Source organism: Arvicanthis niloticus, chromosome 6, assembly GCF_011762505.2.
Source record: "Arvicanthis niloticus isolate mArvNil1 chromosome 6, mArvNil1.pat.X, whole genome shotgun sequence".
Classification (NCBI taxonomy): Eukaryota; Metazoa; Chordata; class Mammalia; order Rodentia; family Muridae; genus Arvicanthis; species Arvicanthis niloticus.
In genome coordinates, this window is record NC_047663.1 from 13,324,532 (window position 1) to 13,396,620 (window position 72,089).

At 44.8% G+C, this 72,089-nt stretch overlaps 1 long non-coding RNA gene and 1 pseudogene across 2 annotated transcripts; one reads left to right on the forward strand and one right to left on the reverse strand.

Annotated features, from left to right (window-relative positions):
• Positions 1–6,911: 6,911 nt before the first annotated feature.
• On the reverse strand, positions 6,912–26,501 carry LOC143442629 (uncharacterized). 2 transcript variants are annotated; one of them, XR_013110966.1, is made up of 6 exons: positions 26,320–26,501; positions 19,113–19,193; positions 16,293–16,367; positions 10,672–10,761; positions 10,306–10,457; positions 6,912–9,859 (listed from the first exon to the last, which is right to left on the reverse strand). It is a non-coding gene; the product is annotated as an uncharacterized LOC143442629 (long non-coding RNA). The 2 variants fall into 2 exon arrangements; XR_013110965.1 differs by having other exon boundaries at positions 6,912–10,457.
• An 18,995-nt stretch (positions 26,502–45,496) lies between these two features.
• Positions 45,497–46,465, forward strand: LOC117710802 (glyceraldehyde-3-phosphate dehydrogenase pseudogene; annotated as a pseudogene).
• Positions 46,466–72,089: the final 25,624 nt, after the last annotated feature.

The window sequence follows — 72,089 nt, forward strand, 5'->3', positions numbered from 1 at the left end:
ATTAGTGAACCCGAGAAGGTTGATTTGACTGGGAGACAGAGTTGAGAAATACAAGGTTTGGATTTTGGATTCCACCGAAATGAACCCAAACGCCAGCCTTCCTTTCTCAATTACCCATCTATCACTCCCAGAGGTGTCAATGTTCAGCCACTTCCAAGTCCAGAACGTCCTTCAATTTTAGGGACAATTCCTGCAACTTTTTCTGTTCCGTCCAGGGCACAGCCTATCTGGGGAGCTTGCTCGCACGCAGATTCTGAGCTCCATCGACACAGTGCCTTGACGCAGCCTGACTTCCACGGTCCAGTTTGCCACCCAGCGTTATGGTCTGAATGTAGAATGTCCTCCACAGACTCATGCGTTTGAACATTTGACTTCCTGCCGGTGGTATTGTTTTTGGGAGGGTGTGGAATCTCTGGGAGGTAGAACCTGGCTGGAGGAAGTGGAAGCAGATCTTAGAAGGGGCAGACCTTCAGGGTTATAGTCTGGCACTGTGTGCTGGGGAGTTCTGTTTTGTTTTGTTTCTTTGTTTCTTAAATTGATGTAATCTGGGATCATCTGGGAAGACGGTAAGTAAACGTAGAGAACGCCCCCCACCAGACTAGCCTATGGGTGTGTCTGTGAGGCATTTTCTTTGCTAATGATTAATGTAAAAGGGTCCCGCCCACTGAAGGTGGGGCCACCCCTGGCTAGGTGTTCAGGTCTGGTACATAAGGAAGCCGACCGTGCAGACCATAGAGAACGAGCGAGTAAGCAATAGTCTTTCATGGTCTCTTCTTTAGCTCAGGTTCCTGCCTCTGACTTCCCTTCATGGTGGACTGGAACCTATAAATCGAAATAAATTCTTTCCTCCCTCAGTTGCTTTTTGTCATGGTATCTTATCACAGCGATGGGAAGCAAACCCGGACAGCCTGTTTTCTGTCCCATCTGTGCATCCTGGTCTGCTGAGATGTGAGCATGTGGCTTCATGCTTCTACTGTCCGGCTTCCTACAGTGATGGGCTGCATCCTTCAAATCGAAGCAAAGTAGATCTCTTTTCCAATCGGTGATTTTTACTTCCTTGTCCTCTTCCTCTTCTTCTCCCTTCCTTCATAGCAGAGACTGGCCTTGAATTCTGGATCCTTCTTTCTCTACCTCCCAAGTGCTGGGATAATACGTATGCACCACCAAGCCGGATTCTTGGTTGTGAGCCCAGTCTTTAATGGCCGAGCCATCTCTCTAGGCATCATGCCCAATTCTCAAATAGCATCTTGTCAGGTATTTGGTCAAAGTAATAAGAAAAAAGTAACTAATACACCATGTGAACTGGATTAAGACCCCGGGGGCTGCTTACTCAGGCTGTGTAAACCCAATTTTAAGAATCATTTCTCCAGGCTGTGATCCTGAGGTACATACTAGTACTGGTGGTAAGAATATCACTTGGACTCCATGGGGGTCTGGTCCAAGACCTCTTGGATTTCAAAGCACGAAGATGCACAAGTCCTTTATATAAAATGGCTTGGTATTTGTGTAAAATCCATACATATCCGGGACACACCTTTTCTCCAGATGCAGTGTATCAACATTTCCTAATATAGTACAAGTGTTCCTCTCGTTGTTCTGTACTGTTAGGAAGAGAGACAAGAAACACATATCCTTGTATATTCCTTACATCTTTTAAAGCAAGTATTTGCTGATTGTTGATTGGTTAGGGCTGACTGCACAGGGTCAGTGGCTGATGAACAGCCATGGCCTGTAGTTTTCTGAGTGCCACCAGATGGCCTAGCTACTCTCCCCCACCGCAGTGCCTTTTAGGCTTCCCCCACAATTCAGGCACTGAAGAGTTAATCCAGGGCCCAGTAGAGGGTCTCTGCGTCCCCGCACTTGCTGCTGAGGCATGCCTGTCTGATTGGCTGCTGCCTGTGATCACCATCCATCTTCATCTCTTCCTCTGTGTGTAATTCTGGCACTGAAGTACACACTAGTTCCTAGATGCATGGAGGGTGGTGGATATATGTGCATATGTGTGCACTTACCAGGGGTCAACCTTAGGTGATGTTCCTTGGGCACCACTAACTCTCTTTTTCTAGATGGGGTCTCTCATTGCCTTAGATCTTGCCATGCAGACTAGCTGGCTAATCACTGAGTCCCGGGGGTGGGGGGGGGGTCCTTCTGCATCTGCCTTCCCAGCAATGAAATTATACTTGGGACTTGTGAGACAGCACACCTGGCTTTTCTTTTAAAACTTCAGTTCTGAGGAGAGAATGCAGGTCCTCATACTTGCACCAAGGCAAAACACTTTACTTTGACATACAAACTGAGACACACACACACACACACACACACACACACACACACACACACACACACACAATCTGTACCTATTCTCCTTATACTTGACTGTTCATTCAATACAAACAGGACCCTTATCTCTGCCAGCCACAGGATTATTAAGATATCTCAAACTCATAAAACCAAAAGCAAGCTTGTTAAAATGGTGTGCACAGTAAAAGTTAATCATTCCAAGTAAAGCAGAGACTGGGAAGAAAAGATGTCCAGGATTCAGTGTGATGTTTGACAAGTGTTCACTTGTGCACTAACTATAGCAGAACTGGTGCAATGTAAGGGCAGGCATCTGAATTCTATAAGATCCCACATCTTCTCCCTGGAGAACCTGTCTCAGTAAGTGTAGGGTGGGGTCTGGGAATCTCTATTTTGCTTGATGGGTACATAGGCCTGGGCAGAGTTTGTATAGGCCTACGGGTAGGAACTTGCACTGTCTGCCGCTGTGTCTTCCTTCCACCACCTCAGCATTATAGATGAATAATTTTTTTTATGGCAGGGGGCTGGCCTGTACATCCTAAGATGCTTGGCAGCAGCCCTGGAGACACCAGAGGACCACTTCTAGTTGTGATGATGAAATGCACCTCCTGACATTGGTTGGCTTCTCTAGGAGGCAAAGGGTCCTCTGGTTAAAACATCAGGTGTGTTCTAGATTGCCAAGACAACTAAGAGACTCAATAGTCAACAGTCCAGAAGAGCCCATGACCCAATATATACAATAACATATGCAAAATCTCCAAGGCTCGCCTCTGCTGCTAAGTGCATCTGGGCTGGCTAATTGTATACACGAAAATCAAGGGTAGCTTTTAACTTATCTAAAAAGAGATAGCCTGGTCAAAGCCTATTTGAAGACTGCCATGTTTTAAAACTCAACATGACTTAAAACAGAATCCTGTAAGTTCCTTTGCTAAAATTCTTTCAGGATGTATTAAGCATAACAATAGCTTGCTACATGAAAACGGCTTTGAAAATCTTTAAAGTGTTCTAAAAGAAAAGGGATTTTTTTTTTTTTTTTTTTTTTTTTTTTGGCCAGGCATTAAATTGGATGTGAATATGACAGATCTCAAAGACTGTCAAAATAACGAATTTACATCATAAATGCAGCAGCCTTCTTTGTAAAGGCTCTCCCACCACTCAGGAAGGCATTTAATGGCGAGGAAGTTCAAAATGTCGCTGACTCCCACTGGTACAAGAGGGAAGCAATCCCCAGTAGAGTCGCCAGGCTTCAGATAATGTCTCCGCTTCTTTTTAAGTTAATAAACTGCACTCCTGTCAAATTGCAGATAAATGAAAGAGATGGCACCATTGTGGTCTCCCACATCTTGCTAAGAAAGATATCTCCCAATATTTCGGGAGGACCGGTATGCCCAAAAAAAAAATAAAATAAAATAAATAAATAATAAACTTGAAATAAATCCACCCTGCCGTGACTCTCCCGGATCAAAGACGATGGGATTTCCACAAAAGCGTTTGTCTGAAGTTTACCGTGCTTCTATCCGGATAACGGCTCATTAAGAAGCTTCTAATGCGTTTGATTGTTTCAAAGTTACCCATCTATATGAGTGCAAGATAGGTGCGGGTTGTACCCAAATGCTGAGAAGCCTTTGTGTCCTATAGACCTATGTCAATATAATATGTTCCAGAATAATCAGTAGGTAGGCACTGGGGAGGGGGCGGCTTCAAACGGCTCCCCTCTTTGATGGGTGGGTGGACAGCTTTCTGAAGTTACCTTTTAAAGAATCGTTAAGTCTGAACATTTTCAAATCGGGTGTCTTTTCTGTTTGACAGCATAGAGATGGTGGTCTTTCCGCTGCTCTTTCTTCTATATTAATAAGGGGGGGAGTAAAACAGAGGTTACAGCCCCCCCCAGTCTCTGTACCTGTACCTGTAACTAGATTCTTCAGGACAAGAAACATAGTCATTTACTTATACTCGTGGGTTTAATGTCTTTAACACAAACCCCTTCATTGTGAGGGGGTTGTTTTTCTTTCTTGAGATCCTCACGTGGGGTTGGAGAGATGGCTCTGTGTGGATGGAGAAAGCTTGCTGCTCTTCCAGAGAACCTAGATTTGGTGCCCATCAGCACCTTAGGTATCTCATAACAACCTGTTAACTTCAGGTCCAGGGGGTCTGACACCCTCTTCTGGCCTTTATGTGTATTTGTACACATATGTGCTGACACACACCACACATACACACACACACACACACACACACACACACACACACATCCTTTTTTTAAATATATATATAAAAAAATGATCATATTTGGGCAGACAGAGCGGGAAGGTGGCTGAGTCAACTCCATGGCTCTGGGTGTAGGCTTGCATGTCATCTAGTCTAAGTTTCCAGTAGTGCACGCTACATCAACAGTGAACAGGAGACAGAGGGCAGAAGGCAGAGAAGAGATCTTGCTGCTAGCATCCTTTGGAAGACATGGTGAAGGCAATGTGGATTGGAAGACCATGAAATCTGTCCTTAGCCTTGAGACAGCTCTGAATCTACTCTGTACTTGTTAGGTATTGAGTGTTCTGATGCCTGTTTTCATTTGCATACATAAATTAACGTACTTAAGCATCAGGGCCACCTTATGTGGCAGTGTTATCCTTTGTCCATATTAAAGGACTGTTGGGTTCCTGTGGTGGCATTGGGAGGGTTCATGCACCTTGAAGTGGAGTTGCCTAGAGGAAGTTTATTCTTGTTTTATTCCCGTCCCTGTGATAAAATACCCTGGACAAGCAGTTTATGGGGATAAGGGTTTGCTTTAACTTATAATTCTAGTTACAGTCCAGCATCTGGGGGAAATCAAGGTAGGACAATCAATCAGCTAGTCACATCACATCTGCAATCAGGACGGAAGCCACGGCCTTCCCTTTTGAGAATGCAAGGGCACACCAGAGGTCTAAGGCTATCATCAGACTACTTGATATTTGGGGTACTGAGACACACTCTGTTTGTGAATTCCTTTATATGTTCACAACTTAGACAGACTTCCCTTTATCTTCTTCACAAAAATGTCCTAATTGCATGCTATGTCATTGAAGTAGAAACACAAGAGGGTTACTTTTTCTTTATTGATCTAATAATACCATCACTTCTTAGCGGCTTCTGTTTTGTTATAATGCAGTAACATTAGGTTCTATTTACTAAGTGCTTGTGTGGCAAGCACTGCTATAAACATATGTGTTATACATATGAAGTTGTTCTATTAAATGTTTTCTACATGCATACATATATGAGCGAATTTAACCTGCTTTGCTATGTATATGATGATTGGCTGCTATTACAAAGGAGTCATTGAAATACATTGACATCAGGTAGTACAGCCAAGGTCATGTGACTTTAGATATAGGGAGATTAGATAGAAGCCAAGGTCATTTAGCATCTGTAGACACCAAACACTGACACTATTACTGATGCCAAGAAGCACTTGCTGACAGGAGCCTGGTATAGCTGTTCTCTGAGAGGTTCTACCAGCACCTAACCAATACAGTTACAGATGCTCACACTCGACCATTAGACTGAGCCCAGGGACCCCAATGGAAGAGCTAGGGGAAGGACTGAAGGAGTTGAAGGGGATTGCGATCCCATAAGAAGAATAATATCAACTAACTGGACCCCCCCACCCCCAGAGCTCCCAGGGACTAAACCACCAACCAAAGAATATACATGGAAGACTCCAGGGCTCCACTTACATGTATAGCACAGGATGGCCTTGACTTATATCAATGGGAGGGGAGGCCCTTGGTCCTGTAGATCCTTGATGCTCCAACATAGGGGGATGCTAGAGCGGTGAGGTGAGAGTGGGTGGGTGGGTAGAGGAGCACCCTCATAGAGGCAAAGGGGAGGAAGAAGAGGGGGAATGGGATGGGGGTTATAGAGGGGAAACTGGGAAGGGGGACAATATTTAAAATGTAAATGAATCAGATGATTCATTTAAAAAAAAAAAAAAAAGAAATGAAGTTAAGAGGCATCTAAGCAACACTGTGAAGCAAGCTACTTTTGCCCGAACATCACCTTTCACCTTTCGCCCTATTTATAGAAACACAGGGGCTTCTCCGACAGTTCATCTCCATGTGTTCCTTTGCATGGGACCCAGACACAGCCAACTAAGAAAACTTAGTCAGAGGCTACAGATGAAGACCATTGAACACATTTGTAGAAAGGGTCCCGGTGACTCGTATGTTGAAGTCACTGCCTAAAGGATAGGTTAGACCACAACATGGGGTGGCAAAGCAAGGATGAGCTGGCATTAGCCCAGCTGAGGATCTCCAAAGATGGGCAAGTAGCCGAGCAAAGAAGCCCTGTGTGCCACTCTGCCTTTCTGTATTTAAAAAAAAAAAAAAAAAAAAAAAAGGATAAAATTAAATGTGACTGAACATCCCCATATGCTAGAGGTGGGTAAAAAAAAATTGCCACTTTTCTGTTAGGGCAATTAAAACCACACATGCATAGCACCAAAATGTTCACACTGTACATCTAAGAACATAGTCATACAGAAGCACGTATGCACACAGATTTAGATATGTGTGCTCCTTGCAATATTTATGTGAAAATTTTGAACTCCCTAGATGTCCCTCCCCAAACTGAATGTTTCTTATATGTTGTAGATTCTGAATTGTCTTTATTCAACTGTGTATATTGAACATAGAAAATATGCTTATATATGTATATTTAGCATATGACATACTATGAGCCGTGACATATGACATGTAAAAGAATACTTAGCCAGAGAACACAATCCATACTACAATTAAGACAAAAGGGTAATCTACAGATTGATGCATGTGGAGCTAATGTTTTGGTAATTAAAATACAAACATTCACATAGAAGAAGGGGACAGAGGCTCGGCTGCTATCGCAAGATACCATAGACTGGTGGCTTAAACAGCAGGAAGTGATTCTTTCACGCATGGAGGCTGAAAACTCCCAGATTAAAGTGTCAGCTGACTTTTTTTTCCTGCTGAGGACTTTCTTCCCTGCTTATGGCCATCTTCTTGCTGTGTCTCACGTTATTTGCTTTTGTGTGTGTGTGTGTGTGTGTGTGTGTGTGTGTGTGTGTGTGTGTGCACTCTCGGGCCTGTGTGTGCTCAGACAGATCTCTGCTTCTTTGTTTATTTTCTTTTGAATTCCTGTCATCTCTTTTCCCCCCTTGAGACAGAGTCTCAGGCTGGTTTCAAACTCCATAGTTGTGAATGACCTTGAACTTCCAATCCTCCTGCCTCTACCTCCTGAGTGCTGGGACTACAGGCATGTCCTATCATGCCTGGCTTATGCAATGCTAGGCATGAAATCTGGGGCTTCATGTGTGTGTTAGGTAAACAGTCTATTGAAGTTCACCCATATTCTTTTATGGTCTTATTTATTGTTTATTTGTTTGTTTATTATTGAGACATCACCTCATTTAGTAACCAAGGCTAGCTTGGAGTTTCCTGGGAGTGTTAGGGTTACACCACCATACCCAACTTTCTTCCTCTCTTAAAGGTGCCCATCCTATGGGTTAGAACTCCACCCTATGACCCCATTTAATATTTTTCTAAAGCCCTATCTCCAGATACAGTTACATTTTGGGAAAGGTGTTCAGCATATGAATTTGAGGTCAAGGGGAGATTGAAACCAGTCCATAGGCAGATCACACTGTTGATAGCAACTCTAGCTAAGTGGTTGTTGCTATCTGTGGTTTGTGTAGAGGTTTGGGGGAAAAGTGTCTGCCATAAACTTGGGTGTTTAGACACCTGGTGCCCAGTTGGTGGCACTGTTTAGAACTGGGGAGAAGGGTGAGGCAGTGTAGTCCTGCTGGAAGAAGTGTGTCACTGGGGGCAGTGTTTGAGAGCATGTGGTCCTGCCTAACATAAAGCTTGCATTCTCTGCTTCATGCTTGTGGTAAAAGGTGATTTCTCAGCTTTCTGCTCTCTGCTGCCATGGCTGTCCCTCAATACCATGCTTCCTGACCGTCATAGACCAATACTCCTCTGGACCATAAACCAAGATGAACGCCTTCCTCCATACGTCGTTTTTGATCGTGGTGTTTTATCTCAGCAGAAGAAAATAAGCTAACACACAATGCCCATATGTTGAAGAATGGGTCCCCATTTGGTAAGTGAAGCCAATCACCAGGGACAATTGAGTCATGAGTGTTCTAACTTTACCCATGGATTAATCCCTAGGTGAATTCAGGGCTAAAGGGACTGTTAGGTGATGTGCCCAGGAAAGAGATAACCCCCTGTTATCTTTTGTTTTCTGGTTACTGTAAAGTGAACATCTGTATCCTACCACGTCTTCCCCCTACCATGCTCTGCCATGGTACCTATGGTAAAAGATGTGATCTCTCAGCTCCCACTCCTGCTGCCTGACCTTAGCACAGAGCTAGCCCACTCTGGACAAAGGTTTCTAAGACCATGAGCTAAATCTTTCCTCCTTTGAGTTTCTTTTCTTGGGTTTTTGTCAGTCACTGAACTGGCTGGTTTGCAGGAAGATGATGACAAAGGATTCTTGGGTCCTCTCTCAGCAAATCTTTTTGTAGCAAACATAATGTCTTTGAGGTAATAAGAAAAAAAAAATGTTTCTGAACATCAAACCTTTTGGCTACAAATGATTTTAATCCATTGTATTCAAATAAATCCTAAAGGCCTCACCGCTGGAAAGCCCACTGATCCCATCCCTCAATGTACAGAGTATTTTTACTACAAGTAGTAGCCCTATCTCTTGCTCTGGATGGCCTAAGACATGTCCCGGTCACAGAATCCCTGTGACCGATATCCCCAAATGTGTGTCTGGCCATGCATGATGGCCAGGACTTGGTGGATAGAACCCTTTCTGTAGCCACACCACTTAGAACTAGGCCCAAAGCACAATAAGGAAGGCTCCTGGTAACTTGATAACCAATGTTCAGGACTTTGTTCAGCAGGATCCTAGCAGGTCCCCAGCATGAAAGTCTGAGGGGAGAGAGAACGTCACCAGACTGGAAGGGGCTGAAACTGTGAAGCCAGACCATGAGGTGTGATTTCCAATTGGGTGGCCCAGACAGGGAGTCTCCACTTGCCTCTCGGCTCCATGTCCTCAAGCAGAGGAGCTCAGAGGGTCATCACCCACCGTGTCAGACCCAAGGACCCAGACACCATGATTCACTATTTGCTCTTCAGGTTTTTTGTCTTTCTGGAATCAGTCCTAGGGAACTGAACTGATTTTCAATATTGTCATCAGGCATACACCAGCCTAAGCAGGAGGCCTGCACATAGCCTCCTTGTGCTGGTCACATCAGGTACTACTTCAGGCAAATTCTTTGTCTCTATTATTTCAAAAGACTCAACAGCTTCCAGGTAGAAACAGAAGGCTCGGTTGCACCTGCAGACGCTTAAAGAACTCTCTCTCTTGTTTGCTGTGGTGTCCCTGGTGGTTCTCACAGTATCTGGCAATAGGATCCATGTGTCGGGAAAGAATTGTGGCAACACAGACATTAAAACCATGTAGTCTAAGAGAAGGTTCAAGTCACAGTATGGGTGGCAGGCACCAGCTCTCATCAGCTCAGCCTGGGGGACTCCTGGAGGGGGGATACGTGAGCAACAGTATCATTAGATGCTTCCAGGGGCAAAGAGGAGGTACAGAGGACCTCACACCTCAGACCTTGAGGTACGAGTTGGTGCTCAATGTATTCTGGGTGATTAAAGAAAGGACATCATGAGCTAGTGTGGATGAAAGTGGTTTTCGAACCATAGGGAAACTTCCTGAGACTGAGCTCTTTGGTCGTTACCACCTTCTCTGCTTCCTAGACCCACAGCTAGATGACACTCTGCAGCTTTGCCTGCTGGTGAGCTACAGCAGAAGCAAGACACACAGCCTGGCTGTGGGGACCTCCAGGTAGCCAGGTTTGAAGCGAGCACAGCCTTGAGGTGGAGGGAGAGTGCCTTGCATCTTCATTTGGTTGAAGCCAGTTGCTAAAAGGCTGCACGAGCCTGCTTTGACTTCATGTCAAGAAGTGATAACTACCTTGTTCTCCTTTTCTTGGGGGTTACTTAGCAACTGGTGCCATCTTGATGAGCATGCAGTAGCAGAGGTAATTCACGTTGCAGATTCAAGAGGTTCCTAGAGGTTGTGCAGTGAGTCCAGGGTCCAGAAGCATGGTGCGGGAGTCCTAGACACTATTCATAAGCAGAGAAGGTAACTCAAAAAGCCTTTTAGAATGGAAAGCTTATAAACCTGTAGCTCTGACCGTGGTCCTAGCAGTCCAAATGGCCCCCATGAAGACAGAAGGAAGACATGCTTAAGAGAATGACTATGGATGGATTTCAGCTTGACTGGGGCAGAGGACATTGACAAGAAGGCATCAGTCGAAGACCAACAGGAAATACTTACTAGCTCTAGGGATCCAGCCATGGGATTTGATCTTAAGGATTCTAAGATGAGTTGCTAACATGATTCCAAATCAGGGAACAGCCAAAGGACCTGGGAAGAAAGGGAGTTCCAAAGGTTAGAGGGTACCTAGTTCTGCACGCTTGCTTGGTAAATTTGCTACAAATGCCTGGTTCGATTTTAAGGTCCTAAAAACAATGTTTTCAGGATAGTGCCTTTGTTCCTCTTGAAGTAAATACACAGCTTCCCAAGACCAAGCCGTGCCAAGGTCTTTGCAGTTTTGTTTCCCTCGGTCCTAATAGTCTAGCCCGCCAAGGACATGCGATGGACCCTAATAACCAAGCTTTATACAGCATCTGGCAAAAGCACTCATAAAATCCAGGGAGATTACATGGCCTGGGAAATGGTGCAATTAGTTAGATTTATAACCAGCTGACAGATTGTACCCAAAGGATGCTGATAAACAGGATATAGAATCTGCTAAATGGAAACCTTCAGGAATGAGACAGATATCGTCAATAAGTAGGAGTGGGCTGTGTGCCTGATAACAGGGGACCGTTGGGACAGAGGCCAAATGGAGAGCCTGTGTATCGATTACCAGATGTGCTCATTGCCAGAGTCCCAGGTAGAGTATACAGTCTACAACCTACATAACTGTATACAGCTGTTCCAGCTGTTGGGTTGTGGTTCTGGTGTTGACATAGCTTCAATCGTTCAGGAGAAGCTTTAAAAAACAATCCAGTGTTGGCCACTAATTCAAAGGTAAAATTAAAAAAAAAACATAAAATATTATGCAGTCCAAACACAGCACATCTGCAGGCTGTGTTTGGCAGCTGGGTCATCAATATGTGAACTCTGACCCCAGAAAGATTTTCAGTAGCACAGGGCTGTGTCATGTGTCCACTTCTATTCAACATGTTTATCAATGACTTGGATTAAACTCTAGAAAATACGAGAATCAAATTGATTATTGATCCAAAGCCAGAGAGACAGCTGGACGGCCAACTCTGGATTCTCAATCACTTCAAGAGACAGAGACTAGGGCTGAGTTATGCAAGAAGAGCTCTGGGGTAAACAAATGTTAGATCATGTCCTTGGGCAGGGTGTGGGGGACAGGGACTGATCCATACAAGAACACATGACTTAGCAAGACCACGTGGTAAGGGAGGAAATGCTGTAGAGTTTTTGTTGCCCACAGATCTGCAAACACACATCGGTGTGATGTGGTTGCCAAGATGAGAAGGAATTTTCAGCTTAACCAGGGGGAACAGATCCCATTCTGTTGGGGCCAGCGGCAGCTGGAGCTTTGCCCTTGGTTCTGGGAAAGCTCTGAGGTGGATGACTGAGAGATTTGTAACAAGGAGGGCAAAGGGTTTGAACACTATTCAAATGGAGAGTGAGCCTAAAGCTGTTAGGACTTCCTCCTCCCTTAGAGAGCAGAAGTCCTGGCATGTAACTCAAGGGCTCTGACTTCTGGAGAGTTTCAAATGGATGTCTCAGATAACACCAAAGAAGAAGGAGGAGAAGAAAAAAACCTACCAAGAGCCAGAGTTTAGTCAACCCTTTGACACTGCACAAGTGTGTCTTAGATTTGGGGAAGGACTGTCCCCAACCCACCCCTGAAGACAGAAAGTAGGGAGCAGCAGGAGGTGGGTCATCTTCAGCCAAGAGCAGGATGGAAGGGATCTGACTGCTAAATGGGTGGCCATCAGAGACACAGGGGACACAGCTAATAGGATGCAGAAAGGCCCAGGTGAGATTTAGCTGTGACTTTTTTTTTTTTTTTTTTTTTAATAACCACTGAAACTAAACAGCCACGTTCAAACTTCTAACTTTGGCTGGTAAGGAACAGCATATCAAAGGAAGTTAGGAGGAGGGAGCCAAGGCCAGTGGGGACTTAGGAGAAGTCAACATGACAAACCATAGTTTCAAAGGTGGGGTTTCTCCACCGAGGGCCTCAGGAGACATCTCATCTTTTTCTACCTCATGTAGCTCAAGGAGCCACACCTCCACAAAGATGATTTTTCTCACCAAGTCATGAGAACACTCTCCATCCTAAAATGTAAGAGATCGTTCTTCCCTCAGAATAGACTGGGATCTCTGCACAAAGCATTGAAATACAACACTGTCTGGAAGAAAAGTCCATTCTAGTGTCACAGAAGGAAGGGGGGGGGGATCTCAGAATGCCAGTGATGGCCTGCAGTCCCAGAGGTCGATGTCTGCTCTAGACATAGACAAACACAAGAACCCCTGAGGCATAGAACCCCAGCTACAGATCAACTTCCAGTTTGTTGCTACTTCATAACACTTCACACCAAATGTCCTGCTATAAAACAAATGGCCTTTCCATTAAGAACTAACATTATACTTGGTATGATAGTACATATCTGTAATCTGTGGAGCACCCAGGAGGCTGAAGAAGGAGTTTCTTGAGTCTAAGGCTGGCTTTGGTGTATACAATGAGTTGGAGGTCAGCCTGGGCTAATGAGTGAGACCTTTTCTCAGACACAGACAGACAGACAACTAAATTGTACATCATAAACATGAACATTGACTTTGTCCATCATAGACAGTCCCAGTTAGCAATGCAGTGATGTATGCTCATAGCAGGCATGGGCTAGCCTGTAGGCTAGGGACAATTTCTGTGGCTACACCATTAATGGGACCTTCAACCAGAGATGGAGTGTCGCTACAGTTGTACACATCACCATCGTCATCATTTTCCTAGGTTCAAGACCATCTCATTCCACTTCTGTCCTAAGCAGGCTGAAGCCTGGCTTATCATTGTGATAGATGGCCTCCTGGGTGGTACCCAGTTATCCCTGGATTCTGATAGTCACATCCATGCGTACATCGGATGGGGCCAATGTGAATGAGGATGACTCACTGGTAAGTAAGATATTACAGAAATGACAAGTGGGACTCTCCAGGCAAGGTCATCAAAATACTCCTTGTTTTGTCTTGGCTGTGTCTCGGCCCACTCCAGGCACACCAGTCGCCACGTTGTAAAGACAAAGCAGGCCTCTGGAGAGAGCCACATCATGAGGGACTGAGGCATCCTGCCAACCCATGAAGTGGAAGCAGATCCTGAGGACTGAATTGAGTCCGTAGTCACATGCTGTCCCACTTGGCCTCATGGGCTCTATCTCATGTGGGACCCTGACCCAGGCCACTGAGCTACGCTTCTCTGGAATTCATGGCCCAGGGAAATCAGAAAAGATAATAGTGTTTATTGTTATTTAACTTGCTCTGCTTTGGAGTGATTGGTTACATAGCATAATTCCACTTATGCATCCCCAGTAAATGCTTGATGAATGGAACCAATAATGAGCAGGCAACAGATGAATATATCTGATTACACCTGGACATAACCCAGTAGCCACTGCGGCTCAGATCTTTCAAAAGACAAAACTGCCCATGCCTTACACAACGCACCCCAATTCCATTCTACAACAGAGAAAGATGAGCGAGAGTTCAACATGACTCTCACTCCACCTGCAAGACTTACTTCCCCTCAAGCCCATCAGGAAAGACGTTTTTCCCAGAATCCAGATGCCTGAAGCTCATTTCAAATCCTAACCTCATACATGTTCTTTGCCCATTCGGAAAATTCTTCCACAATTTCTCTATTGGGTGCTTTCTGCTCATATTTCAGAAAACATGAGCTACAAAAATTCCTGCTGTGAACAGAGGAATCCTTACAAATATTCAAGGGATCCCTGAACCCCTGTCCACATGGTAGAATAGTGTACAATCACTGGATGGGATACGGCATGGCTTGGAATCTAGTTCTAACAGGTGTTAGAGCGCTTGTTAGTGTGAACAAGGCCCCGGGTTCCATCCCCAGCACTATGGAGATAGGAGGGGAGGAAGGAGAAAGAGGGGCAATGGGTACCGCCAAAAGCAATTCATGGCATGGCAAGGAAATATGTTCATAATAATGAACTGTTGGTTAAAACAGGAAGGCAGCTCTCATGGGCATGAGTAGATGACTTAGTTGGTGGTGTGCTTGCTGTACAAGTGTGAGGACCAGGGTTCAGATCCCCGGTACTCAGGTCAAGGACAGGCTGCCTGTAATCCCAGCACTTGGGGAGGTGGAGACAAAGGACCATACTAGCTGGCAAGACTAGCAGATGTGGTGAGCTCTGGGTTTAGCCAAAGACCTAGATAGATAGATAGATAGATAGACAGACAGACAGACAGACAGACAGACAGATAGATAGATGGATAAAGGAAAACAGCTTCTAAGAGAGCAGACCTACATGAGCAAATATATTACAAGTCCTTATTATTATTTACATTACTAAGTATGTTGTCATTGTGTATATAAATACATGAATGATAAAATACACCCCCATGCACAGCCAGACAGATGTAAACAGACTGAGAGGCAGCAGCTGGTCCTCCGAATGTGTGGGATTTGCATGTGTATATTCAATCAATTGGGGGAAAACATTTGGGGGGGAAAATCATGTCTGTATGGAGCACCAAAAGGACCCTTTTTATTATTCTTGTTCCTCAGACAATATAATACAGCAACTATTTACATAGCATCCATATTGTATCAGAGATTATAAGTGATCTGGACATGTTTAAAGTACACACCAGAAAGGGCCAGGTTATATGCTTATATTATATCATTTATATGAGATATGTGCTTCCTGGATTTGAGGATACACAGGAATAAGGTGTTATAGATCCAAATCCACATGCTCAGTAAGAGATACCTGTGTTCAGAAAATGCCATTGGTTTTTTTTTTTTTTTTCTCAGATAAGACAATATGGTTAATTCTTTAAGAGTAGTTTTTGGTGTGTTGGTGTTTGGGGTTTGGGGTTTGGGATTTGGTGTGTGTGTGTGTGTGTGTGTGTGTGTGTGTGTGTGTGTGTGTGTGTGTTTGCATTCTGCAATACCCAAGTCTGTCCACTGTGCATGCACTTATTGCTTATAATCAGCATAAACTCAGATTGTTTTTCCCTAGAGTAAAACATATGGCCAACTGCCCCAGCTCCAGGAGGGACCCTGTTCAGGGAGGCTGGAAGAACAAAGGAGTACTCGTGCCCCTGATCCTTGTGATCCTCCACAGTCACAGAATAAAGCCTAACAGGGAGCAGGGACCTGGCTAGGCTCCCACCGGCATGTGGCCCAGGGACCAGCATCTGGAATGGAAGGTCAGAGCCTTTTCCTTCCAACACAGCGGGAGTGGGATGGACCAGAGGTTGGGAGAGTAGGAAGAAAACACAGAGATACAAAACTAGGTCATCAGGAAGTTGGGGAAATAAACAAGGGGTTCCTGTGGAGGGGAGGGTCCCTTTGATCCCAGGATGGGAATAGAAGAGATCAACTCTGGGAAGAGTGACCTGGTCTCTGTGACATCCTTGATCCTCAGCAGGCTGACTCAGTTAGAGCCTTAGAAACACACAGTAAGGAAGCCCTCTCTGTCTCTCTGTCTTTCTCTCTCTCCCTCTCTCCCCCCTCTCTCCCTCTCTCTCCCCTTCCCCCTCTCCCTCCCCCTCTCCCCTCTCTCTCTTTCCTCACCTAATTTAGCACAGCCCAGCCACTGACACTCCCCACTGCCTACTCCTTGTCTGATGGCCCACCACACAGTCCTGAATGATGCCCTTACCTGATACCAGCCACAGGAGTACCCTTTCTTCAGTTTTGCTACATGACTGGATCTCCGCAAAGTGTGTTTACATCTCTGTCATTCAGAACAGAGTAGTCTACATTAGACTTTGCTGTTTCAAAATAAGTATAAAAGATTAAATTGTACTAAACATAGCCCGAAGTGTGCTGTCTTATCCGTGAGTAGGTATATGGTGACTAACTGTATTCACACTGTTGGGCAAGTTAGCGACTATTGTTCCCTTCTTTCCTACCTTCCATACTGAAATACTGTCTCCATCAAACACAGACTTCTCACTTCCCACTGTCTACAGATTGTGAAAGCTGCCACTGGTGGTTTCTTCTTCTTCTTCTTCTTCTTCTTCTTCTTCTTCTTCTTCTTCTTCTTCTTCTTCTTCTTCTTCTTCTTCTTCTTCTCCCCCTTCTCCTTCTCCTTCTCCTTCTCTCCTCCTCCTCCTTCTTCTTCTCCTTCTCTCCTCCTCCTCTTCCTCCTTCTCCTTCTCCTTCTCCTTCTCCTTCTCTCCTCCTCCTCCTCCTTCTCCTTCTCTCCTCCTCCTCTTCCTCCTTCTTCTTCTCCTTCTTCTCCTCCCCCTTTTTCCTTCTCCCCCTCTTCTTTTCCTCTTCCTTTTCCTCCTCTTTCCTCCTCCTCCTCCTCCTCCTCCTCCTCCTCCTCCTCCTCCTCCTTCTTCTTCTTCTTCTTGTCTTCCTCCTCCCCTTCCTCCTCTTCTCCTCTTCTCCTTCCCCTGCCTCCTCCTCCTTCTTTCCCCCCTCTATGAATTTGGCTATTCCAGAGACCTTATATAAGTATACTCCTACAGCATGTGTCCTTTTGAGGCTGACTTGTCTCATTTAGAATAATGCCCTCATGGTTCACCTATATTGGAGCATGGGTCAGAATTTCCTTACTTCTCAAAAGCTGAACAACATTCCACTTTTTATACAGACTGCAACTTGTCTATGCCTTCATCTCTTGCTCAACACCTGAGTTGTTTCCATCTTTAGTTTGCAGCATTATTTATAATGCTGCTGCTGCTGCTGTGTGTGTGTGTGTGTGTGTGTGTGTGTGAGAGAGAGAGAGAGAGAGAGAGAGAGAGAGAGAGAGAGAGAGAGATTTTGACTATAGAAAATTACATCAGTTACTTTTTCCATTGATGTTACAAAGTCCCTGAGAAAGGCAAACTAAGGAAGGAAGAAGGAAAGGATAGAAGGGGAGGGATGGGAGAAAGAAAAGAGGATGAAAATAAAGATGAAAAGAAGGAAGGAGGGAGAAAGAGGAAGACAGAAGGAAGAAAGGAAGGAAGAAAGGGTTAATTTTGGCTCATAGTCTGAGGGTACAGCCCATCATTGTGGGTAGTGTTATTTTGTTTTGTTTCAGAACTCCATGCTTTTCCATTGTGGGGATCCCTAGCCCAAGGAAGATCTGAGAAAAGGACATCCCTGCCCATGCCTCCTGAAGGCATCTGAAACAAAATCAGTGGATATAGTTTTGTCTTATTGAACATTTACTGAAGTAGACAGAAAAAAATATCAGCCCCAAAAGTCCACACTCAATCCATAGCACCCAAGAACATGTTGCCTAATGCAGGAAAGACAGTCAGAATGACTAGATTAGGAACTTTGAAAGGAAACTATTCTGTACGACCTGAGCAGCCCAAGATCATCACACAGCCCTTAAAGGAAGATGGGGAGATGGCTCAATCGGCAGAGTCCTCGCCATGCAAGCATGAGGACTTGAGTTTGACACACCCCACCCCAAGAATCTACATTTAAAAAGCCAGGTGTGGTGGCACACCCTTGTAATGCCAGTGTTAGGTAGGCAGAGACAGGTGTATCCCTCAGGCTTGTTGGCCACTCCATCCAGCCTATTAGACTAATCCAGGCCAAAGGGGACTCCTTGCTTCAACAAGCTAGGCATCTGAGGAATGATGCCAAGGCTGGCTCTGTTTGGTGCTGAGAGGAGTCTGTCCCAGAGAATTCAGGTCATTTTGACATCCTAGCATCTCTAGGTGTTGGGCAGAACTTACAGCTAAGTTTTCCTGATGTGGCTATCATACACAGAAAACCGTTACTTTTATTTTTATGTAATCTTGCCTTTCCCTAACACGCCTGTATCCCATTTGTCCCTTGAGAGCAGTAGTATGGCTTTTAGATGCACAGAGTCACAACTATGTTTAAGCTAAGTCCAGAATGATGTGGGGGTGGGGAGGGGAGAGGGTGGCACAGGGGAGGAAACAGCCTGCCCCTGTCTATTTTTACTCTTCTGGAGTTGGATTGACAAATCATCAAATTGAGAATAATCAGCCCAGACTATCCATTTCCTTCTGAGACTTCTCAACATAAGAAACCACAGCGGGGTGGAAGTCATCCAGCAGGCACAAAAGGAAGGGAAGGAGCTTTGAAATTAAACAAACAAAGGTCTGAAGTTTCTGCCCAGGTACGTACAGCTGTGTGACTCTGGGACTAGGCTGTTGGGGGAGACATCATGTTCTCCTCTGTCAAAAGCGGGCAACACTACAGTGTCTCCGTCATGTTAGGCTACAAGGACCTAGTAAAAGTCCCTGTAGCAAAGTAACAGGGACAGGCTGTCCAACCCTTTGCCATTGCAACATGGTGTTGTCATCTATAAATGTGTTGGGTCATACTCATGATTATTCTTGGACGTATGACCTGATAGGTTGCAGGCTGGACATGTCCGATAGTCAGTCAACACTTTGCTTGGAAATCAACCAATGGGATGCCAGACTGAGCTCAAGTGAACTGGATACTTTGTTCATAAAACGGGGCAGCAAAGGGCTAGACTCTGAACTTTTGCCTTACTGACCTGTCAGCTCCTGGTATGTATCTCTCTTTCACATCCTGAAGATTTGACACTCATAGTGACTCAGGGTAAGACTAGATTCAGCTGTAGAGAGAAAAGACCAGAAGCAACAAGAATGAAATAGAAACAAAATAGCATTAAAGTATATATCGCCTATACCTTCCCATGCCCTCTTGCTTTAGGTTTCCTGGTTACAACCAACTCTGGTATGAAAATACTAAATGAAAAAGCCCAGAAACAAGGAATGCATAAATCCTAAATTGTACATTATTCTGGATAGCGTGGTGAAATCTCAGGCTCTCCCACTCTTTTAACCCCTGGAATGTGAACTGTCCCCTCTTCAGGATCTACACTGTATGTATATTCTACCCTCCTGGTACGCACTATCACATCCGCTGTCACAGTACGGTTGCAGGACCTTTCCTGCCCATTGTATTTGCAGTGGAGCTCTGTGATTGGGCAGTAGAAGAGGTAGGTGGAGCTAGGAGTTGGGAGGAGGAAGGAAGGGAAAAGGAAAAAGGAGGAGAAGGGAGAGGAGAAGCAAGATGGAGGCAGACATGCACGTCTCTAGGAGTCTCGGGTAGTTATTCATGTCAAAAGGTTAGATATTGAGTTAACAATTCTAATTGTGTGGGCATCTTGTGTATTGAACATTTGCTAATATAGAAATCTATTTGGTTAGTTTTAAGAATTAAGAGTCTTATTTCTACCGGATACCGTGAGGATGGCAGTTATTATCTGGGGTTGAGCCGAGCACTATGAGAGTGGCAGAGTTGGCCCAAGAGCCATGCTTACAGCCCTGGGCTCCACGGAGCTGACCTGCAGAGACAACAGTCACACCAACGTTTCATGGATCCCAGGCCGGCGCTCCTGGCCAGCTTGGGCTGCCTTTAGAGGGGGAACGTGGCAGAGGCCAGGGAGCTGGCCGGAGCTGTGCCACTCCCCTTTTTCTAACACCTCCCACTACACAGTATCACAGTGCTTATATCACTACCCCTACACTATCCCCTGTGGGTCACCTCATTGGCTTCTCACTTAGATCACATTGTTTCACCTGAGAACTGGGAGCACTGTGAGTATAAGAAGTTTTGAGAGAGAGAGAGAAACCACACTCACATAACTTTTATAGTCTGTTTTTATCACCATTTTATTTTATCACTCATTATTATCAATTTCTTTTTTTTTAACTTTTAAAAGATTTATTTATTATGAATACAGGATTCTGCCTGCGTGTATGCCTACATGCCAGAAGAGGGCATCAGATCCCAGTATAGATGGTTATGAGCCACCGTGAGGTTGCTGGGAATTGCACTCAGAACCTCTGGAAGAACATCCAGTGCTCTTAACCTCTGAGCCATGTCTCCAGCCCTATTATCAACTTCTTACTGTGCTTAATTTATAAAAACTTACTATAAGCATGTATGTTACAGGACAAAGCATAATACAGGACGTATAGGATTCAGTAATAATCATGGTTTCAGAGGGTCTCTTGACACGTATATCCTACAGATATTCAGGGATCACTGCATGGGGACTTATTTCTCACATGGAAAACTCTGGTAGGTGGCCTATGGTGGTTGCTTTTGCTTGTCCTCTTGACACAGTCTAGGATTGTGTGGGAAGGGAGTCTCAGTGAAGGATGATCTGGGTTGGTAGACATATCTGTGGGGGATCACCTTGATGGTTGTAGAGGGAAGATCTATTCATTGTGGGTAGCAATCCCTAGGCAAGATCCTAGGTTGTATAAGAGTGAAAAGTTGAGCTGAACAAAGCATGCTTGTATTCATTCATTGCTCTGTATTCTTATATTCTTTTACATTGTATTTATTTACTATGGGTGTGTGAGCACGTTTCACAGAGCAACATGTGGAGGTCAGAGGACAACCTATGAGAGCCAGTTGTCTCCTTCCACCTGTAGCAGACACCTTTACCCACTGAGCTATCGCTCTAGCCCTGCTTTCTCTTCTTGGCTGTGGTTCTAATGAGTCTAGCTGCTTCAGTTTCCTGCTGCCCTGACTTCCCGGCAATGATGGACTGTGACCTGATGTCTACCCCGACTCCAAGCTGTACTTTAGGTGCCAGACCCCCTTTCTTTTATCCTTAAGTTGCATTTCTCAGGCTATTGTATCACAGCAGCAGAAACATAAGTAATACAGTGATCCAGAGACTGCTGGTTTCAAGACAACCAGGCCTCCAGGCTGATGCTGCTTCCTCCTCCTCCTTGTCTTTTTCCTCTTCCTCTCCTTCTTCCTCTCCTTCTCTTCCTCTTCTTCTTTCTCCTTTCCCTCCTCCCCTCCCTCTTCTTCCTTTTTTTTCTCCTCCTTCTTCTTCTGACACAGTCTCACTTTGTAACCTTGGCTGGCCTGGAACTCACTATATAAACCAGGCTGAACTCAGAGATCCATTTGCCTCTGCCTCCAAATTAAAGGTATGCTCTAAAACATATGACTACGAGCTTCTGTGTATTCTCATTCCATCATTTATCTGATAGCTAACATAGTGTTCAGTTGAAACAATTATGTTATATCCATAAAGTCAAAAAGACAACAGGACCATAGCCTCCTTTTTAAAGATACTTACTGGCTGGGCATGGTGGTGAAACACACCTTTAATCCCAGCACTTTCAAGGTAGAGGCGGGAGGATTTTTGTGAGTTTGAGGCCAGCTTGGTCTACGTAGTGAGTTTTAGGACAGCCAGGACTCTATAGAAAACTTTGTCTCAACAAATAAATAAATGAACAAACAGCAACAACAAAATTATTTATAAGACACTTGCAGGGAGTTGCCCACAGCACTTCTGTCTGCTCATGGGAATTTTGTCATACAGTTTCACTCAACCACTAAAGAGACTGGGAAGCAGCATGTCCATCTTAAACAATCATGTACACAACTAAAATGTGTTAAAGCCTGGGAGTGCAGCTTGGTGATACAGCACTTCTTTAGTAAGTCCAAGGCTCTGGATTCAATCTCCATCAACGAAAAACAAACAACAATAAAATTTGTCAAAAAATCCACTTGAAATTCACTGGCCATCTGCTGTAGTGACCTCATGGCCCGCTTCCTTGCTCTCTCGGTGATCTGTTTACACAGGAGATGAAGGGTTGCCTCCACAAGGTCGTAGAACATTTATTTCATGTTGGGATTACACACTTTAGTGTGATCATGATCACTCTGTCCTAAAGAATTATCTAGGTGCAGCAGCTCACAACTGTCATTCTAGAACCTGGGTAGCCTAGGCAGGAGGCTTGCTATGAGTTTGAGACCAGACCGAGCTTCATAGTGAGACTGTCTAAAAAAATAAGGAGAAGAAGGAGAAAAAAAATAATGAATATAAATTAATACAATGAGGACAAGGATGTTGTTTGACTTAATATGCAATCGTGTTCCCTTGCTTATTTAGTATAACTTACAACATAGTCAACATGCAACAACTCGGTGACATGGTGACTTTAAAGGAACCCCGCTAGCTCTTCCTATGGACCTATAAAGTCCCTTCCCTTCTTCTCTCCTCCTCTCCCTCTCCACATACACATTCAGAAGAAATAAACATAAACTGCTATGACATACATGGAGATGAAAATTATTATGCTGAACAAAAGAACTTGAGAAAAGATTATTATAGGATTTTTTTTTGTGAATCTAAATTCTAGGAAATGCAAACGAACTTATAGTGGCCAGATAACAGATTTGTGATTGCATGGGGACCATGAGGGATGGGGGCAGAGAAGAAGGAAAATTGAACATAAAGGCACATAAGGAAATCTGTGGGATGATAGACATGTAGTGTCCAGGGTTACCGACGTACATTTAAATATGAGCAATTTATCATCTGCCATTTTACTTAATAAGATTCTAGTAATACATTTATTATAATAATATAAAAGAATTGCTGTGAATGCTCAAAATATTAGCATATCAAATACAGGAAAAAATAGTAAAGTAATAAGCTTTACTTAGCAAAGAGGGCAGCCTAAAAATGTGGCTCTAGGCACATGGCTTGGCATATTAACAGACTTAAAGTCACCACTGGATCTTAGTAAATGAAAATAAAATATTGAATAAATGTAACATCAACAAATGAGTAGTATGCAGGAATCTTCTTTCATCTAATAATTTAAAAAGTTATTACTTTTCATAAGTAAATAATTCAAATCTGTACTGGCTGGCTTTGTATGTCAACTTGACACAAGGTGGAGTTCTCACAGAGAAAGGAGCCTCCCTTGAGGAAATGCCTCCATGAGATCCAGTGTAAGGCATTTTCTCAATCACTGATCAAGGGAGGAGGGCCCAGCCCCTTGTGGGTGGTGCCATCCCTGGGCTGATAGTCTTGGGTTCTATAAGAAAGCAAGCTGAGCAAGCCAGGGGAAGCAAGCCAGTAAGCAGCATCCCTCCATGGCCTCTGCATCAGCTCCTGCCTCCAAGTTCTTACCCTGTGTGAGTTCCAGTCCTGACTTCCTTTAGTGATGAACAGCAATGTGGAAGTGTAAGCTGAATAAACCCTTTCCTCCCCAACTTGCTTCTTGGTCATGATGTTTTGTGCAGGAATAGAAACCCTGACTAAGACAATACCTAATGTAGAAAGATTGTATTTTCCATTAAAATGGGCTGGTACAATGGCTCATTGATTAAGAGCACCTGCTGCTCTTGTAGAGGCCTTGGGTCTGGTTCCCAGGACCCACACAGTGGCTCACTCCGATCTCTAACTCCAGTTCCAAGGGTTCTGATGTCTTCTTCTGGCTTCTAAGGGCACCAGACACATATGTGATACACATACATAAATGTAGGCAAAACATATCAATAAAAAAAATCAACAAAGATTAAATAGTAAGTGATATAAAGATTGTTTCCATTCCTGCTTCATGCATCTACTCTATGTTGCAAAGGTGATCTGGGCCAACGGAATACGTAAGAAGCATATCAACAGGGTTGGCAAGGGTGAGTTATGACAGACACAAAATCCCTGAAAATTACATGGACACTACTGAAAAGGGAGAATTTCTCGATATGGAATATTTTGGTATGAGTACAAACGTACGAGCAGCTATGTTGAATAAATCTTGTCACAGTGGCAGGAATCGTTAAGTAGCAGGTGTACATTAAAAGCTGGCTCTATCAGCTTATCAGTGTTTTTTTTTTTTTAAAAATGAATTCTATTTTATGAATCACAATACCACCTATGCATAATTGAAATATAAAAGACAATAGCGTAGTCCACTCAACTGTAACTGTGGGTTCTGCATTGTAGGTTCAACCCATCTTAGATGGATAATAAGAAGTATTTTTCTTCAGAACTATGTCTCAAACTTAGGTTCCTGGCGCTCCATGAATGGCCCGACCCCTGTGTGCATATGAGCAGCAAGTAGACTTGCTAGGTTATTAAAAAAAAAAAAAAAAAAAAAAAAAAAAAACCAGGGACATGAAGCTGGGAGCACACATAATGGGGTGTGGGTGTAGGGGAAGTTGGGTATGAGTGGTGGGGGTGGGTGGATATGATTAAAAACAGTATTCATATATATGGCATCCTAAAATAATACACACATATTTTTTAAAAGAACAGATTTTGAAAATACTGTGAAGAAAAGGAATATTTTAGTGACTTTAATTTTATATGTTAAATAAATACCAAATTTAAGAAGAATCATAACAGCATCGAACTCTTATTCTCTAAACAATACAGTAACTTTCTATAGCATTTACCTTGTATTATGAATTACATGTCGTCTAAAGTCAACTTAAAGCACACAAGAGGGTGTGTACACAGGACATATGAGAATGCATGCGGTCCTGGTAGGATCTTTGTCAAACTGACACATAGAAACCTCAGTTGAGAAGATACCTACACCTGTAGGGTGTTTTTTTTGATTGATGATTAATGTGGAAGGGCCCAGCCCACTATGGGTGGTGCCACCCCTAAGCAGTCTTAGGGGATCAACACCAGGTGTTGATAGTGTTGCAGAAAATGTGCACCATAGCTTCACCACCTAGATGTTTATAACCTAAGACTGCTTCTCACCAAGATGAGCTAAGTCTGTTTCCTGGATCTATCTGTATCCATAAACCCTGCCTCCTTGTTTATCTGTCTGTAATGACCCTGTCTCTGTGTTCAGTTGTGTGTAATAACTCCACCTTCATATTCTACTATATATAATAAACACTCTGTGCTTCCAACGTGTGTTAGTGGCATTTTTTGTAAGTTTGTTTTGCAGTTTTCTTCTTAACCCATCTGGCTCCCAAATAATTGAGACTGGACTATTATACTTACTTAACAATCTTTAAGGGCACAACAACTGAGCAGCATTACTCAATTTTGATTCTCTAAGCTAATCTGGCTACCTCCCAGTCAAAATCCTAGTGATACATCTGCTTAGACAGAGTAATCAGTCCTTAATAATCCTGCATCACCAAGGTCTGTCAGATGATTCTGGGCCAGAAGGCTGAAGATTTGATACTCCAACGTTCGGTAGTATAGGGGCTTTTCAGGTGTTCAGAGGTCTCTATAAATTGGCTAAGTTTTAGAAGCTATGCTTTGTGCTTCCCACAATTATAGTTAACTCAGTCATTCTGGATTTCTGACGGGGTTGAAAACTTATAGCTATTTACCTTGAGAGAAAAGATTTGAGTGGATGGTCGTCAGCTGACATTCATCCTAAAGCCAGGTTCAGAACTAAATGTTTTAGTTAGGATAGATGACAGAGGTGCTGGTTAGTCAACAAAAGGATGGATGGGGTATTAGGGCTATCTTGTACCTCACTGGTACAAATTGGCATAATTATGCTCTAATTGTATTTTGAGAGAAAAGTTTCATTTTAACAGGAAGGGTGATGTGCAGGAGGAGCTAAGGTAGGAGGAGTACTGAGAGGAAGAAAAGGAGTAAGAAGAGGAGAAGAAGAAGGAGAGGAGAAGCTAGGTGATGAAAGAGAGAAAGAGGGGGGAGACAGGGAGGCAGATATTCATGTATCTCCACCAGTCAAAGATAGTTGTTATATCTAGGTTGGTCAGTGGGTTACACCTCTGATTGAACAATTCCAAACTTATAACGCTTATGATTAACATTATTTAAAAAAATGTATAAATGCAAAAAGGAAAAGGGGGCATGGGATAGGGGTTTTCTAAGGGGGGGGGGAATGGGGAAAGGGGATGGCATCTGAAGTGTAAATAAAATATCTAATAAAAAAAATAATGCTTGAAAAAAAAATCCTAGTGATACTTGCATTTTAGTGTTGATCTAGCTTTCTGAGCTCCAGGTCTTTTCTCATAGTGTCTCCATGGCGAATCCCCACTTGTTCTCTCTCCTGGCCCTCCCTTGGCTGAGAGGAAGTCCTGCCCTATTCTCTCCCCTGCTCAGTCATTGGCTAATCAGTTTCTTTATTGCTCAATCATGGAATAATTGGAGAGCAATGTTTACACAACATTGAGACAGGAGATTCTCAGAATAAGGATTGCAACCACACATGGGAGCACAGAAATCAACATTGGAATAATACAAAGAGAATCTTTATACAGCGTACAGCATTTATTCATACAAAGGTCCTGCAGTTTCTCCACCAGAAAGCCCAGTCCACCTGATCCCAGCATACTCTGAGAGTCTCTGTTTGTTTGTTTGTTTGTTTGTTTGTTTGTTTGTTTTCTTTCCCTCAAAGCCAGGTCTGTTCTAGGAATGGTGAAGGATGACATAATTGTTAATCATTAATTCATTAAGACGTTTGCTGAAGTTTTGGCAGATTCTGAAATTTAGGATTCACAGAAAAGACAGAACCCTTGCCTTTCATAGCCTTAGAAGCAGAGCTTCTCAGTGAACAGCACCCAGAGCCAGGACTGTGGTTTCTAACACAGTTTCTCAATGCAAGGATGCAAGGATCCAAGGATCCGTGGAGAAAGGGTGGCTTCTAGGATTTGGGCAAAGGATAGATGAGCCTAGAATGTCTCTTCCAGTGCCAAAGGACAAAGTTCGTGTGTGCATAATAAGCATAGGAATTGATGGTTGAATCTCAGGCATATGGGAACTGATGAGAAAGAACTCACACTGGCCAATATAGAAATAATCTGAGAAACGAGGTAGGGGAGAGGATTTTAACCTAGGGCAAAAAATAAATCTTCATGAGTCCAGACCAATATAAAAATGATTAGATGAATAATTTAATGAAGACACAGACTCCCATATAAGGTAAGTGATACACCTAGAAAACCTACCCCAAGGACGTAAGTTTCCTAGGGCTGCCATAATGGACAGCTACAGACTCAGGGGTCAGATGAAACTACAGGTTTCTCCACAATTCCAAGTCTGGATTTGAAAGCAAAGTGTTGGGTAGGTCGATGCCTTCTGAGTCATCTGTAGACAAGAACAGTGCCACATATCTCAATTTCTTCTTGTAAGCCAGCTGTGTTGGCTTAGGATTCGCCTTTAGGGCTTCAATTTAACTTGATTGCCTTTTAAAAATATAATATTTTATTTATTCTTTGAGAATTTCATGTATGTATTCAATGTAGTTTTGTTATATTCACCCCTACTCTGTCCTGATAACTCTTCTTAGATTCCCCATGACATATGCCACAATTGCATATCCATATATTTGTCTTCCTCTCTCTCCTTCTTTCCTTCCTTCCTTCCTTCCTTCCTTCTCTTTCTTTCTTTCTCTTTTTCTTTTCTAAAAAACCCACTGAACACAGTTAGTGCTATTCACTTGTGTGTGGGCGTGGAACCACCCCCTGGAATACGGTCAACCTACCAAGGATAACACCCCTAAGAAAATGGACTCTTCCTGCCCTAGAACTCATCGATAGTCAATAGTTCCTCAGCTAGGAGTGAGTCTCATAGATCCCCCTTCACGCTGGAATGTCATCTGACTTGATCTTATGCAGGCCTTATTCAGACAGTAGTAGCAGTTGGGAGTTCATGAGCACAGTAGTCTGGTCATGTCTAGAAGACATCAGATTGCCACAGTCCTCCCTGACTCTGGCATTTACAGTCAGTCTTTCCACCCACTCTTCCACAGTGTTTCTTGAGTGTTGGCAGGAGTGTATATAACATAGATGTCCCATTTATGGCCAAAAATCCCTGGACACTTATTCTCCACACGTTGACCAGGTATGAGTCTCTGTATTAACCACTTTCCACTGCACAAAGCTTGATGATCTCCTTTAAGACTTTCTCTTAACATGCATGCATTCCAAGACCCTGGGGCATTCAATGGATGTGCTTGGTGTGTAGCTTTCAAAGCATAGACTGCAGAAGATGAGGGGCGAGACTTTATACAGATTGTGTGCACCTTACCTGCACTGCTTGGGATGAGAAGGCCTTCCAATGTTAGGGTTTGACATATATTATAATACTTGCTTAGACATTACACAGGTCAAGTATCCTTAATCCAAAAATTCAAGACTGAAAACGCTTCACACTCCGAAAGTTCATCACTAGGTTTGGTGGCTCACATCTGTGTTCTCAGGAGGATTGTCACAAGTTCAATGCCAGCCTGGGCCACAGAGCCAAACCTTGTCCAACACCTGGCAAGCCTTATTTTATGAAGGTCTCTAATGCTGTGGCTCCATGGGTGAGAATAGGAGCAAATTTTCCCCTCTGGTCTTTGTCATGGAAATCTGGAACTCTATTTAACCGTGAGGAAAACATCAGGTATATCAGACACGTGTGTGAGATGCATGTGTGTGGAGGGTAGAGGTTGACACTGGGTGTCTTCCTCAGTCACTCAGTCACTCTGCACCCTGTGTTTTGAGACAGGCTCTCTTACTGAGCCCAGAGCTTGCCATTTGGCTAGGCTCGCTGGCCACTGAGCCTCTTCCATCCGTTTGTCCACCCTGTTGTCGGTGCACAAGTTGAGAGATGCCGACAGCCATGCCCAGATTTTACGTGGGCTTTAGGGGATCTGAACTCAGGTCCTACCTTGTACAGCCAGTGCTTTCTTAGTGAGTTATCTCCCCAGCCCTACAGTCTGGATTTTAATATTCTCTAGTCCTTGGCCTGAAGGTGGTGGAAGCCACGAAGAGGGATTTTTTTAGGTGTTTGGGGAGATGCCCTTGAAGGACTATGGGGCACTGGTCTCTTCTTGTCTCTCGTTTGCTTCTTTCTGCCGTGATATGAGCATGTATCCGGTAGTTCACTCTTTCTTGCTGTGTTGGATCCCTCAACACAGGCCAGAAGAAATTTCAACAAACATGGGTCAAAATCTGCACAACTCTTAGCCCAAATGAGCCGTTTCTCTTTATAAACTTATTACATAAAAAGAAACTTATGGAAGAGTTAATGAAGTCTGAAAGCCTACATTTTAAAGATATATATATATATATATATATATATATATATATATATATATATATATATGGGAGATACATGGGCTATGGGTTCTGGATGTATCCCCCAGGTCCATGTGTTGGGAGTTTGATCCCTCGATGTGGTAATGTTGGGAGGTGGGGCCAATGAGAGGTGTTTAGGTCGTGGGGTATGCATGAAAGAGCAGGTTAATGTCATCGTGTGAGGAGTGGGTTAGTCCCCATGAGAGTCTGTGCTATAAAGCAAGCTGCCTCTCCCGCTGCATTTTCTCAGCAGGGCCTCATTTGCCTTCTGCTTTCTACCATGAGGCAATGAAAAAAATAATGTCATTGTCACGCTTTGGACTTCCAAGTTTCCTCCATCATGAGCCAAATAAACCTCTTCCCCTCAGGGCTGGACCAGAGCTCGGTAGTACAGCACTTGCCTAGTACACGCATGACCAGGGCTCAGTCTCCGGTTCCACAAATACATTTTTCTCCTGTTGTAAGTTGCATTGGCTTTAGTATTCCCTTATAACATGAAAAGAGTTGACATATTACAGCCACAATAATACAAGAGGCCAACAACAGGAGAAAGCAGATATGGCGTGTCTAATAACACTATTGTCGTTACAAATGGTCTATAAATCTAAACGTCTTCTAAAGTTAAAATGTATATTTAAAAAAAAAATAATGTACCCTCATGTATTTATATACCAGAGGTTGGGAGGGGTCAACTAGCAGTGAACAAATGTATGTAAGGTATGTGTTGGGTTGGAAGGAAATCCGTGCCTGTGTGGGGCAGCCTGCACTCTGCATCTTTTGGTAGGATTATTTTGAAATACAAAGTTCTCATAACAGAAGGGTCAGGAAAATGATGCTAAGATTCGTTGTGTGGCAAGCAGAAGCACAATTAAAATATTTCCAACAGAGAGCCTATAAAACAAGGTGGTGTGCATAGCACATCTGAGACTCGAGGGTATGTGCCTTTCTGAAAGTCTCATGAGAAACAAACTTTCAAGGAGCCTGGGACTCGGTAGTAGCTCTGTTTTCACATTCCTGTGGGAAACCGGCGTGCAAACTGGGCATCAGTCTCAGATCAACTTGCAAACGAGACGATACTGTAACCCATTTATAGATGAGCTAACTGAGACTTAGGGTACTTACAAACCTTTCCTCAGGGGCTGTGGAGAGAACTCTGTAAAGTGCTTTCTCTGTAAGTACAAGGCCCTAAGTTTGATTCCCCAGGGCCCATGAAAAACAGCTGGGTGTGAGGAAGGGCACTGGAGAGAGATAGGCAGATCTCCGGGCTCACCCGCCAGTCAGCCTAGATGACTGCTCAAGTTCTCCAAAACGAGGTGGCTAGCAACCTGAAGAATGACACACAACGTTGATCCCTTGACACCTCACTCATGTGCACACACATGCATGCTAGCCACACATGTACTCCCCCACCCAAGAACCTAGCACCTTGCTTCCATTAGTACGCTTCTATACTTATGGGAGATAAGTGTGGGTTTCCGGTGGCTCCTCCCTGCTCTCTTTCAACATTAGAGACCAAAGCACATGACACTCTGAACTCATTTATTTTGTTCTTGGCAGCCACAGAAGCCCCAATACACTATACTCCCCTAACATAGGCTGGCCAGGCACACACACACACACACACACACACACACACACACACACACACAGAGACGCACAGAGCACATGCCAAAGAACCCCAAAGCCTCCATTGATGTGGTCCCAGAAGAAGCCGGTGTTGAAAGCAGACACACACAGACCGCTGCTGGTGACTCACAGCTTCTGAACCTCCTCTAGCCTCTTGCACAAACTTTTCCAGCGTATTGAAGTCTTGGAGGAATGGGGCTTCCTGGGAAGATATCAAGGAAAATGTTCTAGGAGCGGGCCAGCAAGCCCAACTCAGGGAGTCCTCAGCCTCTTTTTGAGGTTTCTTTCTCTGTCTTTTTCCCCTCAGCAATTCCTTTCAATTCTTTCCCTATTGCCATTGACCCTGTTAGAGTTGCTAGCTCTCTCCCTGTTACACTGTTGCACTTCTGTAAATGTTTTTGCTCTTTGTTCTACTTCCTGCCCCCTTTGAGCTTGGCTGTGATGTCTGTTCACTGAAGCCCTTCTGATCCAATTGCTCCTTGCCTGCACATCCTCTCCCCAGGTATCAAAAACAAGGGCAGCCGGGCCTGGAGGGCCCCTCATTAGATGGAGGCGGCGGTGCCCAACCACCAGTCACAAGCAGAGAGGGCAGAGCCGACTCCACGAATGACCAGTATTGAAAAGAAAGCTCCAGGGGTGAGCGAGAGACGGACTGGTAGAGTCAGAAGCAGAAGGTTAAAAATAAAGAAAAGAGGGAAAAAAGACCACCAAAAAAAGTCTGCTTTTTGACTGCCTAAGCGGATCCCCTTTTAGGACCTGCGGCTTTCCAAAAAAGGGTTCTATGAGGGGCAAACCATTTCATGCTGCAAAAAAAAAAATCTTCCAACTGAAAGCGATACCTTGGGTACGGCAGACATCCATCCACTCCCGAGAGTGGCTGGTTGTACTCTACTCTCTGCTAAGCAGATGGGAGAAGCTTTTTATGCTGGGGAACATGCCACAGTGATCAGAGAACACATTGCTGGTCAGCTCCAGCAGGACTAGAGTCCGGGAACTTTGCTTGAGATCCAGATGAGTCAGCCTCCTTGGAGAGAGAACAATGAGGGACAGGAGTACTGGAGAGTTGCCATGAGGAGCTGGAGGCACACGGAAAGTGGAGGCAAAGAGACGCAAGGCTCTTTGGGGGTGTTGGTTTTCCACTAAAGTTGGGGGGGGGGGAACAAGGAGGGGGCTGCCACAAAAAAGCTGTTTATTCTGGGTAGCGCAAGTGGTACTGGCCGTGGGCATTAGGAGTCCTGGCTTTGAGCCCCACTGACCCAGTGTGACCTTGAATAAGCCTCTGTACTCTATTTCCTTTTCCATGAAATGGAGACAATGCCTTGTCTTCACTGAGCATCAAATAGATGTTTTCTTGAGCACCTACTATGTGCATGACACATGTCTAGGATCCCCTGAGGGAGACTCTCACAGTTCAAGGCCAGGCTGGGCATCAGAGTCCCAAAGACTTTTTCTTTGAAATAAAGAGTAACTATAGTCACAAATTTTAAACGTAATGGGCCAACATTTTAGAAAACTTGGCTTATGCAAACTGACACTAGAGGAATTACAGAATATCTCTACCCTTAAATCCTTTCTAAAAATTAATCTTTGATTACAGAGATGCGAAGGTTTGGAAAGACCCAGATTCACATGGCATCACCAGTAAATTATTTTAAACATTCAAATAAAAAGTGACACCAGTTTTTCATAAACTCTTCCAAGAAATAAGAAAAACAAAATGCTTTCTAACTTAATTTATAAGGACAGAATAAACTTGATACCCAAACCCAACAAGACATGTGTAAAATGGAAAATTACAGTCTGAAGTGTCACATGAATAAGGAGTCAAATTCTAAATTTATTATTTAGGGGCGTGTGTGTCTCTCTGTGTGTATGTGTAGGGATGTGTGTATGTGTAATGTAGGAGTGTGTGTGTGTGTGTGTGCACACAGAAGTATGTATGTGTGTAGGTTTGTGTGTGTGTAGGTTGTGTGTGGGTGTGTGGGTGTATAGATGTGTGCATGTAGGAGTATGTGTAGTGTGTGTTGTGTGTATGTATGTGCAGGAGTGTGTGTATGTAGGAGTGTGTGAAGGTGTATAGAAGTGTGTGTGTACATATATGTAGGAATGTGTGAAGGAGTATGTGTGTATACAGGAGTACATATGTGTGTGTAGGTGTGTGTAGGTGTGTGTGTGTGTGTGTGTGTGTGTGTGTATAGGGGTGTGCTCATGAATCTACATTCATGCTCAAGATGCAGGTGCCCTCAGAGACCAGAAGAGGGCATTGGACCCTCTGGAGCTAGAGTTATGTCGGGTGTTGGTGGCTGCCTGACATGGGTACTGGGAATCTAATTCAGGTCCTCAGCCAAAGCAGGATGCCAGTCCTCTTAACTGCTGAGTTGTCTCTCCATCCCTAAGACAAACATTCCATATACTAGGTTGGGAAACCACATTCAAAGATACAATTTTCAAAAATCATAATATATCACAACACATTAAATTTGTTCTGTAAGTGTAAGGATTATTACTAGTTAGCTCCCCAATGTAATTGATCACACAACCAGGTGAGTCACATTGTCTCAATGGGCGAACAAAACTTACTTTACAAAATTTGTAACCACTTATCAATCAAAAGTAGAATTCTATTCATTAGAAATAAAGTTATGAATGTCTGCTACAGTTTATCCTACTTAGCATTACACTGAGAACGCAGCAATGCGTTGTAACACATTATTGTTTTAGGGATTATTATTTGCAAACAGCATAGGGAATCCCAGAGAAATGCCAATAAGCTTGAGAAGGTACAAAAGCAGTAAGATAACTCAGAAAATTATTTTGGTGTAATTTTAACATGCAAAAACTCAATTATATTTATGTAAATCAACAAGCAATTAGAAAATAAAACTTCTAGAGCAGTCGTCCTCAACGTTCCTAATGCTGCAACCCTTTAATACAGTTTCTTACCTTGTGGTGACCCCCAGCCATAAAGTTACTTTTATTGCTACTTTATAACTGCAACTTTGCTACTGTTATGAATCATAATATATATATAGTAATATATTAATGTGTGTGTGTGTGTGTGTGTGTATTCCAACATTTTTAGGCAACCTCTGTGAAAGGGTCACTTAACCTCCAAGGTGACCCATAGGTTGAGAACCACCATCCTTGGGGATAGAGAGATGGTTCAGTGGGTAAAAGCACTTGTCATGCAAGGCTGACAGTCTGTGTTAGACTTTTGGAACTCATGTAAAAAGCAGGAAGCTATGGCTTGCATCTGTAATCCTAGCATCCCTACAGTGCGATGGGAGACTGAAGCAGTAAAAGCTCACAGGCCAGCTAGCCTGGTATACAATGCAATAGAAGAAACAAGAGAGACCATGCCTGCTACACACACACACACACACACACACACACACACACACACACCACACATACACACACATACACATACACACACATACACATAATACACATACACACAATACACACATACACACACATATACACACATACACACATACACACACATACACACACACATATACACACCACTCCAGTGTGTAATAAGTAAAACAAATTTTTTTAAATTTATTCTTACAAGCATATAAATATTCAAGTAAGCTTAGAACTGGTAAATTAAATATTCAAGTAAGCTTAGAACTGGTAAGGGTTCAAGAATATAAAAGATGTAGGAGATAATTAAAGAAAATTAAAAGTAAACTATCATAGAGAATTACATATTTATTAAGTGTCTTGGTCGGAATTATTATTGCTATGGTGAAACACCAGGACCAAAAGCAAGTTGTGGAGGAAAGGGTTTATTTGGCTTACATTTCCATATCCATGTTTATCATTGAAGAACATCATGGCAGGAACTCAAACAGGACAAGAACCTGGAGGAAGGGCTGGATGCAGAGGCCATGGAGGATGCTGCTTACTAGATTGCTCTCTATGACTTGCTAAGTCTGCTTTCTTATAGGATTCAGGACCACCAGCCCACAATGGGCTGGGCCCTTCCCCATCAATCACTAATCAAGAAAATGCCTCCAGCCCAATCTTATGGAGGCATTTTTTTTTTCAGTTAAGGTTCCCTCCTCTAAGATAACCACAGCCTGTGCCAAGTTGACATAAAACTAGTCAGTACATTGAGAGTTAATTTTATAAAGATCTCAGTTCCAGTTTCAATGCAATCCCACTTTTAAAAAAAGAAAAGATGTTATATGTGTGGGTATTGACAAGATGCTCCTGTAATTTATACTGAAATGTAAACAGATTTGAGGCAGAGATAACTAGGCACAACAGAATGGAGGTAGGTGGTCACCATACTGACATGAAGGTTTCAACTGCTCTAACTGAGATCATCTAAGGATGAGGAGAAGCTTGATCAGTCTCCGATATGGAAGGAAGGACCTACCCGAGCTGATCTCAGTGGTGTGTGCCTGTAATCTCAGCACTAGGGAGTCAGAAGCAGGAAGATCCTGGAGCTTGCTGGCCAGCCAGTGTGGGTGAACCAGGGAGCTCCAGAGTCTGTAAGAGACTGTGCCTCAGAAAATATGATGGATAAAGATAAAAATACTTAGTGCTGCCCTCTGGTCAATACGTATGCACGTATGTACGTACATACATACATACAGACAGACAGACAGACAGACAGAAATACACACACACACCATGTGACTTTGATTATATCTGAAATAACTTAGAAAGAGAAAAGATTTCTGTCAGTTCACAGTTGTAGAAGTTGCAGACAATAACCAGGTTGACCTTTTGATGTTAGGACTTTGGTGGGAAAGCCAGACGGATAGTGGGAGTCTGTGGTGAAGCAAAATATTGGCTTTGCTGATGACCAGGGGAAGTAGAAAACAGAGTCTAGAGTCTGACTACTCTCTTCAAGGACACTCGCCCTGTGCTGGCTGGTTTTAGAGTCAACTCAACACAAGCTCAAATTATTTGGGATCAGGAAATCTCAATTGATGAAATGCTGTGGGCAAGCCTCTGGTACATTTTCTTCAGTGATGATTGACAGGGAGGGCCTAGTTCATTGGGGACAGGGCCATCCCTGGGCAGGTAGTCCTGTCTGGTATAATAAAGCAGGATGAGCAAGTCGTGTGGAAGGAGCAAGCCAGTAAGCAGCACTCCTCCCCGGCCTCTGCATCAGCTCCTGTCTCCAGGTTTCTGCCCTGAGTTTCTTCCCTGATTTCCCTGGATGATAGACTGCAAGTTATAAGATGAAATAAACTCTTTCCTCCCCAAGTTGCTTTTGGTCATGATGGTTTTTTCACTGTAACAGAAACCCTAACAAAGACATCCCCTTTGACTGGACAACATGTTCCACGTGTTAAAGGCACGGGTATCTTTCCTAGTAGCACTAAGGGCTTGGGTCGACATTAACCTATGGTCCTTTAGGGGACAATCCAGACATAAACCACAGTGATTTGAACAGTGAGACGTTAGATAATGGACCAAAATAATAGAGGGTTCAGAAAGGATGGAGTCATATTATATTAGTCAAGTTTGTATTCTTTAAACCAAAACATCTGAGGACAACTTGAAGAGAAGGGTTATGTTAGTTCGTGGCATCAGACATTTTGGTTCATCGCAGTGGCTATGAAGAAGACACAGCAGAGCTGAGGTCTTCACACTGTGGTTGTCGAGAGGCAGTAGGAAGAGACCTATAGGAGGTGGGGGGGGGGCAAAAGAATAGCTCCTAGGGGCACATGCACAGACACCTCCTTCCTCCAACTGAACCCCAGCTCTTACCTCACCCCGGGTCTTCCATAGTGTGCCTGTAATTACGAATCCATCAAAATTAGTTAATTCATTGATTTGGTCAGAGTCCTTTAATCTAATCTCCTCTGGAAACACTCATGCAGAAACAGAAAATGCTTTATTCTTGACCTAGCCACTTCCCGATCCAATCAAGTTGACGGGACTAAGCACCATATATGTGGATACAACCATTTGGTTTATGATAAATGTGATGCCACAGAACAATGCAAAGATGACAATAACTTCATTTAAATAGTGCCGTGCCAGTTGGATATCCAAATAGAATAAATTAAAAGTTTCATTTTATTTTTAAATTGTGTGTATAAGCCGAGGAAGGGTATGTACACATTGAGGCCAAAAGAGGTCATCAGATCACTTGGAGTTACAGGTGGTTCTGAGTCACTAGGTATGGGGTTCGGAGTTGAACTCAGGACCTCAGGAAAGGCAGCCAGTGCTCTCAAGCACTGAGCCATCTCTCCAGCCCCAGAATAAAGTTAACCTGAGTCTTCTTCCTATGGCCAATGAAGAGAAATTTTAGGTAGAATTTACATCCAAGTATGTAAAAAAAAAAACGTCTGGATATGAAAATAAGCAAAGGTATTTTTAACAGAGAACTCAGCATAACACAGAATTCATTGTAAGGTAAAGGTTATCTGTTGGAGGAGACAAAAACTTAAAACATTCCTCTTACCCCTCAAGGACATTAGCATAAAGCAGGAAGAAAAGGCATGTGGAGAGAAAGGATACTTACGTGAAATATAGCTGCAGAACCCTTGATTCAAAATATACAAGACCACCTACACTAGAGCACAAAATCATGATATGCAGAAAAAAATTGAAAAATACTCCAAGATGAGTGTAGGTAGCTTACAAAAGCAGAAATGTGCTTAAAACAACCCACCCCTAGGGGGAGTCGAGGAGTCAATCACAAGCAATGCCCAGGGAGTCGGAGTGGGGGAGTCAATTTTATTTGTCACCAAGAGGTGCTAATCAAAATCACCATGACTCATTTCTATATACCCACCAAAATAGCTAATTTGTTTTTTTTTTAAATCAATTATATCAATGACTTAAAACAATATGAAGTAACCGAAGACATGCAGTTAAGAGCTCTTGTGCAGGACCTAAGTTTGGCTCCGGCACCTACATCACCACAACCTCTAACTATAACTCCAAAAGGATCTGACACTGTCTTTCTGCCTCAGAGTGCACCTGCCCTCATGTGCACGTATGCCTTCACACACACATCTCCATAATTAAAAACAAAATAAACCTTAAAAAGAAAGAATATGAGACAACTAGAACTCTTACGCATGCCTTGTAAGAATATTCACTCTTACAATCATTTAAAATAATTCAGTGTTGCTTAACGAGGTTGGAGGCATACACATCCTCTGATCAGCTTCACTCTGAAGGGTAAGACTAACAGAGCGTGTGTGTGTGTGTGTGTGTGTGTGTGTGTGTGTGTCTTTCATTCAGGAACTCAGGACCTTGGGGTGGGTAGTGAAGAAGTGTATGCTGTTGACAGGGCGATTTGAGTAGCTTTAATCACCCACTGCAACAGAAAGTCTTACAGAAGTAATATTGTTGAATACAAGAAGCCAAATGAAGGGCCAGCAAGATGGTTCCATGGGCAGAGGTGCTTGCTGCCAAGCCTGTACACCCAAGTTTGATCCCCAGGGTCCACATAGTGGAAGGAGAGAAGTGACTCCCCCAAATTGCCCTCTGCACACACACAGTGCCATACACATTGTAGTACACACATGTATACATAAATGGAATGCTTTTCTTTCTAAATTAAAAAAAGAAACCAAATACAAAGATACATTCTTTTATATCCGACATTACTCCATCTATAAATAAAGCTCAAAAACCAAACCAAAACAAAAACTATTAATGGATTATGGAATGTGTGTAAAGAATCAGTTACCAAATGTTGTTTTGCTGAGGAGGGAAGATTCATCCAGGGTTAGTGAGGTTTGTGGTATGGTTTTGGTCTGTGGTCTTGTCATGGAGATTCACAATGAACCTATTTTCTGTTGTTATTTTTTTTTTTCAAGAAGCAAGTCATAAGATGACATACAAATATGTATTTATAGCAGACACAGATCTGGCTACTTACACCATGAAAGCCAATGCTTAAGACAAAGAGTCTGTGGGAAGAACAGGAGCTTGTTTTTTTGGGTTCTCTCCACCCAGGGTTGGCTCCTTGAAGGAGGGAGGAACTATCATTCTCAAAATTCTATCTTCGGGGACCTAAGATACACAATGGGCTCCCTGGAGTGATGCAGAGGGAAATGACCAAGAGATTGTGTTTTATATCCAATGGTATTCCTCTAAAACAGTGGTTCTCAATCTGTGGGTTGTGACCCATTTGGGGGGGGGTCACATATCAGATCTCCTGCATATCAGATATTTGCAGTACAATTCATAACAGCAGCAGAATTATAGTTTTGAAGTAGTAATAAATATAATTTTATGGTTGGGGTCCCCACAACACGAGGACCTGTATTAAAGGGTGGCACCATCAAGAAGGTTGAGAACCTCTGCTCTAAAATTCTTATCTTTGTTTTCCTTCTCTGGTGACAATGTCTGGATGGGCCTTGACTTCCTGCGATGAGTTCCCGTGGTTCTTAGACAGACAAATGGCTTTCTACAAGTCATCTGACTACAGTTTAAGTCATTTGTGTCTGTTGGTGCGCGAAGCTAAAGAACTAGCAAGAATGCCACACATTCTGTGATTATTGTTCAATTATTACTGGGCCAGATCTGTAAGCAGAAAGGATTCCTTACCAGTTATGATCTTAATCATTTCGGTGCAACTACTCTTTAGAATTTGAAAACTGAGCCTAAGGGAAGGGCTGTCACCTTGTAAAAGGCAAGGGGAGGGGGCATAACCTTGTAGAGGACAACTCTGAAGAACCAGACACCTACGTTATGTGTTATGCAATGAGACAATTCCTGAGCATGTCCACACACACTACGACTATTTAAACTCATGTTCAGGCATTCAAAATAATAGACCATTTTTTCGTAATACAATCTGATATCAAGAAATGTAACACGTGTCAACTGTAAGGAAACCCAGTTCTGCGTATTTCTCTTTTCCTCCTGCTTTTGCCTTAGGTGGCATCATACGTTGGTGGGAAGGCACATAGAGAAGAGCCTGAGGATTGAGGGAAGTGGCCTGGAGGTGTCAATCTTTACTAGAAACTCCCCTGATGGACTTCTGAGTCTGGACTTCAGGGGAGGGCTTACACATACGCTGACATCCCTGGCTAGCTCTTCACCCCTGTCTGGTGTCCTCTAGGTCTCCTTACCCTGCTTCTAGCTGGTGCAGAGTCTCTTTATTCACAATGGCAAAACACCTTGAGGTTGCCTCTCTAGTTCCTTTCTAGAACCACGGACTCCTCAGTGGCATCGTGTTGACTTTTCCTGACCCCTGTGCCCCACCCAAAGTCACAATTTATTTCTGTCATACTAGGGGATTAAGGGCTCGTGTAGCAGCCACTTCCCTTCTAGGGAGTAGACTACAGAACCCTGCTGTTGGCAGATTCTTCAGCGTGTTCCTCTAAGAGTCATTGTGCCCTCTCTTTCTTTGCAGTCCATTAGAGACAAACTTCAGAGCGGATGTGTATGTATGTGGGTTGCTTGTCTCCATCAGACCCAAGTCTTTTTTTTTTTTTTTTTTTTTTACCTCCTCCTCTCCCTCTGCTTCCGCCATGCTGGCAGGGAAAAACTCTTCAAGAAAGAAGCTCACATCTTTTGATTCCCTTTTAGACTTTTGGGTACATAAATGGCAAGCTTTTGATCCCTTTGCTCTCGGCTTCCATGGTGACAGCTCTCCCCAAGGACAGCAAGAGATGGGAAGAAAATGTGAGGGAGGAAGAAGTCCACATGAACCAGTATGATGCAAGGTCTTTTCTCTGCCTGTAGGCACCTGTGAATTTGGGGGTAAAGATCTGGAAAGCATCACAGTGAACCATGCTGGGAGGTTACTATGGGAAAGGAAGCAGGATGCTGCAACGGGGAAAGAGGAACTTCCTGCCTCTCCTGCACCCATGAAATGCCTAAAACACTGGCAATGAACATGTACTCACCTATTGTAGCGACTTTTAAAACAAAAGGTTTTCAAAGGAAATAAAGTAGACGATCAGCATCAAGAGGCTGGTGTGTATGAATGCAGAAGCCCACGACAAGGTAGGGGTGGAGGCCACTACAGACAACTCACAAGTTATTTCCCAGCGGCCTCCTGTGTTTTCATTCTTTACAGCCTAGGAATCTCCTGAGAACTGGTCAACTTGGTCAAGTTAAACTTTTTTTTTTTTTTTATGTAGAAACATTTATAAAATCCAAAAGTTAGAGGCACAATAAACACATCTCATCCCCGGGAAATGAGTTGTGAAATAAGCATATTCTGAGATACCACATGATCAACAAAAACAGTAGGGTGCTCACTGTGTGTGGTTCCGATACATGGGAGGCTGGCTGGATAAAGGTTGACAGATGGGGTAATGGGTGAATGGGCGCCCAGACAACTGAGTGGATGCGTGGGTCTACTCCAATCTTGAGATGCAGTTTCTTCTCCCATTTTGCTCTTAAAGGCAAAGATGTGGACTATCCAGGCTGTAGAGGCGTGCCAGGGTTTTTTATTTTTAATTTTTTTGTCAGTTTGAAACCAACCAGAATCTTCTTGGAGGAAGAAACCTCAATTAAGTGATTGCCTCCATCAGATTGGCCTGTGGGTATGTCTGTAGGGCATTTTCTTGATAAATGTGGGCCACGCCACCCCTGGACAGGTAGTTCTGGGTAATGAGGCTGAACAAGCCATGAGGAGCAAGACAGTAAGCAGAATTCCTCCATGGCTCCTGCTGCTGTTCTTGCTTAAGTTCCTGCCCTCACTTTCCTCAGCGATAGACTGTGACGTGGGAGTTATAAGGGGAAATGATTTCTTTCCTCCACAAGCTGATTCTGGTCATAGCATTTATCCCAGCAAAAGAAGAAAGTAAATTAGGGCAGAGGGTGCTTGTCAATCAGTCAGTGGCTGACAGTAGCCCACATTAAACACACACACACACACACACACACACACACACACCACATTCATGGTACATGCTACTGGGTTATAAAATAATTTAGTTAAGTACAAACTAGACATTGGGAATTGTCTTAGTTACTGTTCTATTGTTGTAAAGAGACACAGTGACCAAAACAACTTGTAAAAGAAAGCATTTAACTGGGGGCTTGCCCACAATTTCATGGCCGCCATGGTGGGGAGCATGACAGCAGGCAGGCTGGCAGGCAGGCATGCAGGCAGGCATGGGGCTGGAGCAGTAGCTGAGAGATTATATCATATCTTCAAGATGGAGGGAGAGAGAGAGAGAGAGAGGAGGGGGAGGGGGAGAAAGAGGGAGGAGAGAGAGAGAGAGAGAGAGAGAGAGAGAGAGAGAGAGACACGGGAGGGGGAGGGGGAGAAAGAGGGAGGGGAGAGAGAGAGAGAAAGAGACGGGAGGGGGAGGGGGAGAAAGAGGGAGGGGAGAGAGAGAGAGAGAGAGAGAGAGAGAGAGAGAGAGAGAGAGAGAGATTGGGCCTGATGTGGACTTTTGAAACCTCAAATCCCACCCTCAGTGTCACACCTCCTCCGAGGCCACCTTCCTCCAACAAGGTCACACCTCCTCCAATGAGGCCACACCTCCTAGTTCTTCCTACCTAATCCACCAACTAGGAACCAGACATTCAAATACATGAGCCTATAGGAACCATCCTTCTTCCAAACCACAGCAAGCAAGTTCCCCCATAACCCTCTATCCTCTCCCTTTCTGGCCTCTACTCCAGTTAATCCCCCTTGTCTCCCTGGATGCTTGCCTTTCTACTTTCATGTTATAGATCCAGACATCACGTAATGTACCTACATAAAATCTAGAAATCACATCTGAGAGAAGACATCTGTGTTTCCGAGGCAGGCTTAATTCACTTTCTCACAAACAGTGGAACCTCATTCTTCTTTATGGATGAAAGAATCCTCTTGTGTGCACACACCACGCTCTACCGGTTCCTCTATCGCTGGACACCTAGCTTAGTGCCAGCGCTCAGCTGCTGTGAATAGTGCCACAGTAAACACAGATGCACAAGTGCCTCTGAGGTGTGTTGACTTGGAGTCATCTGGGTAAATATCCAGGAGTAGCACAGCTACGTCATATCTGAGATCTATTTTCAGTTGATTTGAGAGCCTCCGTACTGTTCTCCATCATGGCTGGACTGGTTTATATTCCCATTGGCGATGTACAACAGTTTCCTTTCATCCACATGCACACGGGCATTGCTGGCCATTTGTTTTCTTTCTTTAAGACATGTATTTATTTTATGTTGCCTATATGTATTCCTGAGTGTGTGTATGTACATACATGAGCCCTTGGGGGTCAGAAGAGGGTCAAATCCCCTTGCAACTGAGTTACAGATGGTTTTGAGGCATGGGGGTTCTGGGAACCGAACCCAGATCCTCTGTAGGAGCAGCAGGTGCACTAACTGCTGAGCGATCATTCCAGCACTGTTGCTTCTTCTTTTAATGACAGCCTTCTGGCTGGGGCAAGCTTAATTTGCATTTCTCCGATTGCTGGTGAGGTTGATGATGTCAGAGTCTCCCACCTAAAACTCGAGTGACTCTTCTCATTGACATGGGGAGGGACCGCCTTAAGTAGCCATGGGTCACAGAGAGACAGACCATCTTCCTATTCGATACCTCCCATGTCTGGAGCTGTCAAGTCCTCACAACCTCTGTTGTTCCCAGGGAACCTTCTAGTGGAGGGCAGCACATGTCTTGCTTCCTTCCTGATCACTGAGAGGATGGGTCTCCCTGCAGAAACAGTGGAGATTTCTATAGAGAGAAACTGTGTGGGCTCCAGGGCTTTGAGGGGGGGGGTCTGTGTGTGAGAAGGGGCATGTGTGCATGCAAGAGTGGATATGTGTCTGTATACACTGGTGTGTGTGTGTGTGTGTGTGTGTGTGTGTGTGTGTGTGTGAAGGTCTGAGCATGTCAGTGAGACAGCATATCCGTATGGGTAGCTATGTATATGTAAGAACATTGGAGCTAGCTGGCAGGTAGAAAAAGGTATCCTGGAGGGTAACTAGTCACCCCATCAAGAGTGTCAGAAAGGGGACCAGGCCTGCATACAGTTCTGTCCCAAGAATTCCCATGAGTGTGGACTCTGAGGTAAGAGGTCTGAAGGAGGGATTGCAATCACCACAGAGCTCCTCAGCTGGAGGAGGTGCGACCCTTGCAAGAGTCTTGTTCAGAATCTGGGGAGGACCCTGATTTAGAAAGAGGCCAAGGTTGCTCAAATCCCCTCCCAGTGTCAGCTTGCCTTATCCAGTACACCAGAGTGTGCAGAGGTCTGGGGCCTTTCCTGTATCCTCACTCTATGCTGGCCAGAAACTACCTATAGGGACTTGAGTTTAATCAGAAACAAGACATGTGGCATTAAAGGGTACCAGTGCAGCCCCTACATATAGCCTCCTCACCCTCCAGCACTGCGCAGTATGAACTTGAACAGAGCCACGGCCATGATGCCTGGGAGGGGAAGCCTGGGCTAAACTCACCCTCTTGGTCTCCTCACAGTTCATCTACCTGGACCTGAAATTTTACAAAATGGAGAAGGGGTGGTCCAGGATTGGAGAGGGTGGTGATTCAAAAGTGTCCCCCCTCCCTCCTGTGATTTCTCCAGGGGAATTAAACCCCAGAGTGGTGGTGCCTCCAGAGGCAGAACCAGCCCCTGCCATCTTCAAAGCTCCCCAACTTATCCCCAAGAAGGCTTCTTAGGGTGCCTGGCTCCTCCCTCAGTGGGAGAAATTCTGGCGAAGACAGCCTCTGAGTTGAGTCCTGAAAGTCCTGGGTCAGACCATTAAACTGGAAGGATGGACCTGGTGGGCAGGGTAGGTAGAGGGACAGGAAGTCTCCTTGTCTATCTTGAGCAGGAGTCAAGGTGAATAAGGAGTCTGACCAAGCAGCCAGACCTGGGCCAGGATCGATCTGTTCCTCAAGGAGTGTGGTCAGAGCCAAGGTTCTGCCTCCACCAAGAAAGGCATGCACTGCATGGGCCCCACCTCATACTCACGGAGTCCGAGCAAGCAGTCATGCCCTCTGTCCTACACTGAAGGACAGGGGAGGGTGGGAAAACGTACAGTCTCTCTTCGCTGTGGCAGGAGGGAGCATCAACTAAAGGTGGCATTAATCTGCAGAGGACACTTTCTATCTGGCAGGTGTTTCAGTCCCCAGAGCGACTGCTATTTTGGAGACAAGAAAATAAATCTGGGCTTGTGTTGGAAGAGTTTCATGAAGAAGCAAACTGAGGTACAGAGCGGTCATAAGACTTAATAAAATGACATAGTCCTGAACAACAGATACAGGGCCAGTCTGGCCTCCTAAAAAAAAGCTCAGCCAATCACCCCCCCTTTCCTAGGGATCACTACCAGGGGCCTCCACGAGAGGCTCATAGGAATTTGGGAGTCCTGAAATGTGTGATGATTCTGACCAGGCTTTGCCCTGTGATTGCAAACGGCTCGCTTAACCTCTAAGGATAGTTACCTGTCCTGAAATGTTACTCCAACGCTTTCACCGGAGACTATTTTCTTTGCACACTTCAAAAGATGACTTGGGCTCTCTGCTCCTCCCTGTTCCGGAGATCATCGCATCTTCTTGTGCAGTGCCAGCCTTGTCCCGTAGACAAAATGGTGAAGGTCAGTGTGAACGGATTTGGCCGTATTGGGCGCCTGGTTACCAGGGCTGCCTTCTGCTCTGCATCTGGCAAAGTGGAGATTGTTGCCATCAACGATCCCTTCATTGACCTCAACTACATGGTCTACATGTTCCAGTATGACTCCACCCATGGCAAGTTCAACGGCACAGTCAAGGCCGAGAATGGGAAGCTTGTCATCAACGGGAAGCCAATCACCATCTTCCAGGAGCGAGATCCTGCTAACATCAAATGGGGTGATGCTGGTGCTGAGTACGTCGTGGAGTCCACTGGCATCTTCACCACCACGGAGAAGGCCAGGGCCCACTTGAAGGGTGGGGCCAAAAGGGTCATCTTCTCCGCCCCTTCTGCTGATGCCCCCATGTTCGTGACGGGTGTGAATCATGAGAAATACAAGTCACTCAAAATCGTCAGCAATGCATCCTGCACCACCAACTGCTTAGCCCCCCTGGCCAAGGTCATCCATGACAACTTTGGCATCGTGGAAGGGCTCATGACCACAGTCCATGCCATCACTGCCACTCAGAAGACTGTGGATGGCCCCTCTGGAAAGCTGTGGTGTGATGGCCGTGGGGCTGCCCAGAACATCATCCCTGCATCTACTGGTGCTGCCAAGGCTGTGGGCAAGGTCATCCCAGAGCTGAACAGGAAGCTCACTGGCATGGCCTTCTGTGTTCCTACCCCCAATGTGTCCGTTGTGGATCTGACATGCCGCCTGGAGAAACCTGCCAAGTATGATGATATCAAGAAGGTGGTGAAGCAGGCATCTGAGGGCCCACTGAAGGGCATCCTGGGCTACACTGAGGACCAGGTTGTCTCCTGCGACTTCAACAGCAACTCCCACTCTTCCACCTTTGATGCTGGGGCTGGCATTGCTCTCAACGACAACTTTGTAAAGCTCATTTCCTGGTAGGACAATGAATACGGCTACAGCAACAGGGTCGTGGACCTCATGGCCTACATGGCCTCCAAGGAGTAAGAAACCCTGGACCACCCACCCCAGCAAGGACACTGAGAGCAAGAGAGAGGCCCTCGTTGCTGAGGAGTCCCTGTCCCCCACACTGAGCATCTCCTCACAATTCCCTTCCCAGACCCCCACAACAACAGGAGGGGCCTAGGGAGCCCTCCCTACTCTCTGAATACCAACAATAAACATTCGCTGCACCAAAAAAAAATTAATAATAATGACTTGGAGCTGGGAAGATATGTCAGAATCCAAAGGTCTGGACACGCAAGCAAGGGGACCTGCCTTTGATCACTAGAACTCATGCCAAAATCCAGGTCTGGGAGCTGAAGGGATGGCTCAATGGGGAGGAGCACTTATCACTCTTGTAGAGGACCTGGGTTTTGTTCCTGGTACCCACATGGCAGCTCACAACTGTCTGAAACTCCAGTTCCAGGCAGCCCAACATCCTCTTCTCTCTTCCGCTGGCACCAGGCATGCACATGGTACATGTGCATGCATGTAGGCAAAATACTCGTATACATAAAATAAAAAATCAAATCTTTAAAACTGGTGTGGTGCCCTGTGCTAATAACACTATTATACAGCTTATAATGCTGTCTTTGTACTAGGGATGCAGAGACAGGGGGATTTCTGGGCCTCAATGGCTGGACAGCCTAGCTCCATGTCTAGATGAGAGAACATGTCTTTGAAAAAAAAAGTTGGGAGAGGGGCATGGGGAAAGGGGATAACATCTGAAATGTAAATAAATAAAATATCGAATAAAAAAGAAGAAAAAAAAGTTGTATGTTACCCAAGGAAGAATACACCTAAAGCCTCAATACACATGTGTAAGCATGTACAAACACACATGTGTGCATTCACATTCTATGTGCAATTGTACACACACATGATGATTCAAGATCCAGGTACCATGACACACATGTAAGTTCAACACACAGGAGGAAGAAGCAGGAGCGTCAGTATTTGAGGTCAGCCTGGGCCACATAGTGAGAGCCTGTCTTAACCCTAAATAAACACCGATTCAGAATATCAAAACACTGCTCACATCCACCCATCGGAAGAAATTCGGTTTCTTATGGAGGTCACAGAGAATGAGGTCAGCCTTTGGACTCAGGTGTCGCACACGAGACTACTGCTGGTAAATGCTCAAAGGGAGTCAAAGGAGGCCAGCCACTGAAGGCGAAGACAGTTCGCAGGTAATGGCCGGTTTCAGTGGCTCCCTTCTGGCAAGGAGCTACAAAACAGACCTCACAGGGAGAGAAGGCGTGCAGGCTCACTCTCCTCTCCCTACCCCCTGCTTTTCTGGCTTTTGTCCCTTTGACCTTCTTTACAAACTTTAATTAACAGACTTTATTCCTTTGAACAGTTTAAGTTCGCATGCACACAAGGGTAGAAACTACAGAGTCCCTCGACGGTGCCCACCCCCCACCTCTCTATTACTCACGGTTTGCATTCCTGTGATACCTTTGGGACAAATGATGTGTGGGTATGGACATGCCATCATTAGCTGGAGGCCAGGGTGTCCATTAAGGCTCATGCTGTGCTGATAACTCACATATAAATACAGCAATCTATAGGAGGTTTGCTGTCTGAAACACACCTGTGTGCTGTCGAGGACTGGAGACAAGGGAAGGGTACTGAGAGGTAAAGGTGGGCAAATAAAATGATATGTGTGTGTAAAATGTCCTAATAAAATCCATTATTTCACACATTCACTAAAATATTACTATTATAAATATGTGCAAACCCCTGGGCTCTCTTACTCATTTCATCTTCCCCAGCTTTTGGCAATGCCTGATCTGTTTTTCTGAGTGTGTGTGATGTGTGTGTGTGGTGATTATGTGTGCATGTGTGTGTGTATGTGGTGTGGTGTGGGTGTATGTGTGTGCTGTGCGTGTGTTTGTGTGTATGGTGTGTGTGTGGTATGTGTGGTATGTGTGGTGTGTGTCTATGTGTGTGTGTCTGGTGTGTATGTGTGTGTGCATGTGTGTGGTGTGGTATGTGTGTGTGTGGTGTGGTGTGTGTTTATGTGTGTGCTGTGCATGTGTTTGTGTGTATGGTGTGTGTGTGGTATGTATGGTGTATGTCTATGCCTGTGTGTCTGGTGTGTATGTGTGTGTGCATGTGTGTTACGGTATATGTGTGTGTGGCGTGTGTGTGTGTGCACCTGCCTGTGGAGACCAGTGGCAACAGGGAGTATCTTCCTTAATTGCTCTCCACCTTAAATTTTTTGAGACAGGATCTCTCGCTGAGCCCAGAGCTCGCTGATCCAACCACTAGAGTTATGCATGTGTGCAACCACATTCGGCTTTCTGTGTGGATACCAGAGATCAGAACCCAGGCCTTCCCTCCTGTGGGACAGGCAGGCTTTCTACCAATTAAGCCATCTCCCAAGATGTTTTTCCTTGTCTCCAAGAAGCCTGCTCTTTTCCTTGTCTCCACAATTTTGCCTTCTCCGGCACATCATAAAGAGCTTGGGTTCGTATAACATGTAGCCTACCTTCAGATTGGCCTCTTTTAACTGAACATATGCAGGGTTTTTTTTTTTTTTTCATGTCTTTGTATGGCTTGGCAACTCATTTCTTTTTAGTAATGACCATGTGACCTTTTGATGTGGGGCAGAAAACCCTGAGGCCTGGGCCAGGCCACCATCTCCTGGGAGCTGGGGCTGCTGCAGGTACAGCAGTAGGAGCAGTTGACTGTGTAGTGACAAGGTGAGGAGCAAAGGGGGCAGGAGTGAGTACCAAAACCACCTCTGAAGAGAGGCAGGAAGAGCAATATCTCAAGGCTGCCCGCGTTTTGTTAGTTTCCAGCAGTTGGTTTGAGGAAGATGTGGCGCGTCTGGAATATCCTTCTGAAGGCCACATTCTCTCATGAGCTGAGGAGACTCGGCCGGTTCCCTGCTTTCTGTGCAAGCAGGAGGATCAGAGCTCAGCCTAGCAGAGGCCACATGAGTGTACACCTGTAATCTAGCACTTGGGAGATGGAGGCAGACAGCTCTAGATCCCTGGGGCTTTCTGGCCAGCCAGCCTCACAGAATCAGGGAGCTCCAAAAAGGTCCTTTCTAAGAAATATAGATAGAGAAGGTAGTGACTGAGGAAGGTGACATGAGGATGTCAGGTCTCCATATGCATGTGCGTGAATGTGTACATGCGCACAAACACAAAAGGTATATCCTCAGACACATTAGACACTCCCTCCTCCCCCTGTAGGAGACACAGCCTGCCACCTGAATAGCACAGACACAATGGGACGTGATGAACCCTCCTGGCCTCTGCCATGTGTCAGCCCTTTCCTTAAAACCAAGCAAGGAAAGAGAATTCTCAAAGGTGAAAGATCACTCCGACTGCCTTAAATCAGTACGGCTGAGGCCAGCGAGTCGTAACAGCTGCCTGGCTGCCTTCTGCCCTCCTCCATCAGTAAATGGTGTTTCAGAGGAACCAGGCAGCATCTGGACACCCCCAACCCAGGCAGGATCAGTTTGATCTCATCTGTCCCACTCCCCCAGGGCCAGGACAAAAGTGTCACTCTGCGTGTGACACGGTGGCCTGATTTGTTCTCACCCCTGCAGTCCCTGTCAATGACTCCCATCTTCCCAGCCTCGCTTCTGCTTTCTTCTTCCGCTGACATTATTTATTGCAGCAAAATGAACAGAGAGGCAAGCCTTTGCCCTCAGGAATTCATCCACAGCTCTGTAGAAACTGAGCAGCCATGAGGTGTTGGTTCCTTCATGTCGGTGGGCTCCAGAGGACTGGGGTGCAAAGAATTTCTGCAGGAGCCACCAGAGAAGGAGAATGGGAGTGGAAGAAAAAAAAGGAAAAGACAAAAAGAAAAAAAAAAAGAAGAAGAAAACAACGACCCATAGACTATCCAGAAGAAAAAAAAAGGCATTTGCTACCATCTGATACCTCTTCAGCAAAGGCTGCACGCCATTGCTTTGAAAGTCCGCATTTAACAATACGGGGGGGACCCCACGTCTGTGCATCTCAGGCCTAATGCATCTAAAGCCCAAACTACAAAGGTCTCTGATGTTTCTTTTTCCAGACTTATTTTTTTTCCTTTTCACGATATGAACTTTCTTAAGGCCCCCACTTTCCGAGAACCCGTTCTCCGTGTCTCTTTCTTGCTGAAGCTGCAGATGTGTACTGAGGTGGTGTGAAGAAAGCTAATTAAACTGCAGAGTCTCTGCGGGGAGGCAGGGAAGGCCCCGCAGAGCGCGAGGGGTGATTGATTTGCACTGTCACACGGCTCTGCTGGGTGTCATAACTTAGTGACAAACCATGGATTACAGTGGCCCAGACTAACTCGCTCCCTTTGTTGTGCAGCAGACTTCAAAGCTGTCAAGCATATTAGTGTGTTTAATAAGTAGTTAGGTCAGGACTAGCTTACAGTTCAGACTTACTTTTCTGTACCACAGAAGATATTAGAGTTAAGGGAGGGGGGAAGGAGCCAAAGTTTATTAGCAGGAAGAAAAATAACGTATGATATAATAAACTAAACTAAAATAAAAAGCCGTCCTATAATGAGAGCAGGCTCTTTGTTGGGGTGTGGGGGATTTTTTTCATTGTCTAAACCACATGGCAGCCTGCTGTGGGGAACCATACCTTCTAGAAATTAGATTTTTCTCCCCCTCAGGGAAAAACGACTCCCAGAGCTTTGGTTCTGCAAGGAGAGAGAGTTCATAGGCAAAGATTTTCATTTTAATCAGCACAGGAGTCTGGGAGGGTCAGGGAGGTGTGTTTGTGAGTGAACATCCTGTTCTTAGCAACTAGGATCATAAAATAGGGGCAGCTGGTCTTATCTCTGAAGTGCACATCTCCCTAAAGACAGCTGCAACGGGGGGGGGGGGTTGTTTACCTTGGGGGTATTTTTACCTGAAGCCATGGAACATAGACCTGAGCACCCCAGCATGGTGGGAGGCTAAAAGACTTCTCTCTCTCATGCAATGATGAGCTGTTGAGCTCATGGCTTCTCCACAGACTGGCAAAGGTCTTTGGAGGATGCTGCGGGGCTCAGACCACAGGGAGACGTTGCAGATGTCTCTGAGAGATAGAGGTTCTAACTAGGAAAAGTGTGTGTGTGTGTGTGTGTGTGTGTGTGTGTGTGTGTGTGTGTGTTAAATGTGTGTGGGAGGGGTTGTATTCATGTGTATGCATGTGTATCATTGATGAACATGAGGTATCTTCCTCTGCCTACCATATTGTGTGTGTGTGTGTGTGTGTGTGTGTGTGTGTGTGTGTGTGTGTGTAGGTTAGAGGAAGATGTTGAATGTCTTCCTCAAATCCTCTCCACCCAGCTTTTTGAGACAGAGTCCCTCACTGAACCCAGGAAGCCTATGAGGAACGCTCTGTCTCTGCCTTCCAGTGTTATGCCCAGCTAAGTTTATTTTTGTCTTGAGATGGAGCTTTTAACTCCAGGCTAGTTTTGCTTTCCTGGGCTCATGCAATGCACTGATCCAGCTTCCCAAGATGCTGGGACTACAGGCATATGCCATTGGGTCTAGAACCCTAGCAAGTTTAAGCAGATGGGGACCTCTGGTCACAGAGAGGCATGGTCACCCTTACACCAGATCTCAACAAAGGAGACCCCACCCACGTGCTTAAGGAGAAGTTCAAAGGCACCGACACAATGGGAAGCTCTGGCCTCTCTCCGGGCTTCCGTTTCTTCATTTCACATAACTAAAGATAATCTTTCTTCCTCTCCCATAAAGTTATGGCCATCTAATAGAACAAGGCTACAGGAAATGGTTCACAAATTCCCCGGCACTATGCAATCCAGTCAGAAAGGCAGAAACTCCTGTGCACACTTTATGGAAGTGGTTGAAGACAACCTGACCTTGAAGCTCCTAAGTGGGCACTCACAAAAGATTTCATCTCCAGAAGTAGGTTTACTGAGACCCATTTTAGTCGATGCTGTGTGTAAAGCCCATTTGGAATAAGAAGTAGCAGTGTATGCCTCTCATGCCAGCACCTGGGAGGTAAGACCAAAAGCTCAATGCCATCCTTAGCTACTTAGCAAGTTTGACGCCAGCCTAGGATATATGGGACTCTATATCAAAATGGAAATAAAAGTGGGGCCTAGGAGATGGCTTGGTTGGTAAAGTTCTTGTCACATAAGCCTGAGAACCTGGTTTTGGAATCCAAGCACTCACTTGAAAAGCTGGGTGCACTAACATCTGGCTGTAATCCCAGTTGGAGGTGGGGGGGGAGCGTAGAGGCAGGAGGATACCTGGTGCTCACTGTCCAGTTAGTCTAGCTGATTGGGCATGCCCCAGGTTTAGCACGAGACTCTGTCTCAACACATAAAGTAGAAAGCAATTGAAGAAGGCCCGTAACATTGACTCCCTGGCCCCGTATGCGGTAGTATACCATTGTCCATTCCATGCATGCTAAAATAAGACCCATTTGAACAGTGGCCTGTTTCCTTCTTTGTACACGTATAAATCTGTATTCCTCCCTGCATCGTTATGAATAAAACAAAGCAAATGACAAAACCCCACCACCAACCACAATGAAAAAGCACAGTTGTAGACTCTCGCTTACTGTTCAGAATTGAAATGCTGGAATGATCCAGCATTAGGGGGTCCCAGCAGGTTGCCAATAAAGCAAGAGGGAAACATGAGGAGATAAAGGTCCCAGAAGCACAGTACTTAGAAACTGGGACCCTGCCCCAGTATCTTGCTTCCTGCTATGCAGAGCAAGCAGCAACAAGTCAGAAACCCTATCTGTTTTTAGGTTGAAGACCACCTCCCTCTGTTTGGGTATCAACCCCAATACATTACACTTGTAGTCATTCCTGTATATCCTCTGGGAATTGGCTCCAGTAGCTGTCAAAGATACCCAAAGCCAACATGCTTAAAGCCCTTACGAACATCGGTGGATTGGCACAGAGCCTACAGGCAGCCTCCCATGCACTTGAAATATCTTTAGGTTGCAGATAGCACAGAGCACACAGTAAGTGGTATAGAAATTGCTGGCATGCTGTAGTGTTCTAGGGGGATAATGATAAGAAGACGTATGTACCTGTTCCGTATAGCCGTCACTTTAATGAGTACTTCCTAGAGATGGCGTGATAGCTCAGCCAATAATGCAGTTCCCATGTAAGCAAAAGCACCTGAGCTTGATATCCGAAGCCCCTTTAGAAAGCTGGGTGAGGCAGTCTGTATTTGTAACTCTGGTATCGAGTTGATGGAGAAAAGAAGGTTTGTTCCCTCCCCACTCTGGACCCCACAGCTCCAGCAAGCTAGCCAAACAGTGTAACCTACCAGGCAAACTTCAGACCAGTGAGAGACACAGTGGAAATGAGGACAGTGTCTGAGGAACAACACCCATGGCCTCCACACACATGCACGAATACATCCCCCATCCCACCTTTTTTGAACCACCAGATGTGGAGCCTGTGACACGTGACATGGAGGGCCAAGCATATATACACACAGCCTGTCGTCCTTAGAAAGTCCCACTCAGAGAGTCCCAGTCTGTGCTGGGAAACACAAGGGCTGCATAAAGTACATCCTCCTCAGGGTGTTCCTTCTGCCCGAAACCAAGTGGGTCTTTGTATGTTTGTTCTTGTTCATTAAAATTAAATTTATAGTGGGGCTGAGATGGATGTAAGGTTAAAGCACAGATAACCGAGACTGATGACTGGAACTGAATCCCCAGGACCCACACGATGGCAGGAGGAAAGACTCCAGCAGCGTGTCCTCTGGTTTCCATGTGTGTCCTGTGCTATAAGCAGCATCCCCAAAATGGAATTCAACCCTTCTATAAACAAGGCTTTGTGGCACAGGAACACCGACTTAGTTACTTGGGCAGCTGAGGCAGGAGGATTGACCTGCTTGGGCTATTTAGACCCTGTCTTAAAATGGAATGATGGGGGGCGGGGGGCGGGCGGTAGATGAAGCTCAGTGGTAGGTCACTTTTCTAGCATTTATATTTATGAGGTCCTAGGTTCAATCCCTGGAAAACACACACACACACACACACCGGCATTTACCATTACTTTAATAAGCCGACAGTCTCCTGAATCGTGATTACAGAAGGCAATCAGGAGCCCACCTGGACCTGAGCTCCTCACCATCACTATGGAGAAGATTGTTCAAGTGAAGTCTCTCCGTGGGAAACACTGTGTCTTATCTAAGGAGGTTGCACCTGCTCTTAGAACACTGCGCTACAGTTCCATTCCTGGGAGTTTACTTTGGAAACAGTCCCACAGGTGCACCAGGAGACAGAGACAGGGATTTCTATGAGGGACAGCATGATCCTCAAAAGGTATGCACAGAGAGCCTCCTGAACATGCAGCCACAGCACAAGGGACAGAAGGCAGGGTTTTAATATAAAAGAACGTTAGTGTATTAGTTTTTAAAGATTTATTTATTTATAATTATTTAATTAATTATCAGTTATGTATTTTTACTTTACGTGTATTGGTATCTTGCCTGCATGTATATCTGTGTACCACATACGTGCAGTGTCTGAGGAAGTCAGAAGAAGAAGGCATTGGATCTTCTAGAACTGGAGTTACAGACAGTTGTGAGCCACCACAACTGGTGCTGGAACTGAGCCTGGGTCCTCTGGGAAAGCAGCAAGCGCTCTTAACTGTTGAGCCATTTCTCCAGTCTCTTAATATGTAAGAATTCTGATAGTATAAGAAATAGAGGCTGGAGAGGGGAGAGGTGGCTCAGTGTCGAAACTTGCGCAAACTTGAAAATCCAATTTTAACCCCAGAAACCCACAGTGGGGGAAAAGAACTGACTCCTGAGAGTTGTGCTCTCTGCCTTACACACACACATATCACCACCACTGCCTCCACCTCCGCTGCCGCCACCGCCACCACCACCTCCAGCAACAATAGATGGTCTTAAGTAAATTTAAATAAATGCTACTGTTTTAAGGAAATGACTGAGTGTTCTCTTTTGTGTGAAAGGGAAGTGTCCCAGGTGGGCGAAACTCAGTGAGTTGGCACACTGCAGATGCAGGTCAAGGTATGACCTGCAATCTTGGGGTCCTTACATCATCAGCACGACCTAACAACAGCTGGATGGATAGTTACTAAACGCCAAGAGAGTCTCACTCAGTGCTCCCACCACTAGTTTCCTTCATTCTAAGTTCCTCTGAGAAACGGAATGAAAATGGATCACGCTACGAATAGACTGAGACCGACCAACCTCAGGAAGACGGCTTGAAGGCCAGCCGAGCTCTGAGCATCCTCCCACATCGTCAAACTCCAACACTCACTGTGCGTTCCATCTATACAATGTGCTAGACTCAGACTCCTCAGACGGAGTCGGGGTGCGTGGCATGGTGTGGGGATGGCAGGTAGGCAATGGCAGATACAAGGAAGGGCTGAGAAGGAGCAGGAGGTGACTCCAGACCCCCGCTGATGGCCCGCTCCTTTGACTGTTAACGATTAAGTGTTTGTGTAGGCGAAAGATGGAACACGTGACCAGGCACCTCTCATCTTTATACACTTCAGAGGAGAAACAGAGGAAGGAGTACCACTCAGAAGCATATCTCCATCTGAAAAGCCACCTCCCCCTGAGAGACCGGAAGTGACCATCGGTCACCGGCCAACGCCTCCACCGCTCATCCTCTCCACAGAACTTAACAGTATCTCATTTTTATTATTTGTTCATATGTTGCTGGTCTCCCTCGCCTTCTGGCCCACAACTGTCCTTATTGCTGTGTAACACTTTATTACGGTAGCGTCCAACGCATCCACGTTCATGAGAGCAGCAATCCTATGCTCCGCCCACAAATTAGGGCTCTGTTCGGATATTAACCCCTTCATCAGCCTCACAGCAATCTGCAAGACATTTTTTTTTTCTGAGTTTATCCAATAGAAGTGCCCAAGCCATCAGCAACAGAGGTTATTCTAGAAAGCGTAGCAACGACATGGAGGAACAAGGGGCCAAGAAAACGTTCCGCTCAAATTTAAGTCTCAGAACAACGGAGCTACTCGGAGGGGGAAAGGAGGGGACATCCTTCAGGACACTGGTTTAGGTGAGAATATTTTTATACGGCCCAAAAACCATGGACCACGAAAGCAAAAGGTGGCAGAAAGGAATGTAATTAGTTTAAAACGTTTCTGTACAACAAAGGAAAAAAAAATGCAACAGGGTGAAAAGACCACCTACAAAGTGGGAGGAAATATTTGCAAACTATTCATCTATAAGTGACTAATAGCAAGAAGACATAAGGAACTAAACAACTCAGGAGAAAAAATAGGCAGATAACTCGAATAGACTTTTTTTTAAAAAAGGGAATAGAAGATTAGCCAACAAAAATATTGAGGGGGGAAAGCTGAATATCACTCTCATCACGCAGATATGTGACACAATATCACTCATCATGCAGATATGTGACACAAAACGAGAGTGACTTCATCTCACTGTCGTCAAATAGACCCAAACGAAACCAAGAAAAGCAAATGCCAGTGACGCTGGAAAGAGATGGTGGCTCTTCCGCACAGATGCTGGAAATGCAAACTGGTAAAGCCATCTCCGGGGAAGCATAAAGAGAGATCCTTCCGAACACTAGAAACAGGGGCTTGCAAGATGGTTTAGTGGGTAGGCGTGCCTGCTGCCAAGGCCAACGGTCTGAGTTCAGTCCCCAGGTTTCACAATATGAAAGAAGAGAATGGGCTTCTTGTTGTCCTCTGACCTCCACACGTGTACTCTGGCACGTGTTCCCCCCCCCCCCCCCATAAATAACTGTCGTAGAAATAAATAAAAACCTAGAAATAGAATTGTCGTATAACCTGAGATCCCACTACTGATTTATGCTCAGGAAACTGAAGCCAGTAAGGATATTTCAAACCTTACCTCATTTGAAATTTCCTCAGGTCCCATCAGCAAGCCTACTCCTGTGTATCTGGAATTAATACAAAATTATGTGGCTGTTCTCTCAGATTTTTGTTTGTTTGTTTGTTTAATTCCATGAAGTATTTTTTTTTAAATTAATTTCAAGCTAGCATGCAACATAATGGGCTTTGTTAAGGTGTTGTCACTCACGTGTTATACGTTGTTGCCGTTCATTTCCCATCCCTGTGTCCCTGCCCCCACTCTGGCGGCTCCCCTCGCTCCCTCAGATAGTCTCCCCTTCTGCTTTCATGCCATGTGTATTCCATTACTTCTCTTCCACATCCCTTAAAATTTCTTCCACCTGTCTCATGATACCTTTGTAGTAACACCATGCAACACACACACAGACACACATGTGTGCATGCACACAAACACATACACTTGAACATACATATGCACATGTGCACACACACACACACACACACAGATACACAGGCGTGCATGCACACACATGCCCATGCGCACATACACTTACAAACACATGCACACACACATACACAGGTATGCACGGGTGCACATGCACATACATGCACATTTTTTTTTTGAGACAAAGTCTCATGTATCTCAGGCTGACTTAACTTGAGATGTTGCAAAGGCTGACCTTGAACTGTTAACCTTCCTGCCTTTGCCTTCTAAGTGCTGGGATCACCATGGCCAGTTTCTGTGGCAGTAGGGCTTGAACTCAGTGCTTCCTGCATGTCTGGCAAGTACTCTCCCAGTACACTGAGAATGCCCTTCCCTCTGTCATTTTAAATTTGGGGTTTGCATACGAGTGAGTGTGTGCGGTATTTGTCTAAGGCTGGCTTATTTCGCTTAAAAATGATTTCCAGCTTGTTCCGTTTCCCTGCAAATGTCCTGATTTCATTTTTCTTTGTGGCTAAATGAAATGTCATTGTGTGTACGCACCTCGTTTTCTTTGTTCATCCGCTGATGAATGTCTAGGCTGGCTCCATTCCCTAGGTATTATGAATAGCACAGCAGTAAACATGGATGGGCAGAGATCTCTATGCTCTGCTGATTTACAGTCCTTCGGTCCACACCCTGGGAATCCTGGGAGTCTGATTTCCATACTGATGTGCTGGTTTACATTCCTACCAGCAGTGAGCAAGGGTGCTTCCCCTCCTTCCTCACCTCTTGCTACCACTTGTTTTGATAATAGCCATTCTGACTAAAAAAAAAAAAAAAGTGAGATAGAATCGAAAAGCAATTTTAATTTGCATTTCCCTGACAGCTAAGGATGTTTTTTTTAGTTCTCCTTTACCATCTCCTCCCCCACCCTCCTCCTTACATTCTCCTGAAAATTTCAAGACAGGTTCTCCTTACACAAGCACAGGTTGGTCTAGTACTAACTATGTAGCTCAGGCAGGTCTTGAACTCACGACACTGGGTTTTATGTTTATCCCTTTCACCTCCCTCTTCCCTCGAGTAGTCAGAAGTTTCTAGAGAAACCTTAGGAATGACCTAATTGTTTAAATTCCAAATGTGACGGTGTGCTGACTCTCTGGGTGTATGCTTGCCCGCTGGGAGTGACAGCGGCAGCCATGGCTAATGTTTCCATCCCTTGGGCATCCAGTAAGGAGTGTGGCAGCCCTGCAGTCTCAGCTAGAAAGAGCTTCAGTCTCCCAGAAGAAGCCAAGCAGAGCGTTCTTACCAGCAGGAGAAGTTCCTCTCTGCTAAACCAGGAAGCTCATAAAAGGGCCTTATCTCTGGGTAACCCCTGCCTCCTCCAGTCTCCACCTGCCTGGCGCCTGGGAAAGAACAACAAAGGGGTGTCAAGAACAATGACCATCTGTGAAGCTCAGCCTGCCTTGCAGAAGCCTTGGGAAGCTCAGGTCTCCATCCTCCCTCCCCCAGGGCTCTGGGGGCCAGCCGGCTTCCCTGGGAGACCAGGCAGGCTCAGTGCCATTTGTGACTCAGCCACACCCTTTTAAAAATATTCTCTTGATATTCTCTTTAATGAGTGCCCTCCTCTTTTGTTTTTTCTTAGAATCCTTCCGTGGTCACAATTATAGAAACACTCTGCTATTTCCCTTTCTTCCGGTCTCCTCTCACGAAGGCCTGTCTTTCCTAAGCCAACCTGCAGATTCCAGTGGGTTTGGTTGCTGTTTTCATGAATGGGGGTCTCCCAGACCCCAGCCAATCCTGCAGACAGCACCCCCCCCCCAGCAACCCCACCTTCACTGGCACTGAAAAACCTGGCCAGATTTTCTTTTATTTTTTTTTCCAGTGATTTTGTATGTTGTTTGTTGTTGTTTTTCAATCATTAATTTGAGATATACCTAGATAAATAGTTCTATTTTATGGCTAAAACAAACTAATGTGCAGATTTGTCTAAGGCCACTATTACTGTCTGAGTTACTGTCTGAGAAAAGAACCAAGATTCCTGACTCCTGGCCTAAGGCCTCTCCCTATTCTGCCGCCTCAGGGACATTGCTCAGACTTCTGGTCCTATCCTAACCATTCACGGCACACACCACTGAAGCTGAACAAGACCATGTCTCATAAAAATTATAAGCCCAAGATAGAAGTTGCTTCTCATGGTTGGATATATCATTGGTGGCCTTGCTTGGATAAGGTTGTGGGGATGGTCCCCAACTTAGACTCCTTAGAGACCCTTCCTCTGTTCCCCAGCTCTCACTAAGCCAGGCCAGCAGAGATGGAAGCCCCTCTCAGCTAAGACATTAGATAAGTCACTGGGAGTGCTACTCAGATGAGACACTGGGAGGAACACTGTTCGGCCAGGACACTGGGCTGGAGCATCTTTCAGCCAGGACACTAGTCGGTCCATTCAGCAAGGACACTGAAAGTTTGAGTTAGAAGCATGAGAGAAAAAGGACAATTGCTGGTTTGGGTCTGGCCGCTATACCTTGACAGAAAAGACAATCAGCGCTCCCCAGCTCTGTTGGCTCCTCTTCAAAGCCACCCAACACTCACAGCACAATGAATCCAGGCTTGCTTTGAAAACGGAGCTTCGAGGCTAATTCTCCAGCCTCCCTTCTACCAGAATGATGCCCCAAAATTCTCTCAGATGGAGATCTGAGGGCTACCGCAAATACAGGGAAACCTATTTCCTAACAGAGAAAAAAAATTCTGTCATTTTAACAGAGACATAGACAGACAGACACATACACACAGACCCTATATACACAGCCAGAAACATACATACTGGTAGACACACAGAGAGACAGGCAGGTGAATATAGACATATACATACACACACACACACAGAGAGAGAGAGAGAGAGAGAGAGAGAGAGACAGACAGACAGACAGACAGACAGACAGACAGACTTATTCATACATTCCTGACATGCGGTGTCTTAAATAGTAACTGTGATTGTCTTTAATTCAAAGGTTAGAGCCTAGTTATTGTCCTATCTGCTTTCCTTACAACTGGCAAATTTGCCGCAATGCATATATATAAGAACTCCGTGGCACAAAGCATGAACTCAGATTTTATTTTATTTACTTGTATATGTATGTGTGGTGAGTGCAAAGGTATGTGTGGGAGTGTGTGTGTACATGTGCACATGTGAAGGCCAGGGGAGGGTGTCAGATACCCTGTTCTAGTTCTCTTTGTGTTATTACCCTGATACAGGGCCTCTCATCAAACCCGAGACTAGGCTAGCAGCCAACAAGCCCCAGTGGTTTTGTCTCTAGGTTCATAGGAACATGTGTGGCTATGCCCAGCCTGTTTATTTTTAAATGTATATACTGAGGATTTGAACTTGGGTCCTCATACCTGTGAAACAAGTGCTCTGACCCAGTTAGCCATCTCCCCATCCCCTGAACCAATTTCTTTTCTTTTTTTATTTTTTTTTTGACACAGGGTCTGACTGTATAGGCTTAGCTAACCCAGAATCCACTATGTAGTTCATGATCACTATGAACTCTGACCCCAAGGGATGGAATTAAAGGTGTATGTCAGCATGCCCAGGCTGAACTAACATTTCAGAAACATGACAGTCAAGGTTCTTGGAGGGAGTTGTTCCCCTACCTCCCTGTGGACAGCAGGTCCTCCTGAGCTGTCTCTGGTGACTTCAGTGGGAAGTCCACCATGGGTCTCCTTAAAGGTTCACTTCCTCACAGGGATGATTCTCTTTGTCCCCACAGAGTCAGGGTCATATGGGAAAAGCCAAACCCCACTATCCAACAAAATGATGAGAATGCAGAGCCGGGCCCACGGAGCTGTGCTTGCTTTTAAGTTGAGGCAGGATTCCTTTGCCCCCCTTACCAGTCTCATATTAAACATAGATATCTGCTAAAAATGGTCCAGGGGCCGCAGAGGGTACGGTACTCCTTTTACTGTCCCACACCAGCTCTGCTTTGCCTGTCTCTCACATTAAATTGATAGCTGCTTCTAACGAGGAGCTGCCTGTGATGTAGCACTTGTGCTGTGGAAGCGTACTGAGGAGAGTGCAAAACCCATCCACACAAAAGCTTGCACGTGAATACTCGCATCACCGTTATCTATAACCGCTTAGAAGTGGAATCCACCTCCGTTTCTACCAAACAACTATCAGCTTCTAACAATTGGTCCATTGCTCATCAATGGACATCCAGACCAAGGAATATTATCCAACTATCCAAAGGAATGGAGTGTTAACTCAAGCTACACTGGGGATAAGCCTTCATCGTGTAGGAGAAATAATGGGTACAATCCCCCTGCACACATTGGTTATCGGGACTCTAAGCTCTACAGGTGCTATGCTTCTCAGCCCTGCCTTTGAGCCCATGGGCACTGAAGGCTTGCCAGCTCTCCAGAACTCCTCTGGTGACCGAGGCTGTTGGTTATCTTCTCTGGCTCCTCTCAACACCCTCTCACCAATGTCTACTCCTGCTCCCTATCTCCTTCCTGCTCTGGCCACTCTCACACTGTCCCACTGCTCCTTCAGTTCTTAGTGGCCCGTGTCAGCACATTGAGTTCTTCCCTCTGTTAGGACAGCGTAGAGGAGCTGAGGCCCATACAGGGCTGTTTAGGAACTGGGGTTGCAAATGGCCTGGATCACTCGGGAGCAGGCATGCCCTCCCATGAGGGGTCAGATCCTACCAGGCGCATGGGATCACTGGGAGAGACCAATGGAAGGTGGGTTATGGTACCCCCACAGCTGGCACCATTGGATGGGTTTAAACCAATCATAGCCTCACCGCCTGTCATGTAATCCCACCATCATGAGAAGGGCTTACCTCTGGTCCATGTGGAAATAGTTCACTGAAGCTTGTAAGTTGGGGGAAGGGGGTCTCAAACATCCCCGACTAAGGCCGCGTCTCAGGCAGCCAGGATAACCAACATTTAAAGCATCTATTGTGTGTTCCGCATAGCCGGTGCTGGCGTGGAACAGTCCGACTAACTCTTAGACACAAAGCAGCTCAGGCAACAGGAGAGAATCCAATCACTGATAATTAGAGAGTTCGATCACCCATCCCCAGGGTCACTGATGATTTACATAAACCACATGAGTGCTTGCATAAATCTATCATTAGCACAAGCAATGATCTCAAACGTGCCCTACACCTGCCAGGGAAGAAGTAAGTCCCTGCATGAGTCTCATGCCATGTTCCTTTTCTCAGACTACAGCCATTCCGACTCAAGAGCCTAGCCCTCCAACTATAATGGTCTGTCCTGAGGTCACTTGTGATCCAGGTTAGCCCAATCAGAGTCCTTTGGTGGAACTTGATTGACCTGCAATCAGTGAGAGATTTAATGTTTCTTTGCCTTTGGGGCTGTTGGTACACAGCTCTATTGTCCTTTTCCTGTCGTGTGGGGTTATTTCTTGTACAACAGGCAGGGAGGAGGCCAGTGTGCAGAACAAGACAGATATGAAGGGCTAAGTTTGGGAGTGAGGAAATCCTCCCAGTGTTTAAATTCCTGGATCAATTCAAACCCGAAGTCAGTGCCACTGTCTCTGTGGTTTGTTGTTAAATGTTGCTACCTCAGTAGTTTAAGTAGGTTTTATGGTTTGGTTCTAATTTGTCTCCCAGAAATTGAGGCATTGGAACCATGGGCCCCAGAGTGATGTTACTCAGAGATAGGAGAACTAAAAAAAGTGCATCCTATCGGGGGCACCACCCTCAGAACGGATTAATGCTGAAATTGAGAAATGAGTTAGTCGCCATGAAGAGCAGGCCTGACATGGGAATCCCGCTGGCTTCCAGCTTTGCTGATATTTTCTCACTCTTACATGTTCCCACCGCAATATCATCTGCCGTGTTTTGATGCAGCCAACCCAGATAAGCCAGTATCCTGTTCTCAGACTTCCAGAACTGTGAGCTAAAGAAACCTTTTCTCGTTACAAAGTAACAAGCCTCGGGTATTTTGTTACATTTATAGAAGACAGACTCATAATCTGGGTTCCTTCCTTACAACCAAGACAACCTAGAGGATATGAGGGATTTAGAGTAAATGCTGGCTTTTGCCCCCACCCCCACCCCACCCCCAGGGTAGAGCTGGGGAACCTGGAACAAACTTTATAGCATTATTTTAGTCTTTTCCATTTGGGAAAGAGTTGGGGAAAGGATTGAGGGCTTGCTGGTAGTCTATGCTGAAGAAAAAAGGGAGGGAAGAAAGATGTTTGGGAAACTGGTCCCCTTTTTTTTTGCCATAGTATAAATAGAATCTCTGGAAGACTCAAGGGTCAGCATCTCCAAACAGCAGGTCTTTTGATCCCATTTGACCAAACACAGACAAGAGAAGAAAAGCACACGATTCAGACAGGGGGCCAAATCAGGGATGGACAGAAAGACCCTGATCCCCTCTCACTGCCACATCAAGCCACCTGTGCCTCCAAACAGGAGGTCTGTGTCCCAGTGGCATCAGGAAGTTCCTTCAAGCATATCCTTCCCTCTTCAGGTCTCTTTGGGTCCCTCAGTCCATAAATTGCTAATTCCTGGTCTTTCCAAAGCTCTCCTTTGCATTTCAAGTCAAACTGTATCCTACTGGTCTCTTCTGAGTCTGAGGTAGGGGAGATCACAGAGGTCAGCGGGCCTTTTCGTATAGAAGAGAAATAAGCATAGAAAGCTATGCAGGAAGGTGTTGTGTTCGAGCACACACGGCGCCGATGGTTTCCTGACTTAATCCACTTTTCAGCTCCACTGTGCAAGATCACAGGAGCGAGTTGGGCAGTACCTCTCACCAAGGTCCTTTAAAGACAGAGGCACATTCCCCAAAGTTGTCCTTTGTAGTTCCCAAGGTCTGTTGTGCAGATTTCAACCAGGCTAATTACTGGTCAGCCAGCAGCCACTTTGAACTGGACTCACACCAGAGGCCCTCCAAGGATCTCGTTTGCTAGGTGACTGTTTTCATCTGGTGCCTATTATGTTTACACGTGGTAGAGGCCTCCTCCTCCTCCTCCTCCTCCTCCTCCTTCTTCTTTTTTTTCTTGAGACAGAGCAGAGAGGAGAGCCTTCTAATTAAAGCAGCAACGAGGAAGTGGAGAAGCCCTGGGAGGTTCTGACAACGTCAAGGGCAAGGAGACTCATGGAGAAGCTAAATTTGGTTGCTGTGATTCATTTGAAAACAAAACCAAAGAGAAAGAGAGAGCGTGTGGGGTGAGGACGGGCGTCATTTCCTTCACGCCTAACCACAAGGTCTCCATCCATCCTCCTGTCTCCATCAGAGCTCCCAATGGTGTCCTGTGTGGCCGCTTCTCGGCAGCACTGAGTGATGAGTGTTTGTAGTATGGGTGTTGGGGAAATTGAAGGGTGGCAGGGATCATCTGCTTTGCTAAGAAGACTGTTTGAAAAATAAGCCACGTGGGGCTTAGAATTTGGCTCACTGGGTAAATGCTTGAGGGCCTGAGTTCAGACCCTCAGCTCCCACATAAAAAGCAAGGCATTATGGGTGTGTGTCTGTAACCCTAGCCCTGGGATGGGAGAGCATGCTCATCAGCCAAATGGCAATCTCCCAGTAAAGTGAGAGATTCTGTCTCAAAAATATAGTGGAAGAAGACATTCTGACATCTGTGTGTTAACACAGACACACAGACACACAGGCACACACACACACACACATAGATACACACATACACAAATACACACACATATACACAGAGAGACACACATACATAGATACACAATATACAAATACACACACATATACACACATACACAAACATATACACATACACACACATACACAGAGAGAGAGACACAGACACACATATGCATACATGGACACAGATAAACACAGACAGGAGAGAGAGAGGGAGAAAGAGAGAGAGAGAGACAGAGAGAGAGAGAGAGAGAGAGAGAGAGAGAGAGAGAGAGAGAGAGAGAGAGAGACTGGAGGAGAGGAGACGGGGGTAAAATACTGGAGACCATATTAATGATTTAATTATTGATAGTGATGGTCCCCTCAAGATAACTTAACATTAAAATGTGATCTTTGTAATTTTTTCAGGGAATCAAATCTAGAATCTTGCATGTCCTGGGTAGGTGAGGGCTGTACCCATGAGACACACCCCCAGGCTTTGGTCTTAATTTATGGACCAAAAACCTGGGATGGGAGAAGGAAAAAAAAAGTGGTTTCACAAATAGGAGTATAAATTAAAACAACTGGATTATGTCTCTTAAATCTGTCTGGTCCTGAAGTTCCAGAGTGATGGTTCCCAGTGGCAGGCTATGTCTGAAGACAGTTTTTATTTCCATGGTTGGGAAGGGACTCTGTGTACACAGACCTGGTTGCTTCTGCATGGAGGCCAGAAACACTGCCCATCGCCCTTCACTGGACAGAACAGGATTCTGACCACAAAGCTATTTAACGTGGGAGTCAATAGTGTCGCTATTGAGAAATCCCAAATACAGGTTATGGACTTGGCACAGCTATCATGACCATTTGTGAAACCTAACTCCCAGGCACTATAGTCCCCTCCCCTCAATTATGGCCATGTGCCTCACTGAAGACTTTGGGTGTCTCCTCCCTTAATAACAACACAACCCTACAAACTCATCTGTCAGAAAGAAAGGTACATTCTAGTCATGATTCAACTTCACCTCAGTGGTATGGTTTAAATGTGTCCCCTTAAAATTCACGTATTGGGGCTGGGGAGAGAGCCATGCAAGCATGAGGACCCAGAGCTGGACATGGCAGCCCATGATTATAATCCCAGGCCTGAGAAGTTTGCTTCAGGCCTGTCCCTGTAACTAGCTGGCCACAGTGACCGCCACCCATACCCATCAAGCTCTAGATCAGTGAGAGACTTTGTATCAAACAAACAAACAAACAAACAACAAAATGAACATAGACAATGTCTGGGACACCATACCTGCCATACCTGAGGTTATCTTGTGTCCTTCACACACATAGACACACACACACACACACACACACACACACACTTCATTTATTAGAAACAATCCCTAAATCCATGTTTTTCTCGTATGTGGGAGTAAGGTCTTTGGGAAGAAATTAACATTAGCTGAAATCATGATGCTGGGGCCCCTGTGACAGGAGGAGAGATACAATTGGCACCCTCCACTTTTCATCTGATGCTTCCTGCCTCCCCAAGATGCTGGCATTAGGATCCTGAACTTCCCATCCTCTTGAACTCTAAAAAAAAATTACATTCATTATATGCAACCTAGTTTCAGATATTATGTTATAGCATCAGAGAATCAGACTCCGAGGTATGTCTGATTGAACCTGAGGTGGACAACTGACCAGAGTTGCTTTCTCCCAATGATTTCTGTCTACATAGAAGCTAGCCTATTAGTTAGGAAAATAAATGATTTGTTGTGACAAGAAATAACTCTAATATAAATATAATAAAAATATAAATATATAATAAATATAATAATCCTGAGTTATTCCTTGCATGCCTGCCCATTCCTTGCATTATAGGCCACTGAAGACTGTTGGAGGAGGGACAAGAAAATGAGTTTTTCTGTTCCTTCCACTTACTCGGACCACTTGGCTAACAGAGGCTTGGCAATTTCATCTCAGCAAGAGAAGAAACCACAGAAGTGGCTTCTACTGGCCTCTAAATGCTCAAATGCTCAGACGGCAAAGTGGCGCAAGCTCCGCCCTCTTACAGCTCATTGGCCAGGCTTAATCACATGGTTCTACCAGACTGCAATGGCAGAGGCATATATACAAGAGCCTAGAAGAGAAGTGAGTAGCAAGAAGCTGGGATCCAAGGCCATGCCCCTTCAGGGCTAGAATAGATGCTAGAAAGCACTAGGAATTATGGGTAGTGAGAATTATGGGAGAGCAGTCAGAGAGAAAAGAAGGATAGTTAGAAAAGAGAAAGTTGGGCAGATATGTGGAAAAGAGCAGAGAGTTACTGGCTCCTAAGAGCTCCAGACCGTAGGAGCTTCCCTTTCAGACTATTTCCCACTTCTCAAGTGGCCCACCACGCTGATTCACACTTGCTATTAGTATCTCTGCTTTAATATGCCATGCACTTTCAGACTATCTGGTTGTGCTAGCATGTAGCTTAGTGCTAAAACACTTGTGTAGCATGTGAGGATCCCTGGGTTCCACAGCCTCAGCTGCATAACAAAGATGGTAGTTTTGTGGAAGGAAGCTAGACTCTCAAAATAAAGGAGCTAACCACGAGATGACAAATATTCATCCTGATCGAGCTTTAAATAAGACACCCAGTTTCCAAAATCTCTAACCCATTGATACAACTCGAGAAGCTCAGAGGAAGTATCTCCACAGCCATGTGCCTCCCCGACATCCCAAGGACGATAATACAAGGATCCTGGAGTGTTTTTGTTCCGTGGAGTTCGTCTCAAAATAAAGCTCTTCAACGGTTTAAATATTTTTTAAAACAGAAGAGAAAATACACAGGCTGACAAAGGAGGCCAATTAGTCTGAAGACACAATTATCAAAATATTTTTTGAGATACACAGTTACCATGTGAACTTATTAGTACACTAAGAAACCATATAGTCGGGTTTAATAGTTATCATAACTTAAAAGTCCTAGCACTGGGTATAAATAACAATGGAAGATATTTACTACTACTGTAAAAGAAATTAAAAACATGAGAATATCTTTTTGTTCCTTCTGGAGATAAAATGATACAGGAAAAGATGCCACTGTTGCTACTGTGGTTTGTTGTCTTTGTAAATGAAGCCCTGGTCAAATCAGCCTTAGACACCTATGAAAAGAAAGAGATTTTATTGTTTATGGAAAGAATATCTCATTGTTCCTGGAAATAAAAATGTATTGGTCTCAATCACATTCACGGGCCTCTTGAATTCTGGAGCCCCTTGACATTTCATAGACCACTGGTTGTGACTCTGGCCACAGGCCCTAGACCAGAGTGGTTCTCCACCTTCTTAATGCAGCAACCCTTAATACAGTTCCTCATGTCGTGGTGACACCAAGCCATAAGATTATCTCATTGTTTTTTCATAACTGTAAACTTGCTATGGCTATGAATCGTAGTGTAGATATCTGATATACATGGTGTCTCTGATATGTGCCCCCAAAAGGGTCGAGACCCATAGGTTGAGAATCATCACACTTAGACAAGATCAATTAGGCATCTCCCCCCTTCTTCTGTCTGTCTGTTTGTCCATCCATCCATCTCTCTCTCTTTCTCTCTGTCTCTCTGTCTCTCTGTCTCTCTGTCTCTCTGTCTCTGTCTCTCTCTCTCTCTCTCGTGTGTGTGTGTGTGTGTGTGTGTGTGAGAGAGAGAGAGAGAGAGAGAGAGAGAGACAGAGACAGAGACAGAGAGAGACAGACAGAGACAGAAACAGAATAACATTGGGTGTTCTTCCTCGGGTGCAATCAATCCCCTACACACACACACACACACACACACACGGTCTCTCATCTCTCACTGATGTGGAACTCACTGATTCATCTAGATTGGTTAGCCAGTGAAACTCTGGTCTATTTTTTCTCCACCTGCCTAACACTGGGATTCCAAGCACACACCACTATGCCCAACATTGTTTGTATATGCAGTCTGGGGCTCAGATTTACGTCCTTGTGCTTGCAGAGCAAGTGTCTTCTTACTGAGACACCTCTGCAGCCGCCAAGAAAAACGTTCTGGGCAGGTAAACAATGAAGAGGAAACACAAACGTATTGCCCCAAGGATAAGCAGCCAACAGTGACTAAGTCCCAAGACAATGTCAGCTTACTGGTTTAGGTTTTATCACCTACTAACAGGCTAAGTATACTGGGAACTTAAACTCTACAGAAGACACAGAATCAGGATGTGGGGGTTTGGGCTCACTGGGGTGGAACAGCCCATACCCACAGGGCTGTCTTTAAGGATTAATTAGAAGGGACTTCGAAGGTAACACCTGCCCTTGGTTCCTGCTGTTTCCCCCTGTTTCTTAGTCTATGATGTGAACAGCCTCCCATGCATACCCCAGCTGCAAATGCTGCCCCTCCATGCTCTCCTGCCACAGATGGCTTGAGAACTTCTAAACCCATCAGCCAAAGTAAATCTTTCCCTCTCTCAAGTTGCTTCCATCAGGTATTGTGGTCATAGCAACAGAAATGTAACCGATACAAGCTGATGCCAACCAAATGCTTCTGTAACGGCCACATTAAGCCCAGGTCCTTCCTCTGGTTGAAAGAGAAGAAGAAAACCAAGTTTATGTTGGGGGACAAATTGAAAAATTTCTAAACACGGCCATTAGAATGGCAAAAGACTCGGTTTGACGTCTCTTCTACCTCTCTCGGGTGCTGGGCCTTCTACTCGGAGCCATTTTTATTTCTCTGGGCCTTAGTCTGCTCTACTCTGCGAGCAGTGGTTATATAAAGACATGTGCACACAAAAATATACATTCACACACACATGCACACACAGATGCACACGTACATACAAACATGCACACAGGCACATACATGCGCACGCACGCGCACACACACACACACACACACACACACACATACACACACCCTATCTCCTGGGTTAGTTGACCTGTTACGATTGGAGTGTGAAGACCACAAAGCTTCCTAGCTGATTCTAATTCTCTACCAAGGTCATGACCAAGAATCACAGTAAATGCTAATGGGGTTGAGACTCTTGCCACTTGGCAGCGCACTAATAAATAAGGTGGAAGGTCAGAACCCCAGGATAGAGACAGGGTGTCCAGGTTCAGTAAGACCCGAGAGTTAACGGTAAAGAACCACATTGGGCCACTGAGAGATGCCAGAGAAGGCAGCGGACTTGGGGCAGGCACAAACAGGGAATGGGGTGATCTGGTATAGAATGAATGCATGCATTGATTTTTGTCCTCTTAGCTGAGTGGACTTGGGCCAATAACTTTGTGTCTCTGAGCCCCTGGTTTCTCATTTGTAATACAAGCCTTATATGGAGAAAGGGGAGGCTAACCGGTAAACTCTGAGGCGGACCATTTTCTGAATGCAGTACACATGCTGTTTCATTTGATGCTTAGTACCTGGCGGATGAGGAAACCGTTGGCGGAAAGGTCAGTTAGGTTCTTTCTCTCTCACTAACTGTGGGACCAACTCTAGTCTCCTAGAGCAGGGTCTCCAGCACCAGCCACTAAAAATAGAAGCTGCCCAATTCAATTAGAGTTTTAGGCAAACAAGAAATACATTTGCCTTACTGTGTGTATGTTTCAAATATTGTTTTGTCTTACAACTGGAGCTTGAAGCCACGTTATCAACTGTGAAGGCTCATGCTGTTCCATTACATTGTCTGGCATCTTATTAGTTCAAAGATGTTCATTTTGGAGACTAACCTTTGTGGCATGTGCCCTACATTTCTTTTTTCTTGCTTGTGTCTTATGTTTCATTTTCCTGACACTGTTTGCTGTGCAGACGGTTTTAATTTTTATGTTGCCACATGTTCCAATCTTTTTTCTTTATGGTTTATGGCTTTTTTTTTTTTTTTTTTTTGTTACCATGCTAGAAGTTTCCATTCAAGATTCGACGACTTTTTCATCTACACTTTCCTGTAACGCTCTTGTGACTTTATTTTTCACATTTAGAGCGTCTGGAATTTATTTGGGGGAGGAGGGGGTGATGGCATTTTCCCCCTAAACAGCTAGCCAGTTGTCCTGAACATATTCAATAAATTATCTTTTTTTTTCCCTTGCTTGTTTGAAAATGTCCTTTATCATACACTGTATTGTGAGATTTACATGGCTATAACTCTGGAAACTCTAAATCTGTTCCACTAATCTCCCCTGCCCCTTTCTTTCTGGTAGGACAGTGTTTAAATCACTGTAACTTTATAATGTGGTTTATTATCTATGAAGGCAAATCTCCCTGTTCCCAACCTTTTTGAAGGATCACCCAGTCTCAAACATTACACTGTTCAGCACAATGCTACTTATTTTTACCTGGTCCCCAAAATAGGTGTTGAGATTTTGATGCATATTGGGGTAAACTTTCAGAAGTACTTAGGGAGCAAGAACTCTTAATATGGTGCGGTGCTCCAAGAACAAAGGGACCTCCCTCTTTAGGCTCCCTGTTCATGTTCGTCCTTAGAAAGTGTTTTTTTCTCATGTACACTTTTACTGTGTTCTTCTTAAATGCATTCCTAGCAATGATAGTCATAAATTTTTCCATTTGATTATTTATGCAGTATGAACTGCTTTTGTTAAAATATAACATGGGAGCAGAAGAGAAAGAGGGAAGAACAAATGTAATACATGGTTAGGTTTCCCTAGGCCTATCTTTTTAAAGGACATTCCCAGGAAAGTTCTACCCAGAACACCGCACAGGAAACCATGTACCCGTAAGGACATAGTTCCCAAGCCTGGAATTACAGAGGACTCACACAGCT